The sequence below is a fragment of the Dasypus novemcinctus genome, chromosome 15 (assembly GCF_030445035.2).
Source record: "Dasypus novemcinctus isolate mDasNov1 chromosome 15, mDasNov1.1.hap2, whole genome shotgun sequence".
NCBI lineage: Eukaryota > Metazoa > Chordata > Mammalia > Cingulata > Dasypodidae > Dasypus > Dasypus novemcinctus.
In genome coordinates, this window is record NC_080687.1 from 59,729,560 (window position 1) to 59,801,648 (window position 72,089).

Here is a 72,089-nt window from a genome sequence, read left to right on the forward strand (position 1 = left end):
AGAACTGAGTGGTGCTCAGCTCTTTTAGTTCCTTTAGTTTTTTTGTTTGTTGTTTTAAAAGCTTTTTGGAGATTAAAATGACATAAAATTATCTGTATATATTTAAGGTATAAAATTTTATAGGTTTTGACCTAGGTACATAGATGATGGTGTATCACAATCATCGTGGCAAAAAAAAAAATGAACATTTTTGTCATGCATGCATTCTTCATGCCTTTTTGTAATGCATTCTCCACACCCTTTGTAATGCCTCCCTATAACTCTCTCCATCATCATCACCCTCTTCCCCAGGCAAATGCTATCTACTTTCTGTTCCTTCAATTTAGTACTCATTTTCTGAAATTTTATATAAATGGAACCATAAAGCATGTACTTGGTGCTCTTGCTGTTGTTAGTTTTGGGCCTGGCTTCTTCTACAATGAATAATTATTTTGAAATTCATCCATGTTGTTGCATGTATCAGGAATTAGTTCCTTTATTTTGCTGAGTAGTATTCCCTTGTGTGGGTATACCACCATTTACTTATCTTTTCACCTACTGTTAGATATTTGTGTTGTTTCCAGTTTTTGGCTATTACAAATAAGGCTGCTATGAATATTTGTGTAAAAACAAATGAAAACAAAAACATAAGATGCATCACAACAAATCAATAAAACCAGTAATTCTTGAGATTGAAGGTATCAAGCTAGGACAGCACCACAACAGCTCCCAATTAGCCAAACACTCTTTAAAGATAAAAGACATTGGGTTCACAGGAATGCCAAGGTATTCACTCAGTTAATCAACAGCTGCCTCCCTCCAAGATCTCACATTTGCAAATTTCCCTATCAAAACACAGCCTTTACACTACCAACTCTTCCATTCAAAAGTATTCTCCTGGTGAGTTTCTAAATCTAGTTCCACGGCATAATAGTTATGTGAAACTCATGCTAGCTCTGGGATTGGCTCCCTCTCAACCTGTAAGCACAAATCCTCTAATATCTAGCCAAACCCCATGACTGAAATGTGCCTCGCAGCTTTATTCATGCTGTTTCTTCTGCCTTGAAATCCTACTCCATCCAGTCTACCTATTGAAATCCTATTCATCTTTTAATTAATGATACAAAACTCATGAATCTACTCAACTGAATATGAGAGCTTCTGTCTGAACTATATAGTCCTTTATTTATATATCTAGTGTGCCTCTCTCTGGGTTTTATTTAAATTTAGGAACTCCTACCTTATCTACTCTACTAAGTGAACTCTACTTTCTTTTAGGATGTTTGTTATACGTGATACTTTATGCATGGTAAAATTTTCTTAATCTAATGAATGAGTGGAGAAGATTAAATTCGTGCAGGGAACAATGAGTTATTGGGTTCATTGATTTAAATAATCTCAGGCTTGAAAGGACTCTCACAGTTCCAAGGCAATACCTTAGATGGATATATCATAGAATATATTCCCCAAGTAACCAGGCCCCTACTTTAATATTCAGAGCCAAGAACCCTCTAACATTCTTTGAGCAATATTCCCCTCAGAGTTACTATTATTCACAAAGACGCTCACTGGTCATCTTTCTACCCAGTCACACCACATGATGAACTTCCTCAAGATTACTCCTATATAATTGGTGTTTAAGTGTCTTAACAAGGGGTCTGTGAGCTTGAACTGAAATTCAAAAAAACATTATTCTTGTGGGGATGTGTTGGTGCAAGTGTGATATAGTTATTAAATAATACGTAGTATAGTGTGGACTTAGTAAGGGATCTATGGTTTTTGCCTGACTTGCAAAGGGGTCCATGGAGCAGAAAAGGTTAAGAACCCCTGGTTTAGAAGACAACAGAGTGTGCAAACTTAAAGATTTCACTTTGTAATCTGTCTTTCAAATTTGAAATAAGGCAGGTCTCCCTATGAACTTCACTGCGTAGAATCTGTTAAGTGATCACTTAGACTGAGCTTGACTGCCACCAGTGTTGGGGTTTCATATTCTCAGATTTTCTGAAATTTCCTGTGCCCCCTAAATTACTTTTCAATATATAAGAAAAAGACTATGTTATAAAATTTATCAAAGGACTAGTAACTGTTTTTTTAGGGTCAAAGATTTAAAGAGAGAAAAAAAATCTATTTTCTTACTCAAAAAAAATATAGCATCTGAACTCAGAAAAGAAAAAGGGTGCATTTATGATCACTGAAGTCAGGAGACAAACAATGAAGCTGAAAAAGGCACTGAATGAAAACCAAGGTAATCAAGGAGAAATTGAGACTTCCATGAAGAAAAGACCAAAAACAATTAGGACTCATATTAGAAATCATAAAAGCTAAGAGGGAAATGAGGTAAAAATGTATATAACCATTAAGCTATTGAATAGTGCAAATATGACTGAGTGACTTAATTTTAAACTGATAAAGCTAGGGTACATCCTTTGAAGTTTGATTGAAATCAAAAGCAGCACTGTTTATTAAATACTTAAACTGATAAAATTACCACAATAGGTGATGCTATATGAAACATTAAAAAGGGTGAAAAAGAGTTTCAGTAAAATAATAGATGAGCTCCATCAATTATAAAGGGTTGAGATCCATGAATATTTAAGAGACCTTCATTATTATGAAAATTACCACTAATCCTTAGACTTTGATAAATGCCTCAGACTATAGCAACAATCTAAGCATTATAAGGATATTTAATCTGATGGGATATGTATAATCTAATAAATTCAAGACTGTCTCTATACCAGAAATAATTTAGGTTGGTTACACAGCAACAGAGCAACGTTTTGCTCTACAGGACAGGGTTTTATACATTTTCAAGCAAGTTAAATGAAAGAATAGCATTTTAGGAGGAGGTAGCAGATAGTATATTGGTATTTAACTAGAATTTAATAACTACGATATATAGGAATTGCTTAAATGAGAGATTGTTTTCTATTTTAGACAGATTCCTTAAATGGAAGACTAACCATTTCCATCAAAGAAAGAATTGTTATACTAGTAATAACAATTTGTAATATATTAGGCAGATCTTTGCAAAAGCATAACACTTCCTGACCTAACAAAATAAATTCATATACTTCCTGACCTAACAAAATAAATTAATATACATAGTATAAAGTAATTTAATAATAATTGAGTTTAGGTTAAGAAAAAGTTTGCATAATTTAGAAAACAAGTTTTACTTAATAACAGTGTTTCCAAGAATGCTTCCATTCTCAATTTCTCTCTTCCATTTCTTTGAGTCAGCATCTTGCTAATCATCTAGACATCCTTAATCAACAGAAGAAAAACTTGCTGATATTTCAACTTTTTATCTGTGTATTAGGTATGGGTAAATATAGTCATTTCTAAGTTTGGGTGCATTAATTCTTCATATATGACACCAATAGGTCTTTATTTGCTGTAAAGCTTGCTATAAATCTTTCAAATTGTTTCAAATAGTTATCTATGCAATGTGATTAATAAAAAAGAGAAAACATTTTGTAAAGCTTATTTCACATAGATGAGAAGAATGTATAACCCAGTGATTAAGTGTGTGGGCTCTGAACTCAGGTATGTAGGGCTTTTGAAACAAGTTTTGTTATTGCAAAGCTTTGGGAAAATTATTTAACATTCTTTTCCCTGAAATTCCTCATCTGTCAACACCATCTAAAAAAGTTTTTGTGATAATTAAATGAGATTATATAGAGCACCAAAAAGAGTGCTTAGTTTACTTTAAAGACAATAAATATAAGATACGTTTTTCAGGCTTCTCCTGTTAATAATATTACCACACAGTAATGAAGCACCTTATGTTCTTAAAGTTGCATCAGACTGCATTATTATACTGGCAAATCTTTCTATCCTTCTATCTTTCTTCACTGATACATATAAATGCCAACTAAATAATGAGTTTACCCTGTACCTCTTTACTCAAGATGTTATTGTATATAACTATGTTGGTATTCTCAGCAAGACTTTTGCTTTATTTGGGCATTAACTCAGCAAATATTTATTGAGCATATTTTATATGCGAAATGGATACCAGGGTGTAAAAGAACTTTTCTCTGTTCTATGTGTGCTCTTATGAAGTTTCTAATCACCAACACCTCTTAACCCTTTTCAAAAATTTTAAAACCATGGTTTTTTTTCTAGCTTTCTACCCCAAACCTGTTGATGTGTGGCAGCTCACTTAACCTGTTTAAAAACAACTTCCACGCTATAAAATACATATGACGTTGTGGTGAGAAAATGAGCTAGGAAATATGAAAGAATGTTGTAAACACTGTGCCAGCATTAGCTATTTTATACAACACTAAAAAAGTTTTGACAGTGTGTAAATTAAAGAGCAATCAATTAAAATAACAATTCAGTTTAAACCGTTGCATCGCCAATGAACACTGGTCATGTCCAGATATTTGTTTTTCCTCAGAACAAAGAACAGACAAGCTGTCTTAGTTTGCCAGCACTGTTATGACAAATATGACAAGCTGGTTGGCTTAAACACCAGGAATTTATTGTTTCATGGTCTTGGAGCCTAGAGGTGCTACATAAAGGTATTGCCAAGCCATGCTTTCTCTGAAGTCTGTCGCATTCTAATGATGGCTTTCTGGCGATCTTCTGTCACATGGCAATCTTTTTTTTTCTGTCTCCCCCTCTGGTTTCTACTCTGACTTCTACTTACTGTGTCCAAATTTTCTCTGCTTTATAAGGGCTTTAGCCACTTTGTATTAAGGCCCACCCTCTTTCACTTTGGCCATATCTTAACTAAAAACATCTTCATAGATATTATTTACAAATGGGTTCACACCACAGGACTGGAAGTTAGGACTTAAACATGTCTTTTGTGGGAGACATGATTCAATCTACCACACAAGCTGAACATGCCACCTCCGGAAATAATTATGAGCATCTGTAGGGACTTCAAAAAAACGTATCCAATGGACTTCTCAGTTCTCATTATGATGAACTTCTGGGCTACTTCTTAAATCTCTTCCCTCACCTTGCTTCTGTGATTCTCCTTCTACCTCTTGCACCATTCATTCTCAATCTTGTTTTGTAGGCTTATTTCTGGACTCACTACTCATACCCATTCTAAATCATAGCATCCAAATTCATGACTGATAACTCCCAGAGATGTACCTTCATGAAAGACCTTTATTCTGAGCTTTAGACTCACACATCCAATTTTTTTTTCACTTTTTTTTCAAAATCATCTTTATTTGAACTCATAAATAGGCTAATCTACTTTGCTGTTATTCTCAGAATCCATGTTATGTAGTACATTAAATATTAAAACTGGTCTGTGGTTTCGGGGTGACCTGAAAATTTGCATTTCTAGCCAATTCCCATGATTCTGTCTTTAAAGCTGGAATTCTTTGATTTACTCAGTTTTTTAAAAAGCCAAACATGGGGAAATGTGTGCCAATTTTCAAACCCTCCATGATCATCTTTAAGATAGTATAGCATCCACTTTCTCACATTGTATTTCAATTTCAAGGCTTTGCTCCTCTTCTCTCCTCAAATCTGAGGTATTTTGGAATTCTTTTGAGAATTTTCAAATCTTAGCTACTTTGGATTCTGTGAGAATTCTGAAAAAAAAACACCATCAGGCACTGAACTTCCTCTAAAAGACCACACACCCAATTTTAAACAAGATGTCACAGATGGATATCTCCCAGGTATCATAAATTAAGCTAGTCCAAAACTGAGCTCATTATCTTTCCCCAAAACTTTCTGGGTTTCCTCTCTTGAGTATGAAACATGCACCCTTGGAAAAGTGACATCTAGACTCTTCTCATTTTCTTCATCTCATACACAGAGACCACATCTTTGATCTCCTGAATCCTGGTGTCATCCCCTCAGGCTTGTACCCTCTTAAGACTTCTCCTTATGACACAGTATCTCATACACAGGAGTTCTCTCTCCCCTCTTGGGTCTATTCTTATCCCATTCTCAATAGGCTCCCTCCTTCATATTTTCTTGAAAATATAATTCACCAAAATAGTTATTTCTGTGTTATAAAACTGGATTCTTATTTTACTTCATCTTATTTTTTTAAAAGAATCACATAATCTTTCAGGAAACAACAATTCTATAAAAATACCCATACAGTGAAATCTATGACAAGGTGGAAATGTGTAGTTGTGCAGTGAAGGGACACACAATAGTGATAATATTGGTTTGGATGGTACAGGTTTGACGGGGGGTAGGATGGGGAGGGTGGGTTGGGTGGTCCATAGAACTGGGGGGAGGGTTAGGGGAAGGAGCAGGTGAACACTGGGGATTGACAGCTACATGGTTGAAATTACAATGTTGGGAATGCTCATTTGGCAATATGACAAGGAAGGGTTACTGGTTTAGGGTGTTGGATGCAGGGCATTCAGACCAGGGCACACCTGGTGCAGGCTTCTAGGGAGTGTGTGAGTGATCATTATGACATAGTGTGTTGCATCGGTGTGTGAAGACCCACATAATGAGTGAGAAGTGTTGGACTCCCATCCTAGGGAGGCCCACTGTGTTCTCAAACAGAGGGAAGAGAGTCACTTGAGAGCATTGGCGGTGCCTAATAGGGAAGGACAGACCAGTGTGTCAAGCCCTCAGTGACGATGCAAGTAACTATGAATCTTGTCCTTCAAGGAGAGAAGCCTGGTGGTCACTGTGCACCCAAAGGGGAGGGGGGAGGAAGAATAAAATAGATGGAACAGGGGACATTTTGGGGGTGATGGAAGTGTTCGCATGATCTTGCAACAATGGATACAGGCCATGTTAAATTTCACCAGATTTTATAAAGTATATGGTCCAAAATGTAAACTATAATGTGAACAAATGACAATGATTAGTAGTTATTTTTCAATATATGTGCATCAATTGTAACAAATGTACAATCCACATATAACGTGTTATTAATAGGGGAAAGGGTAAAAGGGGGAGGATGTTGGGTATATCGGAATCCCCTATATTCTGTACTTGACTCTACTGTGACCTAAAACTTCTTTGAAGAAAAAATGAAAAAAAAAAAAAAATTAAGATACTGGGGGAATAAATGGAAGAAAATGTCACTGTACAAACAGGACAAAATCTTAACAGTGATAAAAAGCAAAATGTCACACACAAAAAAAGGTTTTTTGTGTTTTTTTAAAATATTTTTTCATTATTTTTTAATATCCAAATTTAAAACAATACTTTATCTTTACTTTTTATTAATTTTTCTGTATTATACTTCTTATGTATAAAACTATCATTTTTATTTCATTTTCTTATTATAGTAATTGTATGTGGCTATTTTATTGGCTTCAGTTTTGAAGAGGTTTTAGATCACAGAAGGTTATGACTGTGGCAGGAGGACTGTGGTGTAGGGTGTCAGTGTGGGTGGATATATGGGAGGAAGTTCACCTGGGCATACATATAAACGTGTTCAAATGTTCATGGGGCATTGTCACAGTGTATGGAGATTCACACAATAACCAAAAGAATATCAAATTCCCATCTGGGGGAGCTCTGTCACATTCTCTAATGCACCATAAGAATGCTCCAAGTACATGGGGACTTGTGAAGGAGGATGGTCCAATGAAGGACCCTTGATATTGACGACTATACTTATGAACCTTTGCTCTTGAACCTGAAACTTAGCCTAGTGACGTAAGGTGCCTAAGAATTACCTACTGGTAGTCTCCTTGTTGCTCAAATATGGCCTCTCTTTAAGCCAAACTCAGTGCATAAAAACAATAACTTCCTCCCCGCCTCCCCCGCCACCCCAGCATGGGACATGACTCCCGGGGATGAGCCTCCCTCACACCAAGGGATTGTTACCAAGTACCAACAAGCAGTGCATCTGGAAAAAAAAAAAAAAAAAACCTTGACCAAAGAGGGAAAACCTAAAGACAAAAGCGTTTGTATGGTTAACAGACTTGGAAGTGAGTTGGGAGGCCATTCCAGAGGTAGTGCTTATGCACATTTCAACAGGATCAAATTGACAGCCAAAGTAAATACTAACCCAAATAGCAAAACTCCTCAGGGATATGGAAACACCCAGAGACTATAGTTAGGCCAATAGCTCAGGAATTTGACCCCTTGCCAGTGACCCCTAACCTGGTATTTATGCTCCCCAGTGTGACAGAGTTAGACTCAGCAACAGTTTCTCTATGCATGACTCTTCTGTCCTTCTATTTGAGCCTATAGTTAGTACTAGAGTTGGTAGGTGTACATCCAAGAGACTTAAATCTTTGGGCTGTCCATTTGCCAGCTGAACCCTGAACCCTGAACTCCTGAATAGGAGTTGCAGCACCTATTCTCCATTTCAATGGACTCATCCCAGACAGCTAATGGGAGGAGATGAGGACAAACAACATACCAAGGAACCAAGAATGCCTACTACTGCAAACAAGAGAGTTCCATCCATCACATGTTTAGGATCGAAGCCCCCCCTCAATTAAAGGTGTGTGGGCATTACCATCCCAGAGTCCTCAGGATTGGGAACTATGGACTAAAATAAACTTACTAGTATTCTAGTATAGACTTATTGTGATTCAAGCAAAGGAAAAAATACCATTGTTGTGGGGGTAATGATCTGTGGATGTTCTGGGTTAGGGAGAGGGAAAAACAGGTGTAACAGGGGGCATTTTCGGGAGTTGGGAATCACCCTGAATGATATTACAATGACAGATACATGCCATTGTATATCCAGCCATAACCTACCCAGGCGAATGGGAGAGAGTGCAAACTATAATGTAAACTATAATCCATGCTTAGTGGCAATGCTCAAAAATGTGTTTATCAATTACAGTGAATGTACCACACTGATGAAATATGTTGCTAAGTTGGAAAAATGTGGGTGGTGTGGGGAGCAGGGCATATGGGAATCCCCTATATATTCTTTGTAACATTTGTGCAATCAAAGTATCTTTAAAAAAAAAAGTGAAAAAAAAGAAAGATTATGGTATGATTTGAACTTCCTTAGCCAGCACATTTAACTAGCAACAACCATAAATTAGGGAGGAAGATAATTTAATTCATTTTTAATAATAAAATGGAACTTACTTCATTTTAAGTGGATCAACTTTATGTTCAAGATAGAGAAAGCCAATATAGTGCCTTCCTCTTGTTTTGTTTTCCTTCAGGCCTTAGAATAGGAAAGAACAGAGAAGACACAGAAAAACAGTAGAGATGGACTAAAGATCAGAGGTCCTAGGAGTAGAAATAAATGTCATCTATTTACAGAACTCAGATAGTCCAAGGAGGAAAATAAATACTGCTTATCGACCTAAGGGAAGCAGTCTGAAGGGAGCTCAATGTCAAATTGCTTTAATGAGTTGGTTGTTGAATCCTAATAATGGCAAGGATTTGTCTCAAAGCCGTGCTTCAAAGTGAGTTTATAACCATACTGACTGATAGTCAAGGAAAAGAGCATGGCTAAATTATTATTAATAAGCTAGAAATCAGTGAAGAGGTTCTAAATGATGCCTAGAAACCTATTTCTTTAAATATTTCCTTTATAGGATGATATTCTATGCTATTCACATTTTCATTCTTCAGCTATTTAAATTTGTATAAACAGATGACAGTGTCATATTTTGTATCAGTAAAAACCATACTACTTGTATTGTGGTTTACAAAATCTGTGTCTTGTATGTTGAGGAAACAAAATAAAATTCTAAGATGATAAGGGAAATTTCTATATGAAAATTACTACATAAAAGCATTTCTAGGAATTTTCACAAGAATTCCCTGACAGTAGAATTCTCAACATCTCCCTTCCAGGCCAGAATCGTGTAAATATAATTTATGTCTTAAACTGCTGTGGCAGGCCAGGCTTCTGTCCCCTCATCACACCCTGACATAGCCATACCCCCTTCTTGGTGCACCCTGATCAAATTTAGGAGATAAATTACATTCCCTGATAGGAAATGGCACAGTATCTACTCTAATCTAGAGTAGATGGAGAAAGACTCAAAAGGAAACAAGTAAAGAACTATTACTTATTTAGAAGCAGAAATAGAAACACTTAATGTCAGAATACATGGTCAAAAGTTTCTTGACGAATGAATGAATGAGTAGAATGAGTGCATAAATTGATTGTGATCCAATAAGAATTTTATTAGAAATCTAAACATCAAAGAAAAAATTATCTTATGGAGAAACTGTTACAAATACACGGTATAGTAAATAATTTCTCCTTCTGATATGCAATGTGTTTTAAAAACTAGTAACCATACCACACAATAAAAACTACAATAACAATAAATCTACTTTGGTCCATGGTTACAACCCTCCTGCCCCCGCCCCCCATGTTCGTTCATTTCTCATTCTAGAAGAATTTTGGGATAATGTCTGCTTTGACTGCTTCAGGTTGAGAGGGGACGTAGATATTACTGGGCAGACGGAAGAACTATTTGGCTTGCAGTTGTAGATACTCATTGTTTTGGGGGGATGGTACTTGCCCATCCTTATCGTTTTGTTAGCTCTCCAGAGCAAATCTGAAGAACTGGAGAACAACTGTGCTGGGATTCAACTGGTATATGAAGAATCCAAAGATTTTAAGTCTCTGAGACATATATTTAACAGGTATAGTGATTATTATATGTTCAAATAAAATGAGTAGAAGAATCATGAATAGGGAAATTATAAATGAGTATAACCATGTTATATCAGGGAAATAGATTGTAATGTTAATATAAAGATATAAAGGGGTTCAGAGGGGAAGGGGAAGGATGAGTAGGTGGAACACAGGGCATTTTTAGGGCATCAAAATTGTTTTGTACGATACTGATAAGACAGATTCATGACATTTTGTGTTTGTCAAAGCCTATACAACTGTACAGAGCAAAGTATAAACATAAACTATAGCCCTTGGTTGCTAACAATACTTCAGTATAGGTTCTTCAATTGTAACAAATACACCACACTTAAGTAAGATATTAATAATAGGGGAAAATGTGTGTTTGGGGGGGAAGGGTATATATGGGAATCCCTTATATTTTGATGTAACTCTTCTGTAATCTAAAACTTCCCTAGAAATAAAGTTTATTATTACAAATAAATAAATAAAATCCACGTTAAAAAAAAAAAAAAACAGAAGGAAAAAAACAAACACTAGTAACCAAGCTGTCATTCATATACCATCCCTGCTACACTGCCTGCCCTACTCTACTCCACCCCCAATTGAGGTAACTCGGCATCCAAACAAAATTAAAGCTATCAAAGCACCCTCTCAGGAACAACAAATTAACTTGGAGATTCATTCACAGAGAACAAGGCCTGTTTGTCAGAATGGAAGATTTCCTAAATCATTTAAAGCAAACTCTTTTCTGATAGTAGACATATTGCCATTGTTTACCAAATGTTTCTTCTCACCCAAGGCGGGCAGACTTCTTCATTCCTCACGGCTATTAACTTAGTCATGTGATCCAGTTGATGTCTGGATCACATGATGTCCGAAGTGCCTTGGTTTTCAATGTATTTAATAAACACTTAGCTATAAATAAGGTGGATTTTTAAAAATATAAACATATACTTTCCTAATGAGAAAATAAATGTCAGTTAATTTGTAATGTTTTTTTCATTGTTTACTATACTTCAGACTTTAATTTCCATTTTGTTTTAAACAATGTAGTTTCTACTCACATGCCAAATGTGTGTTGTATATATTCATATGTATACAATATATATGTATGCAGGTATGTGTGTTATAAATATTTATATATGACCTTAGAAAAAGGAGCTGTATTTCTTTGACTCAAAGTCAGAATCACTTCAATTTTTCTAATCAAATGTGTATGCCAATGTTACCAACCCTTTCAAGTATGTTACTAACACTCATGATGTTAATATATTTCTTAAATACTCCCCACATGTGATACTAGTTTCACTTCTCATATGCATGGATTGAGACCATACATAATGACATAAAGTTGCCATGAATTCAATACATTTTTGAACTGATTTCTCATTCTATCTATGCATTTATATTTTTTGAAATAAAATTTAATTCAGTTGTTTATCTAATAATTAATTCCTAAGCAACTGTATTAGTCATCTATTTCTACATGTAAAAATCACCTCAAAATTTAGCAGCTTAAAATATCAAATGTACATTACCCCAGAAGCAGTGAAGCTGGGTGTTTCTGTCTCAGGAGTTCTCACTAAGTTGTAGGCAAGCTGTCGACAGGTGCTTTAGTCATCCAAAGCTCAAAAGAGGCTGGAAGATCCACTACCAAGTTCACTTCTATGGCATAGCTATGAATAGGTCTCAGTTCCTCGCTGGCTATTGGCCAGAGGCCTCCATTCCTCTGTCAGGATAGCACTTCTTTAAAGATGCTCATTACATGGCAGCTGGCTTCCTTCAGAGAAAAAGAGATAGAGATAGAGATAGAATGAGAGAGAGCAAAGTAGCAGTCTTTTATAAGTGAATATCAGAAGTCACATTACATTACTTCAGCTGTATTCTATTGGTTAACGCTTGTATGATGTAGGAAGGGCCTAAACACAGATTTGAATACCAGGAGGTGCAGTTCATTGGGGTCATCTTGGACACTGGGTACCATACAAACTGCCTGCATGCTAATCAAAATATATTCGAAACAATATATACTTCTAAAACTAGAAAATGAGAGTCCTTCATAAACTTCCTACATACTTGACAAACCCTAAATAGCCATTATAAATGATTTGATATTATGTTTTTAGATTTTTCTTTGTTTTTACATACATCCGTGTGTGTGTATTTGTTTGTTTGTGTGTGCGTATAAGATATTCTGGACCTATCCATTCTGCTCTGAAGCTTATGTTTCCACATAGCAATCTATTATCTTTCTACATAGATCTACTTTATTCAGCCATCATTGGCTAAATAGTATTTTATATTACAAATATAATAAAAATATATTTTAACCAATTGCTTAATGGTTACATTTTGGTTGTTTCTAATTTTTCTCTATTGCAGTTTGCATCAATAAATTCATAGTTTTTTAATGACAAGACCATCTACATAAATTTGAAACAGAAAATCAGAAAATTTAGGTAATCTTAAAAAAAAAGAAAAAAGTCAAGAATCTTATGAGGGGATTTTCTAGTTAGGTTTTAGAGACACAAACCATACATTGCTACTTAAACCTCTGATGTACATCAAAATGTATTTGTTCAAAAAAATTCCATTTCTATGTGTGCTCATAGCTCCTGCTCTCAGGCCTGTAATCTGTTGTGGTGGTGGTGATGATGGTGGTGATGGCAGTAGAGGTAAGAATGAAAGAAATTTTAATGCATTAAAACCAAGCAGCAAATAAGCTAATTTAATAGTGTATAAAAGTGCTGTGATAAGAAAGCACTTAAAACAACTCATCTAGTTGGGGCTTAGGAAAATCTTCCCTAAGAAGATTTTTATATTAGCAAAGACATGAAGGATGTAGGATAGGTAGGTCATCAGAGTTAACCGTCATTAATTGAAAAGCTGATATGTTATCAGGCCTCGAATTTATAACCACACACACACATTCACTCACTCTGCAGTCCACTAATATTCCACAGAGATAAATTGTTTTAGAAAAATGATATGCTGATAGCTATCATCTTGAAATTGAGTAATCTATTTACTGAACCAAAATTTATTGAAATCCTGTTACAGGCCTGCCTCTGTTCTTGGCACAAAGTATTTGGTAGTGAACATTAGAGAAAAAGTTTTTGTCCCTGTGGGCTCTGTAGAGTGAAACAAACAATTAAATAGAAAAGTGCATAATTTTTTCAGAGTAATAGTTGGGGAATGACAGAAAGGAGTTTATCTTAGATAGGTAGCTGTTTAGTTCAGTTCCTATTCATGGTTTCTGTATTAGTCTTAACTATTTTGGTTGTTACTGGAAGATAACCTACTGAAACTAATTTGGTCAAAAGGGGACTTTTTTCAATACTCTATTATATAAAACATAAGTAAAGATAGGGATATAGCTGGTCCACAGAAAGCTAGAAAGAGGGATACAAGGTCAACTGGCCTCTCCCCGACCCCTCTTGGCTAACTGGTTTACACTCACTTTACTGTGCCCTAATCCCTGCCGTTTGATGGGGGCTACCTACATCTCCCATGCAAAACTGCTTCCCTGAGCTACTTCAGAAAGAAAACAAAAAAGCAAAAAAAAACACTCAGGGAAGGACTCTTATAGGTCATCTTGGTCAGGTACCTCCCCAACAATCAACTATAGCCAGCAAGGCAACGTCTTATGGTATAAATATAACCTCTCAGGAACCAACCCTGTGTGGTCAAGATAATTCCCAGGAGGGAACTGTGGTCATAAAGTCTTTACAGAAGTATCAATTACAAGAGCATCGATTACAAATGATCAGACTTTTTTATGCCACTTTTATATAAAATTTGAGAAATTCCTCAACAATGTGAGGAAAGGCAGATTTGGGAGCATGATTTTAAATGTAAACTCTAATAAAACTGAACTGTTTCATCAATGTCCTTACAAAGTTTGACGTCTAACACCACTTCAGTCCCAATTATGCATGTGAACATTTTAGACTTCATATAAAAAACAGAAATCTGGCCCTACATAACGGCTTTGGGAAAACAAGCTGGAATTATCTTAGTCAACATTATCATGACATTGTCAGCAATTATTTAGATGCTGCTTTTCAAAAACAGCATCTGGAGCCTGAATTCCTATTTCTTTTTGGCTTGCAACAATCATTATTTTGCTGCTAAATATAGGCCTCTTTAGAATACACATTTAGAGTTTGTGTCTTTACCTTATAAGGTAAAAGTAGGTGTGGAAGTATCATAAAATAGATAGTGCTACACATTCCACTGGTACCAATAACAAGACCCAGCTGTGCATGTTAAAACCACTCCAAGACTAAGCTTTAGGCACAGCCTACATTTAGCCAAGTCTAATTATTTCTGAGAACATCTCAGATTTGCCAAAAGTTCTATTTTGGCACACAACATATATATCAATAAGTGCTGAGTTTTTAAGAATAGCTTTTAGTATGTACTTTTGAAAAATTAATGAGTTACCAACTATCAGCCTTTCTGCCATGATTTTGGTCTCAGATCTGCACTGATGTGAATGATCTAAGTCTGCCATTGCTGAAGTTTCTACCTGAAACCATTTCTCCACCACAGAACTATTATCTTACTGAGAACAAACATCCAAAGTCTGAAGAAATTCATCTGTGCTCCTACGTTATATGTATTTTATAATATTAAATATAAAATTAAAAAGAGGTGTTCTGCAGTAAAAATTGGAACTGATGCCATTACAGACAAGTTAAATATATACTGTTATTTATATACCTCTGGAAGTAGCTTATTGGAAGTACATTTCTTACGTGTGAGTACATTATAAGAATTTTCAGAGATGAATAAGGCATATGAATCTATATAGCTCCAAAGCTGATACAAAATATGCTGTCTACATATTTCTTTTTCCTGCTTTCGGTCTTCTTAGCTGGTATGAAAGTAGCTATTGTTGAATTGGTCCTAAAGACCTTGACCTTGTCTTTGAAGAGCCATAAAACAATCCTTGAGGTGGTCAGTCCCACCTATTTTCTGACCATCATATCATTGACCATCAAAAAGAAGACCATCAAAAAGAAGGCAGTCCAGCACAACCAAAAAAGACTCAGCTACCAATTGATCCATAAATAGGTAAAATCGAGTAGAAGCAAGCCCTTTCTTAAGGGCTGCCACCATGCAGTCCAACACTCACCACCTGAATATTTACCAACCAGGGAACAGAAAAAGTTAATAAAAACAATCTCTATTATTTACTAGGTAGTCACCCCCTGCCAGGCACTTTGTGAATGTTTTACAAGCACTATAGCATTTAAGTCTTGTGGAGCCACTCCTCTTACTCTCATTTGCTCAGGAGATGGAGTCAGGTAACACAATTTGCATAAGAATTCACAGCTAGGTAAGTGACCAAGATTCAGAGTTGCCAAGGTCCATCCTCCTCTTTTTTCTCTTTTCCAGGCCATCTACCTTGCAAAGGGCATGATTGTCTCCTGTCTCTGATCCAGAGGTTTAAGTGAAAGTCTGTTATCAGGAAGGCATCGGCAAATTTACCTGCCATGTACAAATCAGTCTTCAGGGCCTTGACCAACACTTAGCCTTGTTCTTATCTAATTGTTCCAAGATAGGGAGATGTAAGTTCAAAAAATTAATAGCCACAGGAAGAGTAATCTATTATAATGTACTCTAAAAAAATAAAGGCTGCCCAAGGAGGGCAGAAGTTATTTTAGAAGACCAAGCTGAAGCCAATACAACATTCCTAAAACTCAAGAATATTCTCACTTACATAAATATGGATGAAAAGGGACATCTAAATTGACCAGGCCTCATATATTTTCCTTACCTTCTTCTGCCTACATTGCATCTGTGATTGTGACTGGGGAGATAAAGTCTTATAAATTTTGATCCTCTCATTCATGCTATGAGGAGTTCTAATAATCAAAACAATTCATGGTATCGGGCCCTCATTAAATTCGCTCATGTTACACAAACAAGACCTTTGTGTGACTATTTCCATTGTCAGTCACTTCCAGAAATCTGTTGTAATAAGCAGCAGTGACAAGTACAGGAAATGAGTCACTAATGTTTTGACCTTAGTCGATGTCTTTACATCTAAAATTTAAAGCTGATACATGTTCAAATATGACTGAATTCTTCTAATGAAAATGTCTCCTAGTGAATCAACCATTATTGTTTTGGGTCATATTTCCTCTTCTGTAAATGGTCCTGAGCTCTAAAATAAAATTTGATAACTAGATGAAATAATCAACAGGTTGGGGTTGGAAGATGGTTGTTATTGTTTAATTAAGCACTCAAATTATTTTGAAGAACTTAGAAAGTTCTTAAATAACTTACTGAAAATTTTACCAAGACAATAACATTTTGTCTTTGCTTCTTATCCCTACAGCAAATTCTGCTTCTCCCTAGAGAAAAGGTAAGAAAAGGGTTGTTCTCAGACTTGATCCTCTCCTGACTTCTGAGAAGCTGTGTTATGTCTCCAATTCCAAAGGTAGAAAGGCCAGTTTTGTTTTTCAGGCAAATCTATCTGCATTTATATAATTTAGCTTACATAACTTAAATATGTTTTGTGGGGTTTTTTTTTTACAGCTAATTTTAAGCCAAACACGTTGGTGGCTTCAGTGGTAAACACTTTCAGGAAAAGACATTCCTCTTGAAAACAAAGCCCCTTAAAATATCATGTGCCTCAGCTAATTTTATACCAAAAATACACTATTATGAAAAACAAAAAAGAAAATATTTAGTAACAATAATGAAACCACCCTGTCATAAATGAAAATGGATGAAATACTTCTTCAGAGTATTTCTTGGTGGTAAATTAGGACCACCAAAGATCAGGCTGCCTTGGTTCTTGAAATAAGACAGCTTTGAAAACATGCTAATCACAAAAATAATGTGAAGCTAATTTTTGAACTAAGCAGATATCAAGATTTTTCACTTAATCCAGTGCTGCCATTTTTATTCTAAATATACAAATAGTTCTCGATTGTCGCCTGCATCTGTATCTTTATTAATCAATATTTTCTTGCCCTAAGTACTTTCAGTAATAACTAATGCTAGTGAGTTATTTAATCAATAATTTATTTAGCACACAAGAAAGTTGATGGGATAGTTCAAGCATTCACCTGAATTATGTATTATATTTATTTAGTAACAATAACGACTTATTTTATACCCCCAAATTCATAAGATCGAAGATTGATTTAATTGCTTATCTGCTTGCTTACATATACAAGACTAAATATACATGAATAACAGTAATACTTTTTCTACAATTATTCGACTCCCTCACAAGATATAGATTATTCATTATGAATCTCCAGATTGATGAATAGATAAAGGTGCTAGAAGAAAAGAAACTGTGACAATTTAAATATGTCACAGTTTTTGCTCAGGGTAAATTTTATCCAAACAATTCCACTGATGATAATTATTCACCCATTTTCAAATAACAAATTGGAAAAATATCATGAAAATTTTTGTATTAAGTCTCTGATTATGACAAAAAATTATCTTGCATGCCGCCGCCTGTTTCTGTCCCTTAGTTCCTATACACTGACATCCTCAATCCTCACATCATTCTTGTGCAATTCCAGGCCAGTCAGTTCTTAAATCTAGATCAAGGCAGAATGTGGTTCAGTAATTCAATTCTCAATTTGGTAATTTCTGAACTGACTTGCATTCCCAGATCTAGGACCCAAGGGCTCAATTCTCCCACAGCAATCTTTGAATGTCATACTTCTCCAGGAATGGAGAACTAGGTAAGTAAGGGCAAGAAAGCCTTTTTGTTGAAGATAGATAGATAATAGGTAGATAGATGCCTTAAAGAGTCCAACTCAAGTTTGCTTTCTCCCCAAACTCAGTTGCTATGGGCTGATGCAAGATGGTTGCCAATCTCTGCAAAGGTTCAGCCTTCCAATCTCTCAGCAACAGGCTGGCTATAGGGCTTGTTTCTTTCTGGACCTTCTCAGCTGCTCAGCTACAGACTTTCAGGAGAACGTCTCATATCTCTTTCCGGGGCGGCAGGATGAAAATTCTCTCCTCTTCTGTGTCTATGGAGCACTCTGTCTTCCATTGTGTCATCTTTAGTGAGTGTCTGCTTTATATCAGTCCACCAAGGGGGGTGGGGACTCAATCTGAGTCATATCCTACTGGCATTGTCAAATCAAAGCCCTAATTTTAATGGGTAATTTATTCAAGATGTGGCAATTGAATCTAATGCATTCAAAGAGTTTCACACCCAGAGGAACAGATGAGTTTACAAACAAAATCTCTCTTTTGGGGGTTCATTAATAATCTCAAATTGTCACAATGATGAATGGCACAATGCAAGAAATCAAAAATATACTGGAAGCACATAACAACATATTTGAACAGGCAGAGAAAAGAATTAGTGACATCAAGTAGAACATCTGAAACCAGAGAGAGTAGAACAGATAGATAAAAAAATAGAAAAAATACAGCAGGGCCTAGGGGAATTGAAAGACAACAAAAAATGCACACACACATACACATTAGGGGATCCCAAAGGGAGAAGAGAAGGGAAAGGGAGCAGAAGGAGTGTTAGAGGAAATAATGGCTGAAAATTTCCCAACTATTTTGAGGAATATGGACGTACATGCCCAGGAAGCACAGTGTACTCCAAACTATAAATCCTGAAAGGTTGACCCTGAGACATATACTTGTAAAACTGTCCAATGCTCAAGAAAAAAAGAGAATACTGAAAGCAGCAAAAGAGAAGAGATCCAGGGAAGCAGATGTGGCTCAACTGATAGGGCCTCCACCTACCATATGGAAGGACCCTGGTTTGATTCCTGGGGCCTCTTGGTGAAATAAGAAGAAGAGAAAGCATGCCATGTGGTGAGCTGAGTGCCTACATGGTGAGCCAAGTGCTTGCACAGTGAGCCGAGTGCCTGCATGGCAAGCTGAGTCCCCACACAAGTGCCTACGTGATGAGCCGAGTGCCCATGCAGCAAGGCAAGTGCCTGCGTGGTGAGTCAGTGCTTGTGCAAGTGAGTCATTCAGCATGATGATGACACAACAAAAGAGAGATGAACAGAGAGTCAAGGTGAAGGGCAGCAGAGATGAGGAAATGAGGTGGTGCAATTGACAAGGAAACTTTCTCCACATCAGAGGTCTCCAGGATTGAATCCCAGTGAATCCTAGAGGAGAAAGATGAGAAGAGAAGACAAAAAGAGAAATAGATACAGAAGATCACACAGGAAATGGACACGGAAGCAAAAAAAAAAATAGCAGGGTAAAGGGAGGGAGGTAAAAAGGGAGGGAATTAAAAAAAAGAAGAAAGAAAAGAGATCCATCCCATAAAAGGGAAGCTAGGTAAGATTAGTGCTGATTTCTCATCTGAAACCACAGAGGAGAGAAGGCAGTGGTATGACATAGTTAAGGTGCTAGGAGAAAAAAAACTGCTAGCCAAGAATTCTGTATCCAGCAAAGAAGGCATTCAAAAATGAAGAAGAATTCAAAATATTTGCAGATAAACAGAAATTAGGAAAGCTATCAACAAGAAACCTGTTCTTCAAGAAATACTAAAGGAAGTTCTGTACATTGAGAGGAAAAAAACAGGAGAGACAGGGTGAGGAGAGTGTAGAAAAGAAGATTATTAGTAAGGTAACTGAAAAGGTAAAAAGATAAATTTTTAAAATATGACATATATAAAAAAGCAAAAGAAAATATGGTTCATGTAAGCACTATCTTGAGAGAAGTAACATTGAATGTTAATGGATTAAACTCTCCAATCAAAAGACACAGATTCACAAAATGGATAAGAAAATATGACCCATCTATGTGCCATCTACAAGAAACTCACGTTAGACACAGAGACACAAGGAGGTTGTAAGTGAATGGTTGGAAAATGATTTTACATGCAAATAATAAACAAGAAAGGGTGGGAGTAGCTATACTAACATTGGACAAAACAGATTTTAAAAGCAAAACTATTATAAGAGACAAAGGACATTATATATTAATAAAAGGGGTAATCTATCAAGAAGAAAGAACAATCATAAACATTTATACACCTAACCAGGGTGCCCCAAAATACTGAGGCAAACATTGGAAAAACTATGTGGAGAAAAAAATACCTCTATTATTATAGTAGGAGGCTTTAATACAGATTATCACCATCAGATAGAACATCTTGACAGAGGGTCAGTAAAGAAACAGTGACCTTGAATAATACATTAAAGGGCCTAGACCTAACAGACATATACAGAACATTACACAAAATATGGCAGGATATTCATTCTTTTCTTGTGCACATGGATCATTCCCCAGAAGAGACCATATGCTAGGCTACAGAACAATAGTCAAGAAATTCAGAAAGATTGAAATTATACAAAATACATTTTCTGACCACAATGAAATGAAGCTGGAAATTAATAAGGGGCAGAGAACAAGAATAGGCACACAGATATGGAAGTTAAACAACACACTCTTAGTCAGTGGGTTACGGAGGAAAATGCAAAAGAAATCAAAAACTACCTTGAAACAAATGAAAATGAAAACACAACATGTTAAAACCTATGGGATGCCGCAAAAGCAGTGCTGAGAGGGAAATTTATAGCCATAAAATGCTTATATTAAAAAAGAAGAAAGAGCTAAAAAGCAAAGACCCAACTGCACACTTGGAGAAACTAGAAAGAGAACAACAAACTAATCCCAAAGGAAGCAGAAAGAAGGAAATAACAAAGACTAGAGCAGAACTAAATGACACTCAGCATACAAAAACACTAGAAAAAATTAACAAAACCTAAAGCTGTTACTTTGAGGAGACTAATAAAATTGACAAACTCTTGACTAACAAATTTTTAAAAAAAGAAGTTGCAAATAAATAAAAGAAAAAATGAGAAAGGTGATATCACCACTCATCTGACAGAAATAAGGATTGTTTTAGGAGGATACTTTGAAAAATGGTATGCCAACAAGATGGATAACTTAGAAGAGATGGTCAAATTTCTAGAAGCACACAAGCAAGCTACCTTCACAAAAGAAGAAATTGATGAATTCAACTGGCCAATTACAGGTAAAGAAGTTGAATTAGTCTTCAAAAATCTCCCAACTAAGAAGAGCCAAGGACAGACAGCTTCACAGGTGAATTCAACTGTGCAATTCTAGAAAGAACTAACACCAACCATGCTTAAACTCTTCCAAAAAAATAGAAGTTGAGGGAACACTGACTAACTCATTCTATGATGCCAACATCACCCTAATACCAAAGCCACATAAAAACAGCACAAGAAAACTACAGACCAATCTCTCTAATGAACCTGGATGCTAAAATCCTCAAAAAAATACTTGCTATTCATATTCAACGATACATGAAGAGAATTATACACCATGAACAAGTGGGTTTCATCCCTGGTATGCAAGGATAATTTGACATAAGAAAATCAATCAATGTAATACTCCACTAACAGATCAAAAGAAAAAAATCACATGATCATCTCTCTTGCTGCAGAAAAAATCACTGACAAAATAACAGTATCCTTTTTTGATAGAAACACTTCAAAAAGCAGGAATAAAAAGAAACTTCCTCAACATGTTCAAGGGTATGTGTGAAAAACTCACAACTAACACCATATTCAATGGTGAAATGCTAAAGACATTCCCTTTAAGATCTGGATCAAGGTAAGGATGACCACTGTGGCCACTCTTATTTAACATTGTGTTAGAAGTAATTGCTTGAGCACTTAGGCCAATAAAATTAAATGAAAGACACCTAAATTGGAAAGGAAGAAGTAAAGCTTCCACTATTTGCAGATGACATGATCCTATATATAGAAAGCCCTGAAAAATCTGTAACAAAACTTAGAGCTGATAAATAAGTTCGGTAAAGTTGCGGGCTATATGATCAACATGCAAAAATCAGTAGCATTTCTGTAAACCAATAATGAACAATTTGAGGAGGAAATCAAGAAAAAAATTCCTTGGTAATAGCAACTAAAAGAATCAAATACCTGGAAATAATCTCAACTAAAAATGTAAAGGACTTGTACACAGAAAACTTTGTCACATTGTTAAAAGAAATCAAAGAAGATCTAAATAAATGGAAGAATATTCCATATTTATGGATTGGAAGACTAAACATCATTAAGATGTCTGTCCTACCCAAATTGATTTATAGATTCAATGCAATACCTCTCAAAATTCCAACAGCCTACTTTACAGAATAGAAAAGTCAATTACCAAATTTACTTGGAAGGGAAAGGGGTTCTGAATAGTCAAAAACATCCTAAAAAAGAAGACCAAAGTCAGAGGACTCACACCTTTCTGATCCTGAAGTGTATTATAAAGCTATAGTTGTCAAAACAGCATGGTATTGGCATAAAGATAGATACACTTATCAATGGAATCAAATTGAGAATTCAGAAATAGACTCTCACCTCTTTGGTCGAGTTATTTTTGAGAAGGCTACTAAGTCCATTTTTCTGGGACACAGCAGTCTCTTCAATAAATGGTGCTAGGAGAAACTGTATATCCACAACTAAAAGAATGAAGGAGGACCCCTATCTCACTCCCTATACAAGAATCAACTCAAAATGGATCAAAGACCTAAACATAAAAGCCAGGACCATAAAACTCCTAGAAACTACATGGGGAAATGTCTGTTAAGACCTTGTGGTAGGTGAGGATCTGTTAAACATTACCTGAAGCATGAGCAACAAAAGAAAATATAGATAAATGGGACCTTCTCAAAATTAAACACTTCTGCACCTCAAAGGACTTTGTGAAGAGGATAAGAAGGCAGCCTACTCACTGGGAGAAAATATTTGGAAATCACACCTCTGACAAGGGTCTTATATCCATGATATTTAAAAGGATACTACAACTCAGCAATAAAAAGGCAAATGACCCAATTAAAAATCAGGCAAAAGACCTGAACAGACATTTTTCTAAAGAGCAAATAAAAATGGTAAAAAAAAACACGTGGAAAAATATTCAACATCACTGGTTATTAGGGAAATGCAAATCAAAGCTATAATGAGATATCATTTCACACCTATTAGATGGCCACTGTTAACAAAATAGAAAATTACAAGTGTTGGAGGGGATGTGGAGAGATAAGAACTCTTATTCACTGTTGGTGGAAATGTAGAAAGGTACAGACACTGTGGAAGTCCGTATGGCCCTTCCTAAGGAAGTTAGATATAATTCTACCATGGGCCCACCAATATGTGTATACCTAGAAGAACTGAGAGCAGTGACATGAACAGACATCTGCACACCAGTGTTCATAGTGACTTTATTCACAGTTGCCAAAAGATGGAAACAACCAGGTATCCATCAACTAACAAAGGCATAAACAAACTGTGCTATATATACACGATGGGATATCATTCATTCAGCTGTAAGAAGAAATGAAGTTGTGAAGCATACGACAATGCGGATGAACCTGGAGGACATCATGTTGAGTGAAGTCAGCCAGGCACAAAAGGACAAATATTGTAAGATTTCACTATTATGAACTAAATAAAATGAGCAAACTTATGGAGTTAAACTAATGGAGTTAAAGCTAGTCACCAGAGGAAATAATGTGGTTGGAGAATGGAAAGCTGAAGTTTAATCCATGCAGATTTGGTAAAAAGTTGTTTGTAAATATTTGGAAAGGAACAGAAATAGTAAAAGCACATCATTGGGTTTATAATTAGTAGCACTAATATATGAATATGATTGTGGTTTGGATTTTTCTTTTTGCTTTTATTTTTACTTTTTTGGAGTAATAAAAATGCTCTAATATTTACTGAAGTGATGAACACACAACTAGTGATTACACCAAATGACATTAATTGTACACTTTAGATAAAGTATTTGGCTTATGAACAACAACAACAACAAAATAATAGAATGGGTTGGTGGACAAATACACCAAATGTAAAATATGGACAATAGTTTGTATTAACATTTTGGTGATGCTCTTTCATAATTTCTTACAAAATGTTTCACAGCAATGCAAGGTATTTGTGATGGAGTGATGTATGGAACTCCGGTATGATGTTATGAATGCTTGTTTTGTAAGTTCACAATTTCTACTATACATTTGTTTATGTATGTTCAGTATGAATGATATACTTTAATAGATTGTTTTTAAATAAAAAATAATGAGTGGGAAAGTAAAACATTCCCAAATAAATAAAGGCTGAAGGAGTGTGTTACCACCAGACCTGCCCTACAAGAGATGCTAAAGTGAGCACTGTAGGTTGAAAAGAAAGGAGTGTAGATAATAGATCAAAGCTTCATGAACAAATAGGATCTCCAGTAAGGGCAACAACTGGGATAAATATAAATGTCAGTGCTATTGTATTTTTGGTTTGAAACTACATTTTTCACTTCCTACAGGATTTCAGAGACAAAAGCATAAAATGTAATGAGAAATCAGTGTTTTGGGACACAATGTACAAACATGTAATTTGTGACAAGAACTACATAAAGGTGGAGGGTGGGTGGGGTATAGGAACATAGTTTGTGTATGCTATTGAAGTTAAGTTGGCATCAAAGCAAATAAAATTGTCACAGATTTAGAATGTTAAACTTAAACCCTATGGTAACTACACGGAAAATATCAGATTATGCAAGCTCACAGAGACATTAGATTACAAGTTAGGAAAGTTTCAGTAATGGAAACTGATGAGGGTACTGCACATTATGAATGTGATTAATCTCACTGAATGGTATGATTGGGAATGGCTGAGACAGGAAAGTTTATATTGTATATGTTACCCCAATTTTAAAAAAAAACTAGCAACTAATGAGGTAATGACAAAGGGAATACATGAACCTGGATGAGACCTAACAAGGGGGAGAAGAGGCTCAAAAAGGCATTACTGGGATATACGAAAAAAATGGAATGTAGACTGTCAGCTTTATACCAATGTTAAATTTCCTGAACTTGATAACTGCACATGTAAACCCATCTTATGGTTTAGCTTAAGAACCTAATTTTCCGGGGTCGGCAAACAACTCAAACTAGGACATTCCATCCTCTGGCCCCCCAAAATGCATGCTCTTCCATATGCAAAATCCATTCATTCCATCACAATATTTCAAAAGGCCTTTAAATCATTTCAGTAGCAATGCTAAGGACAAAATCTCGTAAAAACCTGTTATAGTTATACAATCTGTCTTGGGGAAAAATTCCCCTCCAGCTATAGACCTGTGAAACTTAGAAAACAAGTTTTGAGGGACAGTCATAGGGCAATGTTCCCGTTGCCATAGGGAGAAATTGCAAGGAAAACAGTGTTTATGGATCCCAAACAGTTCCAAAAAACTGCTGGGCCTACTGTGATAGCTTTCAAAGTCTGAGAGTCATCTGTAGAGCTGTAGAGCGATGTCTTCTTCTCCGCTGGGACTCGTGGAGGCCCACCCCTTCCAAGCGCTTGCCATTTTCTTGGTTCCACCTGCATCAAGCAGCTGGGTGGCACCAGAGCACTGGTCCTCATCCTCCAAGGACACTGGGATGCAAACCACAATCTCCCCAGTCTCTGGGCATGTAGTCAACCCCCTCAGAACAGTGGAGTGGTAACCTAACTCTCCCGGGGAGTGTATACCACCCTCCCTAAAACCTGGGGTGGCAGAACTCTTCCTGAGCAATGCCAGGGAGAACTCACCCTTTCTGCACACATGGGCAAGGCTTAGAACAGACATCCAAGGCTTGGTGGAGAAAATATGAATACAGAGGGTGGTGAAGGAGGAGGGCATAAAGGGTAGTAAAGAAAGGCACCCCATCTGTAGGATCTATATGCATAAAGGAGAGAAGGCATGTGTAAGAAGGATTGGTTCAAAACTGGCTGGAGCCAGTTGAGCAAAATATTCATACTCCAAATGCACCCACATAAGTTCTCATTCACATAACACTGAATATCATTACACTGCTCAGCCGTGAAACACAGGGAGGATAAGTACTGTGTTCATTCCAGATATGGAATGAGCACTCCCAACTCTAGTTTTTTCATTTAGTCCCATCAGGATGCTAAGACCATATTCCTCATTCCTTTAGCCTTACTCCTTGATTATTTTTATGACCATATTCATGAAGTTCAACTTTGTAATATAAACTGATATTTTTTACTTCCGCTTTCCCAGAAATCATCACATAAGACCCAGAAATCCAAGCTTCTTATCCTACCTATTCCATTAATCAGGGGTAAAACCCGGAAAGAGCCACCTAGCCTCTGGACAAAATTGATAGGTGGAATGTTTCCTTCTGGGTCTGAAATTTCCCAGCTCCTGTAGGCATTTAGTTAACTGAGGGATAGCAGAGTAATACCCTGTGGGAATCTCACTGCCCAAGTTTTTGGCTTCTGGTTTATATATCATTAGGCAAAACTGCCAGTCATGATTATTTCCCTATATGCCATCAAAATGGAGTTCAAGAATGGATTACAACTGAAAATGGGAGGATTGCATCCAGCATCCATGTGGAATCTGAGCCTCCTCTTGACATAGAGGTGCAATGGACACAACCAATCCAATGTCCACATAGAAGAGGTGGCATTGGATTGGGAAAAGTGGACATGGTGGACGATGGGTATGGGGAAAGGCAGGAAGAGATGAGAGGTGGAGGCGTCTTTGGGACATGGAGCTGCCCTGGATGGTGCTTCAGAGGTAATCACCGGACATTGTAAATCCTCACAGGGCCCACTGGATGGAATGGAGGAGAGTATGGGCCATGATGTGAACCATTGTCTATGAGGTGCAGAGGTGCCCAAAGATGTACTTACCAAATCCAATGGATGTGTCATGATGATGGGAACGAGTGTTGTTGGGGGGGGGAGAGGGGGGTGGGGGGGTGGGGTTGAATGGGACCTCACATATATATTTTTAATGTAATATTATTACAAAGTCAATAAAAAAAATAAAAATAAAATAAAATAAAAAAGAATGGATATGAAAAACTTATTTTATTGCTCTGCCTGGTAAATAAATATCCTGAATTTGCATGGCAGCCTTCTGATCATTCTGATGTGCCCTGGAGGTATGGGGCCCTCACAGGCACAGTATGATAATCCCTGATATGGCCTGAGGATGACACTCCAAGAGCTAGCAGGAAAAGAAACTAGCAGCTGCTAGGGAAAGTAAGGGAGGCCTTCAGTCGTCGCGCAGCGCAGCGAAAAGGCGTGAGAAAGAAGGACCACGCTCTTCCTTGTTGGGCCAATGTGAACACGAAATTTTAGGGTAAAAAAGAAAAGCACAGGGAAGAGAAGCGCAGTGCCCCCAAGCCAGCCAGGTCTTAAATATCCTAGGGATATTTAAGAAAAGTCACAGTCGACGTTAGTCACGGGATGCGTGACAACTTGCCCTTAGTTTAGGCTCGCCGTTTGAAGACTTACAACTATGACAAATAAACAACCTCTTGGGACACGTCTCTGGCCGAGGACTGCCCTCTGCAGAGGGCAGCTCCTGCTGATGCTGTCCAGGCATCGCCCAGGGGGAAAGGTTGCCGCGCGGTCGGAAGGCGCGGGAGGAGTTTGGCTGTGATTGATGGGAAGAGGACGAATGAATAAAAGTATTTGTCTAGGGACAGCAGAGACCCCGAGTGAGCTGTGGCATTCTCTCAGAGTTTCGTCAGGGCCAGATCCGCCTGCAGCTGAGGGAGGCGTGCTCTGCTCCTCCAGCTTCTGTCCCAGCTCCGCTGGCAATCACCCAGCGCCCCCAGGGTAGGAGGTCCCGGCTCTGGCTCTTCGCTCTGCGTCTGGGGTGTCCCATCCGCGAGGTAAATATTTCTGCCTTGGTTTTCATTAAAAGCACTGCTTGAACCTTGTCCTGGGGCTTCAGCTTGGAATTTTTTATATTTAAAAATAGGTATCTCAAATTAAAGTGAACTTGGGATTAAAAAAAAAAAAAAAAAGAGCGCGCGTTTGAAGTTTTGAAGTCACTTGGAGGGGAAGAAGCTTCTAAGTTAATAGCTGGTAGTCTCCCAAGTCGGATCCAGTGGAGGAGCTTCTGAGACACTCTGAGTCAGCCAGCGCACTCCTGGAAGCGCGGGTGGAACCGCTGGAAGCGCGGGTGGAACCGTAGCACACAGGCAGAGTAGAGTAGCGGCTTTCTCGAGCCCAGAGGAGTCCTGGTGTTCAGGCGCAGGGTATCGGGGTGCCCCTGCGGAGCGAATTGCACAGATTGGCACAGCACTTGGGTACTAGGTGCTGCGAATCATCCCCACTCTACCCTCCCCCCACCTCGCACGTCTCCCTTCCGGCTCAAGGAAGAGCTCAGAGCTTTGCTTGGGACCCCTAGGCTTCCCCCTTTATGGCACGCGTGTTCTAAAATACACCGTCCCACTGCAAGTGATTTATTCCTCCGCGGCACGCCAGGAGAGGGTGTTTGCTAGGAACAGTCAACTCCTACAGGCTGTTCGCGCGCGCGGAACTGCCCCCAGGGCTGCCGGTTTCTGCGGCGCGCAAACTTGAGCTACTTAAGCGCTCTGGGAGCAGCGGCGCGGATGCACTCTGCGCTAGCGGTTTGCAGAGGCGTGGCTGGAGTCACTGATCCAAGTGTCCTGTCTTCCTTTCCCTGCCGGCTCCAGAAAGCTGCAGGGCAGCCACCGGACGCCCACTCGAGCAAGCAGCAACATGCAGCCCCCACCGAGCCTGTGCGGACTCGCCCTGTTCGCTCTGGTTCTTACCTGCGGTGTTGCGGAGGTGTGGGGAGAGGAGAGGGGATTCCCGCCCGCTGAGGCCACTCCGCCGCTTCTGGAAATTGGAGGGATAATGCTGACTCCCACTAAGACCTGGCCGAGAGGATCCAACGCCAGCCTGCCGCAGTTGTCGGCACCTCCGCAGATGCCTAAAGGAGGTAGGACAGCTGGATCCCGGTCACGCACCTCCTCCCCTCCCCCGTGCCAAAACTCCATCGAGATCAAAGAGACTTTCAAATACATCAACACGGTGGTGTCCTGCTTCGTGTTCGTGCTGGGCATCATCGGGAACTCCACCCTGCTGAGAATCATTTACAAGAACAAGTGCATGCGAAATGGCCCTAATATCTTAATCGCTAGTCTGGCTCTGGGAGATCTGCTGCATATTGTCATCGACATCCCCATCAATGTCTACAAGGTAAAGAAAGGGGCCTGCTAATACCAGGGTGTGAATAGGGGAGAGGGTCCCGGCTGGGAGGACCGATGGGAGACTTTCAGGAGGGAGCCTACTGAAAAAAGCCTCATCCTCTCCTGTAAGTCACTGGAACCACATTACCTTCTGGTTTTAGCTCCACTGCTAAGCCTAGAATAGGAGTTCTCAAAGAGTGATCTCCAGAAAAGCAGCATCAGGATCACTTGGGAACTTTTTAGGAACGAAGATTTTCCCAGACCCACCCCAGACCTATTGAATCAGAAATTCCAGGGTGAAGTCCTATAATCTGTATTTTAACAAGCCCTCGGGGAGTTTATGAAAATTTGGGAAACGCTGGTCTAGAAGATTCCAGCTAACTCCCTACATCCTCTCTACTCAAAAGTGTGGTCCATGAACCTGCAGCATTATCACCTGAGAGACTGTTAGAACTGTGAGTCCACCTCCAGACTTACTAAATCAGAGTGTGCATCTTAAAATGCACAGGGAATTCATATGCACACTAACTTTGGGAAGCATTGTCCTAGAAGACCCTGTAAGAAGGGCTGCAATAGGAAACAAATGATATGGAAGAAGGAGGCTTAGACTACTAAGTTGGAAAAATGCTGTTTGCCTGCATTAAATAACTGTAGCTACTTTTTACTGAGTACATATAGCAGGCCAAGCCCTGGGCTCGAGATGTGTTATTTCCTTTATTCCTTCCAGCAATCCACAAGCAGGTATTACCCCCATTTTACAGATGACTAATAGGATGCTCAAGGGGTCTTGAGTAAGAGATGGAGGTAGAAATCAGAACCAAATCTGTCAGGCCCTAAAGAGCTAGTTTTATGACTGAACCCCATTAATGACTTTTTGGACAACACAGAAGACGCTCAACTTGAGGCCATGTAACAGTTTCAGTAGTTAACATTACTGTGTGGTTACCATAGGAATCAGGAAGCAGGCACAAACAGCCAGAGCAGGATGGCCACCCCCACGTTATTTGGGTTGCTTTGGAACTCTGGAGGTATCCCAACATTTCTGGGCCTCCATTTCCTCAACTCTACAATAAGTCTGCTAGCGCCCACCCACTGAGGTTTTATGGGAATTATGCAAAATAGCCTAAGTGAAAGAGCTGCTAAAGAATGGGCCATACAAATATGTAAAGCTCTGCTTTCCCGTCTTGATCAGCAATAGAAAGGTGCACAGAAAAACTACCAACGCATAAGAGAATGGGAAAGTACTTGGTAGATTTGCCTGAAGCTAGCTGTGGGCTCAATGCAAGGGAATTAAAGTGAGTGGAGGGTGCAGGGATGGGAAAAGATTTTCGGGGCTGCTTCTCTCTTTGTGATAGGGGCAGTTACCATACCACCATGCTTGTAAATTGTCCTTGAATTTCTGAAAATCCTAATCCCAATAGCCATATTTTAAGAGAATTCCAGAGATTTCTGAGGTTTAGAGATGTGATGATTAAGATCCAGGTCCCAGAGGGAAACATTCCCAAAATGAGCAATAAATTGAGCAAATTCTAATATCTGGGATGGCAGCTGGTGCTGATGAACTCTGAAGGTTTGCTAGGAGGAGGACAGGCTGAAATCAGCCCCTTGAATAAATGCACAACTTCCTAAAGGCCTAGAAATGACTCCCTTGCTTTTTATGGAGTCCCACAGATCAAGCCCTACCGTTTCGATTTGGCTTGTGTATTTCAATTCAATTCATCAAAACTGAATTGAGAAAGTTAGGAGGAGCAGTGTTGTAAGAAATTTTTAAAAATAAGTGAAACAAGACCCTTCCCAAAAGAGATTACAATCTAGTTTTGCTAGGTTTGCACAGAATTTTTGTGAAAGTTCTGTTTAGGGAAATCCCAGAAGCTCCACAAGTCCAGCCTACTTAGAAACCTTCCCAGACCAGCTGGCAACTGAAGGACTGTGTGGAAGACGGGGTTGAAGAAGTTTTCAATCATCTTACTGGCTCTGGTCAATTACCACAATCAAAAGCTGGAAAATACTGACTCCCTGAGGGAGCATCCAGCTTTTCCTTTCATTTCATATTCCTTTATGATTTCCTTAGGAAGTTGGGTCCTTTTGCCTGAAGCTATTCAGTCTGTTAAAACTGTTTTATTTTTTACTTCTGGAATAAACAAACTAATGAGTCATTACAAATCTGACCATCTGGTTATCTGTACAGGTCATAACCAAATCCATCCCATAGAAATAGGTCCCGTCACCAAAGCTACACTGTGGCCCTTGCTTTATTTTTAGTATACGTATAAATATACACCACTCAGAGCATAATGTAATAATAATGGTTACCATTTATTATATGCCAGGTATTTGGCTTGTTTCATTAAATCAGAGTAACAACCGTATGGGGATTGTGATTATCTCTGTTTCAGATCTGGGGAAGCTATACACTGGGGAGGTGAAGTTGACCCTATGTCACACCACTAGAAAGCCATGAAAGTAGGACTTGAACCCAGGCTATCTGGCCTGGAACCTGTGGTCCTCCCCATCCACTGCGTTGAGCCTGCATAGGCATATCACGCCCTTCTCCAACCATGGTATTGTTATGACCTCCTTCAAGTGCTCTGCTGGAATTAGGTGACATGGTACCAAACAGTAGGGTAAGGGACTTGCTAAACATTTTTGGAAATTAAGTCATTAGAAGATTTTATTTACTGAAATCCCCTTCAAATGATCTGTAGTGTATAATATTCATAATATCAGTGGATGTCATTATTAAGGTTTACTTCCGAAAATGCCTAATCCAGGACTAGTTCAAAGTAATTTATTCCCTTAAGTAATTGTGGCACCATAGAAAATTAGATTTAAAAAAACACGCCTAGAATTTCAGAGTAGTCGGGTATTGTAATTGAAAATAACATTTAAAGGGAATTTGTGAGTGCTATTTAAATTTATCCAAAGCGGGAGGCTCGAATCTCTAATCCAGTGATTTCTTATTTTTTTTGATGAGACGGTAAAATTCTCTTTGAGAATATAATGAATGTCATCCCCGCCTCCTCCCAGAAGTTCATAGAAACTATTTGTTGGCATACTAAGGACCCAGGAACCCATAAACATTAATGCAAATCTATATCAATCAGTTTGTAAATCTAGAATTCAGTAAAGCTGACAGGTCACAAAATTCCATACACCTTGCTAGAAGTCAGATCCTTTATACCACTATACGACTGGTCAGGCTTCGCACAGAGGCGCTGCTATGAGGGGCTGACAAGCCTGGTGAAATATATTTGTGCTCTACTTTGACTCCCTCAAGGAACTGGGTCCCTGGAAAATTTCAGGGAGAGTCAGTTCACTTACCAGGTCTCCCCTGTTAAGGGAGATGAAGACCAGCGGGGTGTCTTAGGACACTCAGTAAATTTTGTTGAAGCCTTTCAAATACTCATGTGAAAATGCTGAAAATAAACTATGTTTGTTCTTCTCATCAGCACACACTAGAGTTATGCCTATGTAGCATAAAGCCATCCAGATGAAAAATTCAGTCATCCAAAGTGGGCATTTAAATATATATGTGAATGTATATGAGCATATACATATACATACTTATGAATAGTAAATGTTACAGAATGTATGGATAGATAGCACATAGCAAGCAAATAATAAATATTAGAATGTATGTGTATATATGCATGCACATATATATGTGTGTAGACATATGTGAATAAGAACAGAAATTTGTGTGTCTGGGGTTTCTTTTTCAGTTTTTGCCATTACAAACGTGGCTACAAATAACATTTTTGTACATATAGCCTTACACATGTGTGACTGCATCCGAATATTATATTTCTACAACTGGAATTACTGCATCAAAGGGTATGTGCACTTTTAATGATAAGTATTATTCTGTTGTACTCCAAAGTAGTACTCTTACAACAATAGTTTTAATCACTATTTTATGTAGCCGATTTCTATAAATATGCATATATATTCTACATTCATATATGTACATATATAACAAATGCATGGGTCACCATGCCTAATATCTACATAGTCCATATACATACTGGAACCAAAAGCTAGTATTCTTCTGATATGAGAGTGAAGCTCATCTATTCACAAGCTACTTATTGTGCCCTTCCTTTAAAGACTAAAACAAACGTGATAATCTAGATACTTGTTGCATCTGAGAGCCTGGTGTCTAACTACAAAATTAAAGTAGCGCAGATGTCAAAGCTGTATAGAAAGCAAAAGAGCTGGGTGTACTTGTGGATACTGTGAAGTTTTTTGATGTTTAATTGATTGGTTTGGTTTAACAATGATTTAATAAGACTTCACTGTAGGTTGGGAAGAAGTTATAGATTCTTGAGCAAGTAATTGAGTTTTTAAAATTATTTCTGGATTTTATTTAACAATTTAACTTTCTTTGAACTATATTTATATGAATAACTGAGTTCATGTATTTAATTCTCAAATATAGCTTCCTTTATGCATAAGCAACTTTATTTGAAAACAAATCTGCTTGAAACCTAAGACAGATATCGACATTAACTAGTTAGATAAGGATCTAAGTGTAATCCAGTGTCCAGAGATGGTGGAGAGCTAAAATTAGGTTTGAGAAGGAGTTCTTTAGATGGTTATGCTGTTAAGACTTTATAGGCTTCTACTAGAGGCACAGAGGCTGCTTTCACAGCTCTGACAGGTAAACTGTTGATCTTTAACTTTTAACTAGTTGGAGTGGTACATATAACATTAAAATGCTGGCATGTCAAAATGTGGAGTTGCTTCATTGAACTCACAGTGAGTTTTGAGTGAAGTGACCCTGTCAAGTAATCAGAAATTTTCCACATATGACATAACTGAAACTATCTTTCTGAACAAAATCACCTTTCTCTCTATCCTACCTTAGACTACTTCTAGTACTTATAAGTTTGCATATAATTAACCAATTTAACTGTTCTAAGTTAAAGTTAATGGGAGCACCACCAAATTTAGCTTTTGAAGGTATAATTTTCCAGTCAGTAAACTGAAATGTATGCATGTATCTCAATAAAAGAAGTAAAGATATTCTAGTAAGTAAAGGGAGTAAAGATAGGGGAAGTAGAGGTAAGGGTGTCTAATTTCTCCAAAGTTAATAACCCTGCTCCCATTTCCAGTCAAGTAATTGGGATAGTTTAGTGATATTTTAGTGGTGTTTAGAGATATTTTCATAGGGGAAGTATTTTCAACCCAAGAAGGAATCTGTATACCTTTGAGAATCATTTATTTAAAGCAAGAATTTTTTTTCAGAAGAACCAATGAAGTACTTTTAAAATATCTGTTTTTTAAAAAACATCAGTAAAGAGCAAGATTAGTAGCTCTGCATGACCTGGGATCAGCAAGTGACGCTAACACTTTGCCACCCAGCCAGCATGGTGCCTCTAACAGTCAATATTAGAAAAATGCTTGTTGACTAATGATGCTATAAACAAGGCCTAAGGGCAGTAGGCTTTTTCTCCTCTTATTTTGGCACCTGTTGAAAGGAAAAAGACGAGGATAAAGATTGTTCCTTCTTCTGTAAGACGATACCGATCATAACCAATTAACAGGTAGATAGCAGAGTTCAGAAACTCAAGACTTCATACTCCTAATCCACTGCCTCACACACTAGCGTTGATTTCTTGTGACAAAATGTGTGGCAAACGCCTGGTTTGGGCTATGAAAGGTCATTAGATTGACTCTCTGATACTTGTTTTGTTTGCTTTTGATCTGCCACTCAGTCACTCCATAAATTCAGGCCTCTTACAATTTCTAGGCGATGTTATTTTCAGTATGGTAGGGGTTATGTAGCAAAGACTTCACTTTTTTTTTTTTTTTCCTCATTTAAAAATGAGTTGTTCACGATTGAAGATATTTCCATAGCTGTGAACGAGAATGACATAGCAAGACCTTGTCTCAAGGCCAGGGAGCCATGTTCTTCATTTCACAAAGAAAACCATATAAGGTTGCCTCTGTGTGGCTAATATGCTATAGTTGATTAGTTTTGGAGAAACATGCCAAATGCTAATAAATGATTAAGTGCTTTAAAGGGTGTTGACAGATAAAGCCTGAACTGAAATAAGATTCACGATATAACTAATGATGTGAAACATTCTCTTTCAGGACTTTGCAAAGTAAAGAAGAAGTTGGTTATGTTTGGGAGTTAGCTGAGTGTGGAGTAAGGGTATACCTTAGCTGACAGCATCTGTAATTTTAGGCTTCTTTTATTCCCATTGAATTTATTTTAGAGATTTTTTTCTCTTCCCTTATAGACCCTATGGTGAAAATGTAAAAGAACAAGAAAATAGTCAAAGTGTGGTGGAGAAAGGGGAGAAGAGGAAAAGAGAGAGAGTAAAAAAGGGAGATAGAGGAAGCTCATTCTTAAGTCAGAAATTTATTAGCAAAGTGAATTACTTTTCAGGGAAATCTCTCGCTCCCTTAGGCTCAGATCTATACTCATGTCTTACCTTGTGAAGGAGACAGGTCTTTTTGCCACCTTTCTGCTTCTCTTTTCTTCATCTCCATTTTAGTTTCCAGGAAAGAGGAAAACAGTTCTTTGGATGTTTATATTGTACATTGTTTTCTTTCTCCTCATTCAAACTATTTTACAGGGTTTTCATATTCCACAGTTGCTCACAAATCTCCCATAAGGTATCCTACCGATCAACTTATATTTAAGTAGGCTGTGAAATAACTTAATAAGTTATGTTGAGTTTATTAAATTCCTTGTTCTGAGCTGTAAGTTCAGTTTCTTCAGGTGACAAGGTGATCTTTGAAGATCCAGCTCAGATAAGCGAATCTAATAATAAGCTAAGTTTATCAATATTTTGATAAGATCCAATATATATTTTTCTCTCAATAGAAGTTTTACAAGCACAAACAGTGGATGTATTTTTAAATTCAGCTAATAGAAGAATAGTCAATCCATTTCTTTAATGGCCTGTCACAGACTTAGAAATAAATTTTATTGTGAAAGTGGGAGAAAAATGTATTTAGGGTGAACGAAGAAATATTTATTTTGTGTGTGTTTTCTTTCTATCCCTTTGCTTCTCTTAGAGCTTTTGCTTCAAGAACTTGTAAGTCATCTTCATGGAGTCTTTGTTCTGTTTCAGCATGTCTGGGAATCTTTTCCTAGCAGTGGAAGGCCTTCTGTTTTCTGGTGCACGTGCAACACATTCCGAGGGGCAGGGCCTCCTCTGCCTTGCACAACTTTAGTGGGTCCTGCTCACACTGTGGACTTTCTAAATGGCACCCCTGGGGGATTTCTAACCCACACATTTCTAATCTACATAGCCTGATCTTCAGGTGATTCAGTGCATTTTGATGAATGCAGGATGGAATTTGTAATGGATAGTTGTCCCTGAGGGCACAGGGACAACATAAGTCAAGAAAATAATTTGCTTTGCACTTGACCAGCAGCTTACTTTGAATGCTCCTGTATGTATGAATAGAACAGAAAAGGAGTTCTAACCTGGAAATCCTTGAATGAGGGTGTCCTATCTTGTTACAACGCTAGTACAAACTCAGAAAACCTCTTATCTGCTACAGGAAACTAAGATAAAAACAGAAAACACCCTTTCCCAAAGTTGTGAAACATGACCACTCCATTAATTTCCCCCTTTTAAGACATTTCTATAATGTCCATCATTTGAAAGAAACATTTATAGTTCACCGCTAGTTACAGCACTGCAGTTCGGCCAAGTACAGGTGGTTGTCCTCATCAGTATGTTGCTCATTTAAATGGCCCTCTTGTACAACACCCCTGTTTTTGCCACATGCATCTCCACCAAATTTACAGGCCTCTGTGTAAGTAAAGCTCTTCATAGAATCCCATTAGATAGTGAGAAGCAACAGGTTCTGTATTAGTGATTTCCTTGACAGGTTTGAGTAGGGGAGAGAGGATGGGGGAGTGGAAATATTGTCTTTCACCTTTTCCAGCCTGCTTGAAAGGGTAGAACTACAAGAGTATAGTAGACCCACAGCCTAAATCCCAGAGTTCCTAGTTCTCTCTGTCAAATAGATATGATTATCTGTGTGTGGGGGGGGAGGGGGGCGGGTTCATAGACTAGAAAATATGAAAAGTTAATGCATTGTTATCTCAATTCTCTAGAACTTATTGAGATATGAGAACTGAAAGGCTAGCGAAAAAGAGATTTAGCATGGAAGATTTCTGCCTTATCATCAAATTAACTCATTCATTCATTCATTCATTGTCAAACATCTAATGAGTTATGCTGATGGCCAGGTACTGTGCCAGGCAGTGGGAATGTTGTGGACTATTCTGAAACAAATAAGCAGATAAAGTTAAAGCCTAGAATATATGCTTATAAGTAAGAAAAGAAAATGGTGTGCATGCTTAATGAGGCAAGTGAATATTTGTTAGTGCAAGATGGTTAACTTTGGTATTTCCTGACTTTATGAGACTTCATTCCTTTTGGCATTAACAGTGGTGTGTATTAATAGGGTTTTCTCTAGCTAATTTCTAAGGAATGTGATTTTTAATTAAAAAGGCAGAGGAAAAATGTAAATCCCCCAGCTGGAGAGACTTTGTAGGGCTCATTTAACAATATCTCATAAGAAAGGATAGTCATTTCCTGTTCATGTTCTTTAGCCTTTAAAAAATGAAACCTGCATGATATAAGCATAATTTACAAATAATAGAAAATAGTTTTATATAATGTAATATCATTTATCATTTATTTGGATTCCATTGCCTTTTTCCTTTTTCAAATACCCCTTGCAACATGAAATCATAGCCATCCTTAGAACAAAACTTTATAACCAGTATGGTTTACTCTTCTTTCAATCTAGTATTTACTTATTTATTTATGATTACTCATACAAAGGAAGTATGCTAGAAAAGCAGTATTAGCTTTAGGGAAAAGGAGTCAACACAAATGTGGTCTATCATTTTGCTAAAGCGATACCACAAACACAGGAGGACATAACCAGTGCAAAGACCATTGGTTGTCTGGGCCATTACGATGTAAAAACCAGGGTCAGCAATGGGAGTATGTGCTAACTGGCTCATAGTTGATAAACGTTAGGTCACATATGTTCACGCTTAACTTAAACAGGACTGAATATGTTTATTTAATTTATGTGGGGGACCCCAGGAACAATATTGAACTATGGCATCCTTTTCATCAGAGAGGCTGATTTTTAAAAATGGGGATCTGATTTCTTTGCAGTCTTCATACATTGCTCTCAAGTTATCTGATTTCATGGAGAAAGGTCCAAGGAAAAACCCTAAAAATTGGGAACAAGGAATATGTTATTGTCTGGATTAAAGTGCCAGTTGCTTCCTCTTGCAATAAAGTCAGTCAGTTTCCTCTGCAGAGAGGAAAGCTGTATTATTGGACCTCACTATTTTTGTCAGCAAATGGTGATGTAATCAATGTCCAGAAACCATAAAAATCTACAAGATTATTTTCTCAGCAAATTTTAAAGATGACATCTTAGTTGAGAGTGTTGTTTGCAAAACCTCACAGCTTTTTCTCCCAGCCAGGGTTTTGTTTTGCATTAAATTGATGTCTTTGCATTTTAAATAAGCTCCATGCATTAAATTGCCCAAAGACTTTCTTGCTGGAGGACATTAAGACAGCAGAGCTGAGCATCAGTAGTCTGTGTGGTTCCTGTCACCGGGCATCAGGGTTCTCTGGGACCCAGGAAAACCTTCTGATTGAAGAGAGGCAGGAGATGCACTTTTTAGAAGATGGCGAGTAGCCTGCCAAAGGCATGCTTTTCAACACAAAATAATGGAAGGAAGAGTGTGCACTTTTCCCCACCTTCTGTGGCCTTTCAGGACTGGTAGCATTCAGTTCTGAATTGGAAGTGTGGTATACCAAAAGGTTAACACTCTTCTTTGCAGGTCCTTTCCCTTAGGAAGGATAGATTAGAAAATTGTAATCTCAGTTATGATTAGGTTTCTGACTCTCTCTATGTTGAACTTGAGCAGAACTGTTACAGTTTTCAGTTGATATTTCCCTGTTCTGTGATGGCTTGGGTCAGAGGTTGGGCCGCAGGCCTCCCAGTGGTACCAAGGGCAATAATCCAATTTCTAGGCTTAGCCAAAAATAATAGCAACGTCAAAACAGTGCCTGGATCAGGGCAGAACTCATTTTCATGGGCCAGACTTGTTTCCCTTCAATAAGCAGGACACAAATTCTTCTTGAGTCTTCTCAGGGATGCACTGATGTGATACCAGTATTTGCATATTTAGAAATAATTTGAGATAGAATACAATGTTTGAAAATTTCCAAATTCTAGAACATTATATGGATACAATAGCTAGGCGACTGGAAAAACGTTTTACTCTGCATCCAAATTTTTAACATTGTTTGACACATGGCTATCAGTTAAAAAATAAGAATATTTGATGTAATCCTGAACATTCTTTTCTGTAAGAGCAGTTTCTGCAAACACTGTCTGGCAGGTATCACAGAGGTTAGAAGTTTGGGCTGGAGCAGATGGCCTGCGTTCAAATGTGGGTCTATTACTTACCTACGTGAGCAACCAAAGACAAGTCAATTCGTTGAAAAATGATGAGTAACGATTTACCCCAAAACCCAGTGGCTTGAAACAATAAGCATTTATTTTCTCTCACTGTGTCTGTGGGTCAGGAATCCAGGAGCAGCTTAGCTGGGTGGTTCTGCTCAGGGTCTGTCGTTAGGTTGTAGTTACAACACTGACGAGAACTGCTGGCATCTGAAGGCTTGAGTGGGGACGGAGGATCCACTCACTCACACACCTAGCAAATTAACACCATTTGCAGCCAGCAGGTCTCAGTTCTTGCACATGGTCCTCTCCACAGACCTGCTTGAGTGTCCTTATGACATGGCCACTGACTTCCCAAGAATGAGTGATCCAAGAAAGAGCAAGGAGGAAGCTGTGATGCCTTTTATGAACTAGTCTCAGACATCACACATTATCACTTCTACCACTTTCTACTCATTAAAAGCAAATTGTTGGGAAGCGGCTGTGGCTCAATCAGTTGGGCTCCCATCTACCATATGGGAGGCCCTGGGTTCGCGTCCCGGGGCCTCCTTGTGAAGGCAGGCTCGTCTGCATGCTGCAGAGAGCCACCCACCTGTGTGCCACCGAGCGTTGCCCAGCCCACAAGCACTGCAGAACACCCAGTCAGCTAGGTGATGCAGCAAAAAAGGGAGACAAGCAAAAAACACGCAGAAGAGTGTGCAGCAAACAGGTAGAGAGGAGACAGCAAACAAGCTGCAGGGGGGGCAATAAAGAAAAAATAAATACAGACACAGAAGAACTCACAGCACATGGACACAGAGAGCAGACAGCATGCAAAAAGCAGCGGGGGGAGGGGGAGTAAAAAACAAAAGCAAATTGTTGAGGGGAGCAGTGGTTGTAGTTGAGAGGTTGAGCGCCTGTTTCGCATGCACAAGGTCCCGGTTTCAATCACTGTACCTCCACAAAAAAAAAAAAAAAGGCAAATTGTTGAGTTCAATCCACACTCAAGGGGAAGAAAATTTAGGTTCTACCTTTTAATGGGAGGAATATCAAAGAATTTGTGGACACATTGTAAAACCAACACAGAAAGTTAATTAAGTGCCTCCATTTTCTTATCTATAAAATGGGGCTAATAATAACACTACTTCATATGCTTGCTTTGAGTATTCACAGATGTCTTATGTGTAATGTGCTTCGAATAGCACCTGGCCTCTTTTAAGTGCAGTGCATTTGTTTTATTTTCTTTCCTGACACAACTAAGGACAACGAGAGTGGTTAAATAGAATGTCTGACATCTGATCCTTCAACACATGCTGCTGGCTCTACTTTCAACATTTATACTTGCTGTAACCCGTTTATCTCAGCCTGGGAGAAACCACCAAGGCCTGGCCCATGGCTCTCACAAAGCCTCTCACTGGACAATCTCCTTCCTCTCTTGACCCCTACATTCTAGATTATACTGAGCAGTCAGAGCTATCTTTTGCAAAACATAAATAAGATCATTTCCCTCCGCTACTGAAAATGTTGGAATGGATTCTCTCAAAATAACATTCAAACTCCTCTCTCCACAGCTTTGTCTCCTATCACTAGGCCTCAGTCCCCTGCTTCAGCCTGTTGATCTTCTCTTCCTTCAGCTCACAAGATTTACTGTTACCTCTGAGCCTCTGCGCTGCTCTTCTCTCTGCCTAGAACAAGTTCTCCTTGTGTGGATCTCTCTCTTAATTCACTCCAGTCCCTATTTAAATGTTGCTTCTTCAGAGAGACTGTCTGGGAGCAGCCTATGAACAAAGCACTCCAAATCCTACCACCCCTCTCTTAAGATGCAGATACCCCAAATGCGTTTCATGTCTGCCTCCCTCACTATCCTGTAATCTCCACAAGAGTAGGGAGTTTGCCATGTTCGTTGATACCCACCCTACTCGCTGAATGGTGCCCGGCACATGGTCATAGTGAGTTCTCAAGAAATGTTTGTTGAAAGAATGAATGAATGAACAGGCAGAGATATGAATTAATTGCTTAATCCAGAAGTCACATGACGGAACCTAATCTGGTCCACAGATATATTTTGATAACATAACATTCTCTGACAGTGTTTTTTTAAATGTAAATTAGTTGTCAACATTTATAAATTGGGAGATTTCCCTTAAAATTTCTGATTTCTGCCTTCTTGAGAAGAATCAAGAGATTTTTGTTTCGGGAGTCCCTGTGGCAAAAATATGTCATGTGGGTTAGCAGCTCTTCCTTTTTGATACAGTTCAACCCATTCCTCTGCTCTCTATTGTATTCCTGACACCAATGACTTTCTCATACCTGACTCCCCCCACCCATTACCTGCTTGGCCCCATATGCTTCCAGGACCCCTACATGAAGCATATTTTTGGGAAGTCTGCCAACATGTGTCCCGCACATATGTAATTCTTCATGTCCAGCTTAGAAATAAAATTGGTCCCATGTTGAATCTCTAGCTCATATTCATAATGAGACACACATTTCGGCCTTTGGTGTCATTCTAGTTGTAGAACAAGCTTGAAAAACTTGGCCAAGAACCTTTGCTAGTGAGAGGACAGACAGACTCAATTGTGTTTCAAAACACTTTTCACATTTGGAAGGTTATTTTTAAGAACAAAAAACATGAATTTGAAATATTTTTCTTTATTTTCAAAACCTCATGAACATTATATCCAGATGTTTACCTAAAGTAATTCATTTACCAGTGTGGGACACACCCAAGTGTCCTAAGAAAGAAAATAACTGTTTAATAATATAGTCTAAAGTCAGAAAAAGAGAAATATACATATAATAACAAGAACTGTCTTTTTATTCACTGGATAGCCAGTGACAATATAGTTGGGGCACTAGAGTATTTATTAAGCATCTGCTATGTCAGACAATGTTCTAAGCATGCATCGAGCTCATATTTGAGTTTATACTGGAGGGGAGCCAGGCAGCAAAAACTAAAAAAACAAATAAGTAAATGTTATAATGTGTGCAAGATATGATGAATGCTATGGATAAAAGGAAAAGTAGAGCCGGGTGAGGAGACTGGGAGGCCTGGCTGGTTACTGTATTTAAAGGAGTCATCAGGATAGGTCAGTTGAGAAGATCAGATTGAAACAAGACCTGATGGGAGAAAAGGGAGTTAGCCAAGTGGATCTCTGGGAAAAGAATCTCCCAAGATGGGGAAAGATCTTGGACAGAACTTCTTAAGCATGAGCGTGCCTGGTGTGTTCAAGGAGCTGTGAGGCTGCTTTGCCTGAGTTAAATGTTTACTTGTGTAAGTTGACTACAAGCATATAAATGTGGCTAGAACTCTCCCTATGAGTGGTCCTGTCTCTTCAGGTAAGGAACATTTATCATTTATTTTTAATTAGCCTATATTTTGATCTGGCCATTACACGGGCATTTGAGACTCCATGAAAGTATCAAAGACTTTACCAGCACTGCAGGTTCAATTCTGTAAGGGGACCTTCAGCACCCAATCCCAGGAAGCTACTGTGTATGCACAACGATTCTCATGAACTGGCTGCATTTCCATTATTCTCGCCGCACTCTCTTGTTCCATATATTGAACACTGGTGCTTTTCAAATGAGTATTCCGTAAGGAAAAGAATCTTGCCCTGCATGTTAAATACTCTCCACCAAGCCGTGCTGTTCAGAAGGCGCCTTGTGCAAACCTCCGTAACAGAGCTTTATGTCTCCTCATTGCAGCTGCTGGCCGAGGACTGGCCCTTTGGAGCTGAGATTTGTAAGCTGGTGCCTTTCATACAGAAGGCCTCCGTGGGAATCACTGTGCTGAGTTTATGTGCTCTAAGCATTGACAGGTAGGAGCTTGTATTTAAGCAAGGTGTCTCCTGAATACTGTAACATAGCTGATTGCTCTTACCTAGAAAATAAACTGTAATTCAATAAAATGAGGCTCTGCCAGCTTGAAAAACAATTCATTTTGATCTTCAGATATCGAGCTGTTGCTTCTTGGAGTCGAATTAAAGGAATCGGGGTGCCAAAGTGGACAGCGGTAGAAATTGTTTTAATTTGGGTAATCTCCGTGGTTCTGGCTGTCCCGGAAGCTATAGGTTTTGATATGATTAGCTTTGACTACAAAGGAAATTCTCTGCGAATCTGCTTGCTTCATCCTGCTCAGAAAACAGCCTTCATGCAGGTAAATTTTACTTTTTAAAATTCTTTTCTAATCTTGTCTCATAAATATTTAGACATTTCCCCCCATCTCTCCTTCTTGGAATAGCTACTGATTTATAACTATCTTTGGCATATTAAGAGTGTGGATCTCAGGACTGCAGGGAGAAAGCTGGCTAATGACCCAAGCTGCAGGAAGCTGGTCACACTTGTCCAAGATCCCCTCTGACTCAGGAACACAGACCATGTCTTTGTACACAGTTAAACCAAGTATACATGTGGGAATTGCTCTGAATTGATAGTTCTTCGATCCAAAGTTCCTGCAGGACTGTAACTTCTGCATATTCTACATTAGACAATGCTTCAGTCATCAGAGAGTAGATTGTTCTCGCAAATGTTCGAGTAGAAGTCATCTTGACATGGATGAATTCTAAATAGCAAGGCTGCCCTCTCGCTTTGTCCGTGATACCAAAGGGAAAGTTGCCATTACAAAGAACTTTTTATATTGGCCATTTGCTAAAGAATATTTAATCAGGAAATAGGATAATCCTAAGAGTAAAAGATCCTAACTAAAAAAGGCTTTTCTTCCCAAAAGAATGGGTTAAGAGAAGAAGTTAAAGCAAAGCAGGCTGGTCTAACTGTCACCAGTGATTATTTTCAAGACTAATTAAAAATGCACTAATTTTATATATCATGGTAAGCAAAAGAATAAAGAGGGACATTAATGTGAAATTGGATATGAGATTGCTGTTTTCTTCTTCCTTATTAATAAAAAGTAAAAAAAAAAGCACTGCATAGGTTTCATAAAATTCTTTTCCAACACAGATATATCTGGAATAACAGTTTAAGAAAATTTAGAATGAAAACAATAAAAGACATAAGTCATAAGCAGTGTTGAATCTTTCTTTGTTAAGAGGTTAAATTGATATATTTATTGAGTTAAATGATTAATATCGTCCTTTTCATTTCTGTATTTCCCCCATTAAACAAACTTGCTGAGAAGTGAAAACTATACTTAAACACTAGGATATCTTTACATTTTCAGATGTGATATGCTGTGCAATGAATAAGGATATCATGTTTATATTTACAGCAAACATTTAATTACCAAACATTTCCAATTCTGCCTAGGTGCTTAAATTTGGGGGACAATTGTACCACCTTGCCACAGAATACTGAAATGCTTTTTAGGAAAAGTTTGTTTAATATGGATATTTAATTATTTGTTCAGTAGATGTAGCCTGAAAGAGTATATATAACATTTATAGAATGAGTCTACTTTAGAAGATACTTTTTTCTTTGATGAATATGCTTCTTTGAAGTTTAACATTTGCTATATAAGATTTTCTTACTCATAAAAGTTCTTTCTTCCCCATAGTTTTACAAGACAGCTAAAGATTGGTGGCTATTTAGTTTCTATTTCTGCTTGCCATTGGCTATCACTGCATTTTTTTATACCCTGATGACCTGTGAAATGTTGAGAAAAAAGAGTGGCATGCAAATTGCTTTAAATGATCACTTAAAGCAGGTAAGAAAATAGAAATAATTGCTGACTCATGGTTGTAACAATGATTATGAATATGAGAACGATTATGACGATAATAGACTAAGGTTATTTATTACACGGCCAGAGCATACAGTTTCCCTTTTCTTGCTTCTGGTATCTTTGAATATATAATGCCTATTTTTATGTTATTTATTTAGAAATATTACAAATAATTTAAAAGGATCTAGACAGAGCCATTATTTTCTTAAAATCTCTGGTAGTTTTAGTTCTGATTAACATTAACTATTCGATTTAAGGTTCAGGGTCTTGAGTTTTTACAAATGCCACTGCTTTTTTATAAACAGTATCAAATATTCTCTTTGATATTGAGAAATCTTTTCAGGGTGTGACTGGTTTTATTTCAGAGACGGGAAGTGGCCAAAACAGTCTTCTGCCTGGTCCTTGTCTTTGCCCTGTGCTGGCTTCCCCTTCACCTCAGCAGGATTTTGAAGCTCACTCTTTATGATGAGAATGATCCCAATAGATGTGAACTTTTGAGGTAAGAAAGGTAAAATAGAAATAGTTTTGTAAATGAAATGCCATTCAGAAGTGCTTCCGTTGATTCCTTTCATAGGCAGAAAGAGAGAGTATCCATCCATTTTCTAATTAAGATTCCCAGTTTTAACCTATTATTTTGGAGGGTGGAGTGAAGGAGACTTAAGAGAACAAGGCAAATGGAGAGTCAAAGGTGTCAAAATGGTGAGTGGTGGCAAGATGGAAAACATCAGGGCTGATTCTCCTTTGCACTCTGTAAGCGCTTTCTTTTCAATCAGCCTCAGCACTTCCAAAAGAGATTGTATTTTAAAAGAGAGAATTAGGCTTTGAGGAGAGGGATGTGTGTGGGAATAACAGAGCTGGAGAAGGAGAAAGGGAAAGGGAGGGGGAAGGGAAGAGTACATTATCAAAAGACCAGCGATCAATTCAAGTAAAAAGATTTTCCTTCATAAAAACACAAAAGTCTGCAATGAGTCGATGCTCAGAGCAGCATGTTTCTCACGACACGTTGGTTTGTGTTTTGCAGCTTTCTATTGATACTGGACTACATTGGCATCAACATGGCCTCTCTGAATTCCTGCATTAATCCAATAGCTCTTTATTTTGTTAGCAAAAGATTCAAAAACTGCTTTAAGGTAAGGAAGTATAAGAAAGTAAAAAGCTGTTTTCAACCTGGTGTCAAAGATAATCCTTCAGAAGTATTGACATTTCTATCCAGAGAGTTCTATTCCAGTAAATTGTTTTATATATTGTCCCTCACATTAGTCATGGATGCTTTCTTAAACATGACTTTTGTTTATATATCACTATAGTCGATTTTTGCTTATAAATCAAAGTCAGCCACTCCCTACTGCCTCAACCAATCATTTATGCTCGTGGAATTGCTCAAAAAGTTAACAAAAATTATACACATTGATAGATATCACATAATAAAACATGGATTATATGTTTTCTTCCTGTTTCCAGTAGATTTGGGGCAATGCAGTGACAATTAGGATTATAACCAATTTAGTCCTTTTTTCCATTGGCTATGAGAAAAAATGAAATTTAATTAAGCTCCTACATCCTCTTTCCCATCATCTTTGTAAAGCAAAACTGTGCTGCTCAAGTAGAACATGTGCAGTTATTCCTCATTCAGCTGCTTGTGTCGTAACAGCCATCCATCCACTCGCCCCTTCAACTTCTCTTATAAAATAGTCCCTCCCTTTATATGGGATAAAGCCATTTGTCCCTAGTAGTTCATTATTGGAAAGCCAAGAATTTAACTTCTTTGTAATGTCTAGAGCAGTCTATGATATTGTTTGCCCACTTATAAACTGAGAGATTTTAGAGCTGGAAGTGAACTTTCATCAAGATAAGCCCCTCATTTGACAGAACAGAAAATAGCAGTGGACCTCTCATCTTCTTATGTACATAAAGTTTTTCAGAAAGCAAACAGAATGAACAAAGTTTTAGATTTTAAAAATCCAAGAAAAAATTTGGAAGAATAAAACTGAGATGCCTGTATACTTTAAAAATCTCATTGTATAACAAAATTGAAATTTCACATGTGAATAACAATAATGTGGCTGAGAAAAAATGACAATGCAATACTAAATTCATTGACATGGAAAGATGTTTATGGCCCTGCTGGGTGAAAAAAAACTCAGGTTATGGAAGGGTATGTATAGTATAATCTCATTCAAATAAATTAGACACCCACAAATACAAACAAATATATAGTCGTATGTATATGTGTGTGTGCTAATCTCTATTTGCCTAGAAAAAAGTCTTGAAGTACATATTTATAAAAATGTTAACAGTGTTTTTCTCTTGTGAGGAATTCCAGTTATATCTTATTTTTATTCTTTGTGTTTTCCTGTTTGAAAAAATTATCATATGCCATTTATATAATTATTTATATTTTTCCAGATTTATGTTCATGTTATTATTTAATGTTGATGGAATTATATTTTTAAAGCAAAATATAAGGGAGCATGGAAAGAAAGTGGCCCAAGAATTCCCAAACATGCATATAAAGTCAGACCCCTAGAGAATATGAAGAGGTATGACAGTTTAACTGGTATAAATGTATAATGAGTTATTTTGTTTTGTACAGTCATGCTTATGCTGCTGCTGCCAGTCATTTGAAGAAAAACAGTCCTTGGAGGAAAAGCAGTCATGCTTAAAGTTTAAAGCCAACGATCACGGATACGACAATTTCCGCTCCAGTAATAAATACAGCTCATCTTGAAAGAAGGAGCAGTCACTTAATTTTATTTTATTTACTTGGGAGAGAAGTCATTAAAAAATGAGGCACTTGCCAAAAAAAAATAACAAATCAAAACAAAAAACTGTGTTTCTCCCCAAAAGAAAAAAATGTACAAGTGATTATTTCTTAACACTCAGAATTACACATGGCATTTTATGAACTGTTTACAGCAGGAGAAGGAAAACAGTGAGTGTTCAGAAAGCTTCATTGTCAAAGCACTTAATATTTTACAGGTGGCACTTGAACGTAGCCCTTAATAACTTCCAGTATATTCATACATCTCTTATATTTAAGATTAGCTCATTCAGAATGCATACTAAAGAGGTTTATTTTAAAATTGATGTGACTCTCATGCAAAGGGAAAAAAGTATCAACTGTAAAACAAAATTATTAAACTAATTATAAATGATTCAATTAAAATTTTTAAAAGAGTTTTTAATTAGTAGTGTCACACCATAGTTCAAATTATTATAGGATACAAAATGTGAAAGCAATTTAGCATGGATATTTTGTTGGACATTAGGAAGGTATATCAGACAGTGAGATCTCGGCTAAATTTTTAAAAATCATTAAGCTCTTTACATTCAGATGAGATCACATGTTACAAAGAGAAAGAGAAGGTTTGGAATGTTATCCCAAAGACTTCTTTGATATCTCTCGTTCACATACTCTTCAAAGAAAATGATAGACAATTTTTTTAAAAGATCACTAAAGTTTTCTTCTTTTATGATTGTGGCTTAAGCTATATTTGTTCAGTTCCGTCATCTGTAAATACTCAGCTACTACATGCAGATGTGTAAACCAAGGGCAGGCCCCAGTGTTGTAGCTTTACAACAGAGCAATGCCAGTTACCCCTTAATGGACAGAATGTGAATTGCCTGGAGCAGTGTCCTCATAGCAAAGGAGCAGGGGACACCCTCTCTCACCCATGCTCTAGCTTAAGTATAACAGTATACTTTAATATAAATTGTCCCTAGCTTAAGTATATTATAATTAAAATACTATTTTTTAAAAAAATCACTCAATCTGTTAACAACTACCTGTAAAGCCTATTACTAATTTTTCTTATTTTTGTAAATAACCATTGGAAAAAGAATTCTTGACAAGGTGCTTTTCTGTCACTTAGAAGCAAAACTGCTTTATGAAACTCTAAGAACCTCTTCCTTTGTACATTCTTGCCTAATGGTCTAATCTCCCCAAAAAAGTGCCTTAGGTTTACTTGCGATGAAATGTGTGTGAAAGTATGTACATGAGAAAACGGAAGAGAGAGGAAATGAGGTGGAATGGGAGGAAACCCACAGGGACAGATTCCCATTCTTAGCCTGATGTTCGTCATTGCCCCGTCACGTCAATGCAAAAGGTCCTGATTCTGTTCCAGCAAAATACACTGCAATGTTCTCAGAGTGACTTTAGAAGCAAATTGGGCCCAAGAGCTTTAACTCGGTCTTAAAATATAACAGAGTTCATTTTTTTTTCCTTTAGTAACCCAGACCACATGTTGGAAATAAGCTAGCAATGTTGTTTTCTAACTGTATCTACAACGATCAAACAGTGCACCAAAACCCCAACAATGTGACCAATAAAAAATTGACAATAATGAACTCATGTGCCACATAGACTTGATTTACAAATCACTCATGGTCATGTACATGAATTTCTTCCCAATCACTTTTTCAAATGCCTGTCATCATAAAAGACATTTCAAACTTTGAATTTTAAATGAGCTTTGGGTCATTAATATTTTCACAGTATGTTAATATACTTCTTATTCCTACTCAAGTTTTAGCTTGTTTTTATTACCAGCACTGAGTGTTGGTTCTTCCTCCTCATTTACTTTCTAATACCCTTTCCTTCTCCACATCTCCAGAATTACAGCCTGTAATCATCATGCCAAATCTCAGTATGGCACACCATATATATGGAACTGTTTCTAATGAGACTGTAGCTTTCTGAAATGGTTTGATTCTGAATTTCAACATACTGATTAAGGCTGATAAGAAACATACATGATTTCTTGGCATAGTTAAAACCAAGATGAGAAAAGGTGCTATTGTTTAACTTTAAAACATTATTGCCTAATATTAAAATTGTTTAATGTAGCAATGGATAAAAAATAATGTTAAACTGATGTTAAAGCTCAAAAGATGTACAAGTGGTTTAAGCCTTTCACCTTCACACACTGCTAATATGTCAATATGTTCATAGACTTTTTGGTATTGGCAACTTACATGTAGACAAAGAAGCCCAGTTCATAACAAAGTATGGCTGTTTTGTAACTAACTTTATAAAATTGTAATATAGCCATGTAAAATAATTATATATATTTTGTTTTTCTGTGGTCACTTAAAGTGGCAACTTCGGTAGCTGTTGATATCTTACTATGTAAACAAAATCAATAAAAATTTAAATTGTTTTCAGTTTTCCCAGGTTGATTATCCGATGGACATGGTGCCTCATATCTTTTTTGCTCTGGTAGCCTGCCTTTGACGCATTTCACTGTTTAATTACTATTATACTATTGCTCGAAGGTGAAAAGATGAACTGAGCTTTAGGATCACTCATTTCATTTTGCACACTTTTTTTGAGTGTTTACTATGTGCAGGGTGGGATGAAATTAATAAAATGCAAGTTTCCTCGAGAGAGAGATAATTGATAACAAACTTTAATACAAGACAAAATTAAATAACTGCTAAATAAATAACAGCTAGTGACAGTTATTAAAAGCTCGCTCATGGGTCTGTGATTGGGAACACATAGTCCCTTTCTTCACCTGCACCAAATCATCAAGAATTAGCATTTTCTCTTTTTCCAAATAATTATTTCCATTCCACCCTAGTGTTTCAGAGGTTTTTATTATTTCTCCCTGACCTTTGCTGAATTCCAGCTGCCATCTCAGGTGGGGCACATCTAGGATTCCTGAATCCCAGTGGCTGTGTGAGAAGTACAGGGGAGAAAATAGCACAGGAAGTATTCTCTTGAAGAGTCACAAAAAGACCTACCTTCTCTTGAACAGTGAATTATCAAATCCGTTATAGTAAAAGTGGGCATAAAAGCATAAAAGTAGGCAGAATAAATACAATTTAGACTTTAAGAAGAAAACCAGAAAACCTGGAGATGTGACAGTCCTAAAATGTGGATTTCCAGACATCCACATGATGCAGCAGTCAAGCTCATGAAGAGCCATGATTCTAGACTGACTTATTTTCAATCATTAGTCGGTCTCAGAAGTTACACATATTAAATAATCAACAGATCAAAGAAGTGTACCCAAATTGGAAAGTCCCATTGGACCCTTCCAGGATTCAAGCTTGCTTGAGCACATGAATAATCTCATCCTGACAGCAAGGTTGGCACGCATAATGGAAAAAGCACTCAAAAAAAAAAAAAAAAAATTAGGGAGACTGGTGTCAGGAAGGCCAAGGGAAAAGGAAGGCTAAATAAATAAATAAATAAATAAATGGCACAATCTGAGTAAAATGAGAAAGAAACGTGACCTTTGAAATTGATTATATTAAAAAATCACTGGAGATCTAATCTAGCAGTTTGCATCTCCATGTATGTTTGTGTGGTATGTGAGAAAGAGGCAGAGACAAAATGAAAGAGTTTGATGACAGTGTATTAATGACTGAATTGGAGATGAGAAAATAGAGATAATTTTATCATATGTTCTATAAATATACAAAAAATATATCAGATATATCTTCTTAGGACTTAGAGAAGGATCAGGCTTCTGGGTAAACAGTACATTAAACATGTATTTTTTCCCTTTACCTTCCTTTCAAAATGCCACTAAAATTTCAGAAAAAATAGGAAGGTATACTCCTACAAGGACAGGAATGAAAAGAGAGACACAGCAGATGAGAAATGTTAACAAAAGTGTGGAAGATGAAAACCAGATAGATGGAGGGATAAATTATTCAGACTTTGACTTTCTCTACTAAGTGTCTGTGGGAAGGCAAGTTGACATGTTTCCCACCCAGAACAAACTCAGGAATTGGAGACATCAGGTACTTTAGAAGTTGAGCCCAAAACAGAAGTCTCCAAAATCAACACCAGGATCTCTCTCCAGCCTGCACAAACAGTTGACTGTGCCCTCATCAGCTGTAGGACTGGTGTTTTATTTTCTGGAGAGGCTGTGCCCATTATCTCTGAGGCCCCTTACTGGAATCAGACGCAGTAAGTGACACCCTGCAAGCTGGTGAGAGCGTCAGCCCTCACCCCCACGAGGCTCTCCAAAGAATGACTAGCAAACTTTTATGTCCCAGGCAAGAAAATGAAGATTCCACTCTGGAGAAATAAACAAAGGAAAAAATATCTACAGATATCAACGTTGGGGTGAGGAAGATTCTCAATAAAATGGTCATGGTCTTGCTCCATTCTCCTCACTTAGCATAGAATTTCTGCTTATTGTGCACTTTTAAATATGAATGAGAAGGCAAAGGCCAGCAGATATTTGAAATACCTCTGAAGTGAAAAATAGAAACCGAAATGAAAAGAAAAATAAAATGTGTGGTGTGGAGACTGAGGAACAGAAATAGTGCAGGGAACTCAAAAAAATAATAATAATAATTTTACAAGGGCAATAAGAAACAATAAGCAACACCAGGATGCTAATAAACAAAGGAACGTTCAGATATCAAGAGAGTACCCTTGAAAATTGAAAATATGTTATGAAAAATAAAATAAAATACAATGGAAGAGTTTCAAAGATGAAGCTGAGGAAAAGTAAAATGCAAACCTACTCCAACAAAATGTGCTCCACTAAAACAAGGAAGGAAATTAAGGATTCCAGGAAACAGGTGAATCCAACACAGGAAAAAACTCAAAAACTATCCTCAAGATGATAGAGAAAAACAAATTTTTAACCTGTCTATAAACTAAACAGTCCAATTAAGAACAGAAAAGCAGGGCTGAGGGAGAAATTTTCCAAGGAAAAAAATAGAACAGAGAGCTTACTTGTTTTTCTATTTTTCTATTTCCAGAAGTTTTGTAGTTTTATGAAAGAATCTGAGGATAAATTAATGGCAGGTACATAGAAAATTAAACAAACAAAAAGTAATTAAGCAATTATTAACCTGCTCGCCCCAAACTTATCTTTATATGGAATAGAAAAAGGAATCATTGCTCAGATATAGGTAAGTTTGCTTTGTGAAAATAAACGCTGAAATTGCTTTAAATGAAATTGTGATATAAATAAATTTGAAGAGTAAGAGGAAGAAAGGTAGAAGAGTTAAATCTTATTTTTCAATGGTAAAAATCTAACATCCACAATTGGGGATACCGAGGAAAGTTGAAGATGAGCTTATCCTATGACCAAAACACTCTACTCAGAGAAACAACTCATGTGAGCTGGATACAGAACCAGAATGTTCATAGAGGCATTGTTTGTTTCAGTCAAACAACGTTGGAAACAGCCCAACTCCATTAGCGATGGTTTAGTTAACGAAATTTGTGGTATATCCTTTCAATGCAATGCTCCACAGCAGGATTTCCTCAACCTCAGCATGACTGCGATTCTGGGTGGATAATCCTTTGTTATGGAGGGCTGCCCCATATATTGTAGGATGTTTGGCAACGTCCCTGTCCTCTATGTACTAGATGCCAGTAGCCACTCTCATTCCAGTTGTGGCAACTGAAAATGTCTGGGGACATTGTGAAATGTCCCCTGTGGGACAAAATTATCCCCAGTTGAGAACTACTGACTACAGAACAATTACATTAATATAAAGCTCAAAATTTGGAAAACCAAGCTATCTTTTACAGGGATACATGCATAGATGATAACAAAATAAAGGAAAGCAAAGACATTATTATTATGTTAATCAGGATACTTGATATTCTTGGGGTCTGAGGGGCAATTGTTATTTGGAAGGAATATATGGAGATCTTCTGGGCTTGGAAATGTTTATATTGTTATTTATTTATATATTATTAATTTTTATAGTTACTGTGTATGAAAACATCTTAATATATTTATAATACAATTAATATAGTTATATAATATGCAGTACATTATATACATGTTTTCTTTATGTATAAAATATAACAATTAAATTCTATACTTTCTTTCCATATACAAGTTTTCTGCCATTTTCTGTATATATCTACATATCACAACTTGAAAAGTAAAGAATAATAGGAACCATATAAGACCTACTTGAAAAATCAAGTAAAAGAAGCAAAGGTACATTATTTAGAAGAGACTAATGAAATAGTTATGGAAAGAAAGAAGGAAAAGGAAAGTATCATCTTAAGAATGTGGAATTCATGAATGCAAAGGGTTTGGGCAAGGGCAGGGCAGAGATGCTACGGTTTATTATAAGCCTTGTTGCAGCAAACTACATACATATATTATGTGGATAAATATTAAAAATTAGTTAAGACCTAGAATAGGTATATACCCAAAAGAATTGAAAGCATGGACTTGAATAGATATTTATACACTGGTGTCCGTAACATTATTCACAATTGCCAAAGAATGGAAACAACCCAAGTGTCCATCAGCCAATGAATAGATACATAAAATGTGGTATAGACATGGAATGAATATTATTTAGCCCTAAAAAGGAATGTAGTCTTGATACATATGACAACATGGATGAACCTTGAAGATATCCTACTGAGTGAAATAAGCCAGACATAAAAGGACGAATATTATATGATCTCACTGATCTGAAACAATTAGAATAAGCAAACTCAGAGTCAGAATCTAGAATATAGATTCTAGATTCTAGATTCTAGAGTCCAGCTCCATTACACTCTCATAGCAGCATTTTTCACTATTGCCAAAAGTTGGAATCAACCCAAATGCCCATTGACAGATGAATGGATAAATAAAATGTGGTTTATACATACAATGAAATACTACTCAGCTATAAGAAGGAGTACAGTACAAACACACATGATAACATGGTGACTGGGTGGAGTCACCCAGGGGACTGGGTGGAGATAGTGAACGGCAAATTAAGGCTTGAAATGTGCAGGGTTCCTATTTGGAAGGACGGAAAATGTTTAGGTAATGGATGGTCATGATGGTAGCACAAGATTGTGAATGCAATTAACAGCACTGAAATGTCTATCTAAATATGATTAAAAGGGGAAATGTTAGATTGTATATATAGTAACAGAATGAAAATTTTTAAAAATCCATGGGACTACACTAACAGTGAACCCTATGTTAAGACTGTAGTTAATAGTACAATTATAAAAACATGCTATCATCAGTTGTAACAAATATTCCACACTAATGCAAGGTGTTGGTGATTGGGTTGGTATATGGGAATCTTGTATTTTATGCATTATTGTTCTGTAAACCCACAATTTCCCTAATAAAGGAAATATTAAAAAAAAAACAAACCCTGGAATAATGGTAGAGTGGGGCACAAAGACACATTTCCAGTATCATAATTCTTTAGCAATCTGGCTAGATTTTTTTTAATGCTGCTTATTAATTGCAATGATGTTTATTATATCCTGAGTGTCTGGATTCTTTCAGATTGACAGAAGTACAAGCAAGTCATTTTACTAAATAGGCAGTATACAGGCATTTTGTGATGGTGCCTAAGATCTATTATGTAAACAAATTCCAAAGCTAATTTAAAAATTATAACGTGTCTGACATAACTAAGTAAACTCAAATACCTTACTAAATTAATGCTAGAAGTTCAAATTTCATGTCAAGTCAAAACAAAATATATGGAAAAAGGGAAAGAAAACATGGTAAGTAGTTTGAAGTGAGTTTCATTTAACACACTCTAGGCGATACAAGAAAAATTATTTTTTCAAGAGGGTGGAAACATAAGCATCCTCAGCACTGCAGGAACAAACATCATTACAGTGTACTTTCAGACCAGAAAAGTCTGAATTTATTGTAACTGCCTACACTGACATTTCAGTAAAGTTTAGAAACTCATTATATCAGTGCATATTAAAAGACTGTGATCCTTCCTTATTATATTTTCTAAAAATTAGGTGCTAGTCTCTAACACCATATTCTTTGGGCCATCTGACCCATCCTCCCATCCCTAGACCCCCTCAAGCCCGCAAAGCCCCACCCAATGGTATCCCTATGCCCCCATTTTATCCCTTCCCTGTACAAATACTTACCTCCAGCTTATCATAGATTTCACCCATGTAGGTGTCAGCTCACAACCTTCCTCTCCCCTAACTTCCTGTAAGCCTATCTTCCAGTCTCTGGCTCTCTGAGACAGATTGGTTTGCTTATTTCATATCAGAGAGGTCATGTAGTATTTGTCCTTCAATGCCTGGCTTGCTTCACTCAACATAAGGTCCTCAAGATTCATCCATGCTATCACATGTGTTTGTACTGTATTCCTTCTTATAGCTGAGTAGTTTTCCATTGTATGTATATACCACATTTTATTTATCCATTCATCTGTTGATGGGCATTTGGGTTAATTCCAACTTTTGGCGATAGTGAAAAATGCTGCTATGAGAGCATGATGGAGCTGGACTCAGATGTGACCTTTCTCCACATACCTCTTCTGTCACTTTTACTGAACCTGTGGTTGGTGCTATGGATGGTGTATACTCAGGGGACTTGAATCTCTGGACTGTCCATGTGCCAGCTGGCCCCTGAGCCTCAGCAGAGTTGCAACTCGTACTCTCTGGTTTGTTGGACTTACCCAGGTCAGCTAACTGGGAGGTGAAGATGGTCAACCACCACACCAGGGAACCAAGAGTGCCTACAATTGCAAGCAGAAGAATAGCATCCATCATCCATGTGGAATCTAAGCCCCCTCTTAATATAGAGCTGGAGTGGACATCACCATCCCAGGGTCCACAGGATGGAGAAATAAAATATGGATTAGAGTGGACTTGCTAATATTCTACTATAAGGCTATTATGACTAGTAATGGAAGAAATTATAGCACTGATGTGGAGAAAGTGGCCATGGTAGTTACTGAGGACAGGGAGAGGGAAGAAGAGCTGTGATGTGAGGGCATTTTTGGGACTTGGAGTTGTCCTCAATGATACTGCAGGGACAGATGCTGGACATTATATATCCTGCCATAACCCACTGAATGGACTGGGGGAGAGTAAACTACAGGGTAAACTATTATCCATGTGGCACAGCAGTGCTCCCAAATGTATTCACCAAGTGTGATGAATGTGCCACAATGATGAAGGAGGTTGTTGGTGTGGGAGGAGTGGGGGTGTCTGTGTGAGTATGGGGTATATGGGAACCTCTTATATTTTTATTGTAACATTTTTTGTGATGTATATATCTTCAAAAAATACAATTTACAAAAATCATGGGGGTGGGGGGTGGGGAGTGGGTTATATGGGAACCTCTTATGTTTTTTAAAAGACTGTGGAGGAAGATAGCATCAGAGTAAATAGGCAGGGCTCAATGATCTCACAAAAGCAATGGTGGAAGGGCAAAAAGCCATCCCAGGGAGCTGCTTTGGAGATCTGCAGACCAGGAGAGTGCTGCCCATCAGGAGGGATAGGATGGAGTGACAGAGGCCAAACCATGAATTACTCACCCCTGTGACTGGGAAGAGCATATATACCTCACCGTCAAGGCAAATAGCCTCTGTAAAACCCCTGGCTCACTGAGGCCAACTGAGAGGAAAAGAACATCCTTCTCCTGGGGTGGAAGAGGAGTCTGTGAAGGGCAGAGAGTGGCTTCTCTTCAGTGAGTTTGACCAGCTGAGCCCCCTTTGAATCTCAAAAAGAGCCCCAGCCAGCACTGAAGCACCCCCAGGGTAGAGAGATCTGATCAGGCAGGCTGTCACACCCAACCCCCTAGGAGAGAGAGGAACTAGGTGAGAAGGGAGACTGGAGAGATAGCCAGCAAACTGTTAGAAGCCTAACTCACATGAGGGAAAAGAGGGCAGGGAGAGCCAGGTAAGCGTTCACGAGCCTATCTAACCTGGGTGTAGTTCAGTGGAGAAATGCTGCCTCATAATTCTAGGCCCCAGTTCAATTCCCAGGACCTCTTAAGATAAGGGATCCAGAGAGTGATCCAGCAGTTGTCAGGCACCCAGCCAGCACCCTGCTGGCCCTTGTGACAGGGAACTTATAGACTGAGATTTTTTTGTTTTAGGTTTTTTGACCTGTTCTATTTCTTATTACTTATTTTATTTCATTTTATTATTCTTTATTTTATTTGCTAAAACTGGGTACCTTACCTGTGGCAGACAGGCTGCAGGGTGACTGATTGAAGAGTGCTGACAGCCTGAGATGGATCCTAGAGGCCTAAGAGGGAAGCCTGTTTTCCTGGGTTGTTTTTTATTTTTATTTTTTATTAAAGTATATCATTCATACATGATTACACATAAACAATAAGTATATATTAAAGATTGTGAACTTACAAAACAAACATACATAATATCACACAGGGGCCTCATATATCACCCTTCCACCAACTCTTTGCATTGGTGTGAAATATTTGTTACAAACTATGCAAGAGTATTGTCAAAATATTACTACCAACTATATTCCTTATCTTACATTTGGTGTATTTTTTGCCCAACCCATACTATTTTTTTAATGTATTTTTGTTACAGATATTGTGAACTTGCAAAACAATCATACAGACGTGTAGATTTCCCATACAACTCCACACCCTGGTGGAACATTTGTTACAGATTATATAAAAACATCTAGTAAGCCAGATGCAGAAATACCAACAAAAAATTACAATCCATACCAAGAAACAGGAAGAGATGGCCCAATTAAAGGAACAAGATAAGCCTGCAGATGACATAAAGGAGTTGAGACAACTAATTATAGATGTTCAAACAAATCTCCTTAATAAATTCAGTGAGATGGCTAAAGAGATTAAGGATATTAAGAAGACATTGGATGAGCACAAAGAAGAATTTGAAAGCATACATAGAAAAATAGTAGACTTTAAGGAAATGAAAGGTGCAATAAATGAAATTATAAATACACTGGAGGCATATAACAGCAGATTTGAGGAAGCAGAAGAAAGGATTGGCAAGCTTGAAGACATGGCCTCCAAAAGTGAACACACTAAAGAACAGATGAAGAAAAGAATGGAAAAAAATGAACGGGGGGAAGCGGACTTGGCCCAGTGGTTAGGGCGTCTGTCTACCACATGGGAGGTCTGCAGTTCAAACCTCAGGCCTCCTTGACCCATGTGGAGCTGGCCCCCATGCAGCGCTGATGCACGCAAGGAGTACCCTGCCACACAAGGTTGTCCCCTGCATAGGGGAGCCCCATGTGCAAGGAGTGTGTCCCGTAAGGAGAGCTGCCTAGCGTGAAAGAAAATGCAGCCTGTCCAGGAATGGTGCTGCACACATGGAGAGCTGACACAAGATGACGCAACGAAAAGAAACACAGATTCCCATGCCACTGACAACAACAGAAGCAAACAAAGAAGATGCAGCAAATAGACACAGAGAACAGACAGTCGGGGTTGGGGAGGGAATGGGAGAGAAATAAATAAATAAATCTTAAAAAAAAAAAAAAGATGACACAAGGAAAAGAAACACAGATTCCTGTGCGGCTGACAACAACAGAAGCAGACAAAAAAGAACACACAGCAAATAGACACAGAGAACAGACAACTGGGGTGGGGAGGGGGGGAAGACGGGAGAAATAAAATAAATAAATAAATCTTTAAAAAAAATTCAACAGGGTCTCAGAGAACTAAATGACAGCAAGAGACATGCAAACATATATGCCATGGGTGTCCCAGAAGTAGACGAGAAGGGAAAAGGGGCAGAAAGAATATTTGAAGAAATAATGGTGGAAAATTTCCCAACCCTGGGTTGTCTTTTGCTATTTCTTTTTTTCTCCTCCTTGTTTCCTTTTTTTTTTTCCTTATTTTCTTTATTTCCTTTCTTTCTTTCAATTCCTTCTCTTCCATTTCTTTTCTTTCATTCCACTTTTTCTTGTTTGGTCTTCATTTTTTTTCTTCTCCTCTTTTTGGTATTTTATTTTATTCTATTTTTTCTTGTTTTGTTTTTTTATTCTTATTCCCCTGTATTTTTTAATTCTTTATCACTCAATTTTGTTTTGTTTTGTTTTCTTGGCTCTTTTATGGTTCCTTTTGTATCTTTTTAAAATTATTACTATTATTCTTTTTCTTTTATTTTTTCTTTCCCTTCCTATGGACTTAACATTTTTTCAAGGGAACACAAACAACTACAATGATATAGAATAAGTAGAACCAAGTGTCAAAGAGGAAACTTAACACAATATAAAACTCTAGAATAGAAAGAGAAGCTATCTATTTGAATAAACTTATCAAGTTAAAAAGATGCCTATACAACAGCAAAAAATTATAAGTCATACTAAGAAACAGGAAGACATGGCTCTAACTAATGAGTAAACTAAAAAACAGAAGGAGATGAGGAATGAGGAACAACTAATCAAGCATGTACAAACAAATATCATGAATCAACTTAATGAAGTGAAGTAAAAGATAAAGGATATTAAGAAGACACTGGGGAATATACTGAAGAAATCATAAACACACATGAAAAGATAACGCATCTGATGTTGATGAATGGTGCAATGCAAGACATCAAAATTACAGTGGAAGCACATAATAGCAGATTTGACCAGGCAGAGCAAAGAATCAGTGACATCAAAGATAGTACATCTGAAATCAGACAGATCATAGACCAGATAGATAAAAAGATAGAAAAATTCAACAGGAACTCAGAGAATTGACTGACAACAAAAAATCCCCTCAAGATGTATATTATAGGCATCCCAGAGGAATTAGGGGGCAGAAGGAGTGTTGAAGGAAATAATGGTTAAAAATTTCCCAACTCTTTTGAAGGACATGAATGTCCAGAATGTGCAGTGTACTTCTAAACAGTAAAAATCCTTACAGGCCCTTCCCCTACTTATAAAATTGCCAAATGCTCAAGACAAAAAAAAAAATACTGAAAGCAGTAAGAGAAAAGAGATCCATCGCATACAAGGAAAACTTGAGAAGATTAAGTGCTGATTTCTTATTGCAAACCATGGAGGCAAGAAGTCAGTGTTATGACATAGTTAAGGTGCTAAGAGAAAAAAACCGCCAACCAAGAATTCTGTGTCCAGCAAAAATGGCATGCAAAAATGAGGGAGAGTTCAAAATATTCATAGATGAACAGAAATTAAGAAAGTTTGTCAACAAGAAACATGCCCTTTAAGAAATACTAAAGGGAGTTCTGCATGTCAGAAAGGAAAAACAAGAGAGAGAGAAGGTTGGAAGAGAGAGTAGAAAGGAAGATTATTAGTAAGAATAACTGAAAAGATAAAAAGAGAAATAAAAGCAAAATATGACATATATAAATCTAAAGAAAAAATGGTTAATGTAAGTATTACCTTGAGAGTAATAACATTGAATGTTAATGAATTAAACTCTCCAATCAAAAGACACAGATTGACAGAATGGATAACAAAATATGACCCATCTATGTGCAGTCTACAAGAAACTTACCTTACACTCAGTGAAACAAGAAGATTGCAAGTGAATGGTTAGAAAATGATTTTGCATGTAAACAATAACCAAAAGAGGGTGGGAGTAGCTATACTAATATCAGATAAAATAGACTTTAAATGCAAAACTATTGTAAGAGACAAAGAAGAACACTATATATTAATAAAAGGGGTACTCTATCAAGAAGAATGAACAATCATAAACATTTATGCATCTAGCCAGGGTGCCCCAAACTACATGAGGCAAACATGGATGTCTTTTAATTATAGTGGGGGATTTTAATACATCATTGTAATCATTAGAGAGAACATCTCAACAGAAGGTCTCTAAAGAAACAGAGGCCTTGAATAATACATTAGAGAATCTAGACTTAATAGACATGTACATAACATTATAACCAAATACAACAGGATATACATTCTTCTTGGGTGCACATGGAGCATTCTCCAGGATAGGCCACATAATAGATCAAAGGAAAAAACTCAATAAATTCAGAAAGATTGAAATTAGGTAAAGTAATTTCCCTGACCGCATGGAATGAAGTTGGAAATCAGTAAGGGGCAGAGAAACAGATTGGTACAAAGATATGGAAATTAAGCAACACCACTCTTAGACAATCAGTAAGTCAGGGAGGAAATTGCAAAGAAATCAGTAACTGCCTTGAAATGAATGAAATTGAGAATGCAACATATTAAAACTATTGGATGCAGCAAAAGCAATGCTGAGAGGAAATATATTGCCATAAAAGCATATTAAAAAAGAGGAAAAGGCTAAATTGAAGATCTAACTGCATACCTGGAGGAACTAGAAAAAGAATAACAAACCAATCCAAAGGAAACAGAAAGAATTAAATGACAAAGATTAGTGAAGAACTAAATGAAATTGAGAATTAAAAAATAAAACAGTAGAAAAAAATGAACAAATTCTGCTCAACTGAGACAGAATTGCCTATTCAACAAATCTTGTTCTGTACACTAGATAACCATATCCAAAAGAATGGAAGAGGTTCACCATCTCTTGCCCTATATAAAAATTAACTCAAGGCAGATCAAAGACCTATATATGAGCCAAGACTATAAAGTTCCTAGAAGTTAGTGTAGGGAAGCACCTATGAGACCTTGTAGTAGGAAATAGTTTCATAAATTTTATATTCAAAGTGTGAGCAATAAAAGAAAAAAATCGACAAATGGGACCTCCTCAAAATTAAAAACCTTCAAAGGAGTTTGTCAAGAAAGTGAAAAGACAACTTACCCAATGGGAGAAAATATTTGCTAACCATTTATCTGCTAAGGGCCTAATTTCCAGCGTATGTAAAAAAGTTCTCCATCTCAAAAATAAAAAGACAAATTATCTACTTAAAAAATGGACAAGAGATTTGAACAATACTTTTCCAAAGAAGAAATACAAATGGCTAAAAAAAATCACATGAAAAGACGCTCAACATCACTATTAGGAAAATGCAAATCAAAACTACAATGAGATATCACCTTACACCTATTAGACTGGCAGTTATTAGAAAAACAGAGAACTGCAAATGTTGGAGAGAATTTGGAGGAGAAGGAACATTCATCCACTGCTAATGGGAATGTAGAATGGTACAGCCATTGTGGAGGGCAGTTTGGTGGTTCCTCAGGAAGCTAAGTATAGAGTTGCCATATGATCCAGTAGTCCCATTGCTCAGTATATACACAGAAGAATTGAAAGCAGGGACATGAATGGATATATGCACACCAATGTTCATAGTGCCATTATTCACTATGGCCAAAAGTTGGGAACACCCCAAATGTCCATCAACAGAAGAATAGATAAGCAAATTGTGGTATATATACACAATGAAATATTACTCAACTGTAAGAAGGAATGAAGTATTGACACATGGGACAACATGGATGAATCTTGAAGATCTTATGTTGAGTGAAGTAAGCCAGTCACCAAAGGACAAAAATTACATGACCTCACTGATATGACGTAGGCAAATTGAGCAGACTGACAGAGGTAGAGTCTGGAATATAGGTAATCAGGAGCCACAAAGGGAGTATAGTGTGGGGAGCCAATGTTAAATATGAGCAAAACCTATGATAAGATAGAAGATGGTTTGGCAGTGGAGGGAGGTGATAGTGGTGCAGGGATGTAAGTGGAGTCAAAATTCCTGGAATGTGAGGGTAAGCAGGGTGTGGAGGAGTTGGTTGGACTATCCGTGGAACTGGGAAGAGAACTAGTGAATTTTGAGGACTTGTAGGTCTGTGGATAAAACTACAATGGTGAGAATTTTTTTTTAGCAAATATGACAAGGGAAGTTTATTGGTGAAAGGTGTCAGGGGTGGGAGGATATGTGGGAAAGGGTCCACCTGGAGCAAGAGTCTATGGAATATGAAAGTGTTCATCTTGCCACAGGGTGTTATCTCAGTGGGTGGAGATCTATTCAATAAACAAGAAAATAATAAACTCCCATCCTGGGGAGTCCTACTAGGGTCTCAAATAGAGGGGCAAGTTCTTAAGAACATAGGCCTTGCCTAATAAAAGAAGACTGGCCAATACGTCAATCCCTCAATATAAATGCATGTAACTATGAACATTATTCTTCAAAAATTGCAACCTAGTGGTTACTATGGGTTCTGAAGGGAGGGGGAAGGAAGAATGGATGAGGCATGGGCATTTTTAGGGCATTGGAATTGTTCTGCATGATCTTGCAATGATTGGCATAGGTCATTACGCATTTTGTCAGAACCTATAAAAGTCTATGGTGCAGAATGTAAACCATAATGTAAACCATTGACCATGGTTAGTGGCAATGCTTCAATATTTGTTCATTAATTGTAACAAATGTAATGTACTCATGTAAGATGTTATTAATACGGGAGAATGTGAGAAGGGGAGGAGGTGAGGTATACGGGATTCCTTTATATTTTCTATGTGTCTTTTCTGTTACCTAAAGCTTCTTTGAAAATAAAGTGAAAAAAAAAATAGAACACTGGGGAAACATACAGAAGAAATTGTCACTGTTCATAAAAGATAACAGATTTTTACAGGAATGAAAGACACAATGCAAAAAAAAAAAACTTTTTAAATTCTTCAAATGTATATATCTTTTTATTTTATTTTATTTTATTTATTTATTTCAGCTTTGTTTTGGGGGAGGTTTTGGATTGCAGAGGAGTTGCAACTGTGATGGGGAAGATTCCTGGTGTGAGGTGTCAGTGGTGGGGAATGTGTGGGGAGGGGAGCACCTGGGATGTGCCTCTGTGGAATGTGAATGTGTTCCAGTGGTCACGGGGTGGTGTCTCAGTGGGTGGAGATCCACAGAGTAACTGAAAGAATATTGGGAAATCCAGGTACATTCTCTAATAGAGTGGCAAGAATCCATAGAGTACGTGAGCAGTGCCTAGCGAAGGAATAAAGACCAACGCACCAGGCTCTTGATGGTGATGCTTGTCCTTATGAACCTTGTTATTATTAAATTGAAACTTAGCCTAGTATAATATATATTGCCTAAGAATTACCTCCTGTAAGTCTCCTCAATGCTCTAATGTGGCCTCTCTCTAAGCCAAATTCAGCATAAAAACTTACTACCTTCAACCCAAAGTGAGACATGACTCCCAGGGATAAGCCTTGCAGGCACCAAGGGATTATTATATATTATATATATTATAACAAGCACCAACTAACAATGGATTTGGAAAAAGACCTTGACCAAAAGGGGGAAATATTAAATACAAAAGAGTTTTTATGGCTAAGAGATTTCAAAGTCAGTCGGGAGGTCATTCCAGAGGTTACGCTTATGCACGTCTTAAGAGGATCTGACTCACCAAGGACAACTAACAAAAGGATGATGATAGACAATGCCCATCCCAAAAAACAGGGAGTATCTACCTCTGTAAGCAAGACAGTTCCACCCATCTACCCCCACGGGATGTAAACCCCCTCTTAATTGGAAGCTGAGTGGGCACTGCCACCTCAAAACCCTCAAGATTGAGGAATGAACAAACATAAGGGGATTGCAACTATGGACTAAAGTAAGACTTATTACTACTCTAGTAATGGAAGAACTTGTAACATTGATATAAAGGCAGTGGCCACCATAGGTTCTGAGGGGAGGGAGAGGGAAGAACAGGTATAACATGGTATATTTTTGGGACATTAGAATTGTTCTGCATGACATTGCAGTGATGAATACAGGCCATTATACATTTTTTCACAACCTATATAATTGTCCAGTGCAAAGTGTAAACCGTAATGTAAACTATAGACCCTGGTTAGTAGCAATGCTTCAATATGTGTTCATCAATTGTAACCAATATACCACACTAATCAAAGATGTTGTTAAGGGGGAAAAGTATAGGAGGGGGAGAGAATGAGGTATATGGGAATTCCTTCTATTTCTATGTAACATTTATGTAGTCTAAAGCTACTTTTAAAAAAATTTTTTAAAGGCAATGGGAAGAAGTGAAGTCATAAATCTGAGAAAAGTGATTCTACCCATTTATTCCTATCAGCAGACAATTAAATAGGTATTCACCTACCACGGAGGGTTGTAAGTATTCCTATAGGAAAGTGCAGGGTTGCCTAACACAATCTCTGGAGCTCAGAGAGGACTTCCTAAAGCAAGTGATGTTTAAGCTGAAGCCTGAGAATTAGTAGGATTTGCCAGAAGAAGGAGGACAGGAAGAGATAGGCTGCTCCCAGGATGGAAGACAGCACATGCACAACCCAGAGATGAGAATACATAGCCTGCAGAGAGAACAGAAAGTTGGGGTGTGTGCGTGTGTGTGTGTGTGTAGCATCCGAGGTAGGGGAAAGTGATAGGTGTGACAATAAGAGGTTCAAATTTTGCCTGAATAGCTATGGGGAAACACTACAGGTTTTAAATCTGGTAATGCACATTTAGGAAGAGTATCACAGATGCCCTGTAGACAACAGAGGGGAGCCAACGGATAGTTTCAGATATTATTTATAAAATAGCAATGTCTGGGTGGTAAATCAACAGGACCTACCTAGTGATGAATTAAAGGTGCAGAGCAAGGAGGAGAAAAGCGCCAACAGCACATCCCAGGTTTCTAGCATTGGAAGTCAATGAAGCCATTCACTGTGTGAGAGTCTCAAGGAAAGCCAGACTGTACTTATTGTGAAAGCTGTGAGTTAGGTGTGGAAAGGAGAGCATGGACCTGATTGGGCACATCTTGAACTTGAAATTCTTGTAAAACATTTGTGAGTTGTTTTGTAAATATATGAGAATCTTGAGAGAGTTTTCTTAATGATGGAGAGAAACTACTAGAAAGGGGGGCTGCTTAAGGAAGGAGATATTTGTGAGAAAAAGTCCTGAGAAAGGCTAAGAAGGCAAAATGGCACAGGAGGAGAGAAAGAACCCTGCCATCATACAAATGCCTCTTGATTAATCTTGATTTGATTCTCTGTTTTCTAGTCTGCTGATTCTAAAAAGTTGTCTATCAAGACACAGAATCATTCATTTGCAGAATACATTTTTTTATAAGATTTATTTTTTATTTATTTCTCTCCCCTCCCCACCACCCTATTGTCTGCTCTCTGTGTCCATTCCCTGTGTGTTCTTCTGTGTCTGCTTGCATTCTTGTCAGCAGCACCAGGAATCTGTGTGTCTTTTTGTTGTATCATCTTGCTGTGTCAGCTCTCTGTGTGTGAGTCACCACTCCTGGACAGACTGTCCTTTTTTCGTGTGGGGCAGTTCTCCTTGCAGGGGTGCACTCCTTGCATATGGTGCTTCCCTACCTGGGGACACCCCTGCATGGCACGGCACTCCTTGCACCCATCAGAACTGCGCATGGGCCAGCCCACCACAAGAGTCAGGGGGCCCTGGGTTTGAACCCTGGACCTCCCATGTGGTAGGCAGATGTTCTATCCATTGAACCAAATCCGCTTCCCTACAGAATACATTTTGAAGTACTGACATAAATTATATACAATATTAAGTTGTTAATTGTGCAGACTGGATTCCATATACATATGAATCATGACAAGAACAACAAAGACTTTGTTGTGATTGTCATGAGAGAAAGTTACTTGATGCTCTCCATGGTAATACTGGGGTGAGGCTCGAGTTTAAATTATAAATTCCTTGGAAGCTTGTGATTATGCCTCTGCCTCTTTTTGTAACTCCCCATAGTAGCTTATATGAGCCTTACATGATACGCCAACTGACAGTCATTTATATTCAGATTTGTTTTATTTATTTTGTTTCTTACGACTTGGGTAAGCAGAAAAAAACTTAAAAATAGTGACAGATTTTAAATGTTAGGTCAGAGAACATAGTACATGTTGATGCTGGATGATCCATTATGCAATCTCAGTACATCAGGAGGGGTGTAGCTTTAAAATGCTTTCAAAGAGGTAGCATCTACATTTCTTTTAAAGAGGAAATTGCTTTTGACTGGCATAAAATTGTTCCTAAATTATCATTCCTGGATACATGGTCTGGCCTCAAGAGTAGGATGGAAGGTTATCTTCCACATCCTTGCCTCCATTTAATTCTTCAACCTAATATAAATGATTTTTTAGTCCCACCATTGCACGGGAGCAAAGATCTCCCACAACCCAAGAGGCAATTTCTTTGTCCCCATCTCTCTAGAACTCTCAGAAGCAGTCAACACTACTGAGCCACCCTCCCCCCCAAACCCTTCCCTCTCCAATCCCATGACCCAGTGTCCTGCTTTTCCTTCTGTTTCATTAGACACTGCTCCTCCAGCCACTGCTTCTTTGCCTCGTTTTTCTATCTCGGCCCTGAGCTTGTTCTTTTCTCTCTACTCTCTCCACATCCAACTGCATCCTTTCCCATGGCTTTGAATCAGCTGCTCAGTTCCACGTGGGTAGCATTCCTATCCAAAGGTCTAGATTTCCCTTTAACAATCTATCTGCCATCTTCACTCAGTTGTCTCCGGACATCTGAAACCTGCCAGATGTAAAAGAAACCTTTGATCTCCTCACTAACTCTGTTTTCCACCCTGCTTCCCCTGTATACCCCTGTTCAGCCAAGGATACTACTAGCCACGTAACGTCTCAGAATAGAAACCCGGGCTTATCATCCTTGATGCCTTCCTTTCCCTCATTTCGCATATCCAATAGGAAGTCCTGACTCAGTTCTACTCCAACATGTCTCTGAAATCTGTTCATTTTTCTCTCACTCTGCTTGCCTCATTCTGGTAAAGACACCATCATGTAGACAGTGTAACAGTCTGCTGACTGATCTCTATACTTCCACATTTGTGACATTTGTAATATTTAAAATGTCTATTGGTTCATGTCACTATCCTGCTTAAAATCCATGAATACACACTCAATGAATTTGGAATAAAATCCATATTCCATAATACGACCTTTGAGGTCTGCACAATGTGGACATTTCCTAGATCTCCAGGCGTATCTTTTTTTTTCCTCTTCCCTTCTCCCCACCCCCCCCCACCCCTCATCCCAGTCCTCTGTTCTCTGTGTCCATTTGCTGTGTGTTCTTTTTTGTCCTCTCTGTTGTTGTCAGCGGCACAGGAATCTGTGTCTCTTTTAGTTGCGTCCGTCCTCTTGTTGTGTCAGTTCTCCGTGTGTGCAGCACCATTCCTGGGCAGGCTGCACTTTCTTTTGCGCTGGGCCGCTCTCCTTATGGGGCCGCACTCCTTGAGCGTGGGGCTCCCCTACGTGGGGGACACCGGGCGTGGCACGGCACTCCTTACGCGCATCAGCACTGCGCATGTCCAGCCATATCTTGACCATTCTCCTTGCTTCCTCTTATCTGGGTCTTCTTGTGGGTTCTCAAAGCCATACACTTTTCTGCCTCAGGGCCTTTGCGCATGTGATTGCCTCTGCCTAGAATGTTCTCCCTCCACTCTTTGTATGGCTGGCTCCTTTTTTTCCTTTTCTTTCAGGTTTCAGCTTAAATGTCACCTTCTGTAAAGATGACTTCAAAAGGTGACATTTAAGCTGAAATCCAAAAAAAGAACATTTTATGTAAAGTCAATGCCTTAAAACCCTCCTTTCTAAAGTAGATTCCTTTTCTATCTTCTATGTGAGCCTCTTGCATGTTTTGATATTTCTTTCTGAGCACTTATAACAATTTGCATTTCTTTATTTTTTGTTTACTTGACTTTTTTGGGGGGTGGGAATTCTCCCAGTTAGCATTCCTTTAAGGCAGAGACCATGACATCCTTGTTCACCTTTGTACACTTGGCATATGTGATCAAGAAACATTTGCTGATTGAATGAAACGCCCCCTATTAAAATATGCTGTTTGAGATAGCTTTAAAATAATTGTTTATTCAGCATTAAACTTTCTCTTGTCCTGGATAAACAGTTCAAGTACCTGACGTCTTTCAAAGATTTGTTTTTCTCTAACAAATTGCTCTGATTTGTAATTCCTCCCTAAATTGTTTAAATTCTTTTCTTTTATTCATTTACTCTAGGCAGTAAGAGACCAGTGAGAAGAAATACTTCAGCAGTGTGCTTTCGTCATCTTTCAGCACGTCTGTTACGGACCCAGAGTTCTAGGGAAAACAATGGATTTCCTTGCCTTTAACAGAGTTACTCTAAGTCAGATCACTTGCATGAGCAAATGGCTTTTCTTTTATGGCAAGGGATGGTGATTGGTATCATAGTGAAATTAAATGGATATTTTGATTCTCTGCTATAAAGCCACTGTTTACCCATTCACTCACCCAGATAGTTAGTCTAATAAATAGTCTAACAAAACATTTTAAGTCTCCCTTTACCAAAAAAGAAAAAAAAGAGTATGAACTAGGAAACACACTTAAAGAAAAGCATCAAATTGTTTGCTTCCAGGACTGTTGCTTGAAAAATTATTATATACTGAATGTCAAATATAAGTTTTAATCTGATTGAAATTAATGTTAATAGGCCAAGGCACAACAAGGAGAATCATATATTCAGATACTTTCAGAACAATTGATAGGCTATTCAGGTTACAACAGCCACCACCATGTGTCATTGTGTCGGGATAAGCTCTTCTAGAGCAATGTGCCACTTAGAAGAAGTAAGGGGAGCACCCTCCTTTGCTTTTCCCTAAAGTTCACCCTAAACCACACTGTCTTTTAAAAAATCTTTCTACAGAAATATCTGGATACATCCTTCAGTTCTATTACTTGGGAGAAGAGTTATGATACAGTCAAAAGAATTTCTAGCATGTCTTTTTCCAAATGTGTTTCCAAAGAAATAGGAGAAAGGTCATATGCAGTAGAAAATCAAATGGCGAAGGGAAAAAAATAAATCAAATAGCTAAATGAAATGAGGATATTGCATATTTTTCTTGCTACTTAGAGATGAATAATAAATATATGGTGTGTATAGGGGGCTGATCAAAAAGTGGATGTGAAGAAATCTGTGCCTTCTACCCCAGATACAAAAAGCTGGCCTCATATGCTTATTATTTACCATTCATAGCCAACATCTGCACATAACCATCCCTGTTTTTCAAATTTTGATACTTATAAGTCAAGCAACTAGAGAAATTTTTCTAACCACCATTTGCCATGCATGCACACACACACACGTGCACTCACATACAAACAGAAAACATCTCCAACTCTACAAAGCACTGTATTGAGAAAGCAAAGCCCTTTCCTTTCTTTCAGAAGCAGCCTCCTTTATCTAACAGTTTGAGGCATGCTAATGAGTCTGATTTTCTGGAACAAAACATGCCTCTTGGGCATCCTATAAAGCCCCTAGTATATGATATGGAACAAAAGATAAATGTCATTTCAATTCCTATTCTTACTGGCCACAGTCAGAGAATTGTCTCATTTGGCCTGCCAAAGTGCTGTGTGTCCCAGGGTCCTCAAAATGTCTAAGACCCATTGTGGTCTACATAAAGAAGTTCCTTTTAGCTTCGCTTTGCTAGGTGGATACTTTGTTCCCTAACTTAATGTCATTATAAACCAAGGTTTTCACTGAAAGAATAGATACTGGTATTACATTGAAGAAGTTAGGTAAGAAAATTCATAATTCTATATTTGAATGAAAATATCAATATGAACCACATGTATTTTATCTCCAAAAATATGTATTTTCTAATTCTGTGCAATGAAAAAATCTAGAAAGAGTGAAAAATGTGATAGCAAGAAGCATATTGAATATCTAGATTGTAGCTTCTTGATAACATTTCCCACTGGAAAAAACCAGGGCTCCTTGGAGAAATGGATAATTCCAGCTCTGGGACAGGAAAAGTACAAGATGAATCTGGAAACTTTTATTATGTCAGAGAGCAAGAAAACTATCTGA

At 37.8% G+C, this 72,089-nt stretch overlaps 1 protein-coding gene across 2 annotated transcripts; it reads left to right on the forward strand.

Annotated features, from left to right (window-relative positions):
* Positions 1-27,861: 27,861 nt before the first annotated feature.
* Positions 27,862-50,822, forward strand: EDNRB (endothelin receptor type B). 2 transcript variants are annotated; one of them, XM_004448132.5, is made up of 8 exons: positions 27,862-28,202; positions 29,013-29,541; positions 43,692-43,804; positions 43,938-44,142; positions 45,496-45,645; positions 46,029-46,162; positions 46,685-46,793; positions 48,257-50,822. In XM_004448132.5, exons 2-8 carry the CDS (start codon positions 29,059-29,061, stop codon positions 48,389-48,391), a joined length of 1,329 nt encoding a protein of 442 aa, XP_004448189.1. In that variant the 5' UTR covers positions 27,862-28,202; positions 29,013-29,058; the 3' UTR covers positions 48,392-50,822. The 2 variants fall into 2 exon arrangements, with proteins under 2 accessions (XP_004448189.1, XP_058132497.1); XM_058276514.2 differs by lacking the exon at positions 27,862-28,202 and having other exon boundaries at positions 28,420-29,541.
* The last annotated feature ends 21,267 nt before the right edge of the window (positions 50,823-72,089 follow it).

Coding starts and splice junctions, on each gene's coding strand:
- EDNRB (XM_004448132.5), top strand. CDS start 29,059: ATGCAGCCCCCACCGAGCCTGTGCGGACTCGCCCTGTTCGCTCTGGTT. Junction 43,805..43,937: donor TGTGCTCTAAGCATTGACAG/GTAGGAGCTTGT, acceptor TTTGATCTTCAG/ATATCGAGCTGTTGCTTCTT. Junction 44,143..45,495: donor AGAAAACAGCCTTCATGCAG/GTAAATTTTACT, acceptor TCTTCCCCATAG/TTTTACAAGACAGCTAAAGA.